This window comes from Triticum aestivum, chromosome 2B, assembly GCF_018294505.1.
Source record: "Triticum aestivum cultivar Chinese Spring chromosome 2B, IWGSC CS RefSeq v2.1, whole genome shotgun sequence".
NCBI classification, from domain to species: Eukaryota; Viridiplantae; Streptophyta; class Magnoliopsida; order Poales; family Poaceae; genus Triticum; species Triticum aestivum.
Window position 1 is genome coordinate 763327485 of NC_057798.1, and position 72089 is coordinate 763399573.

The window sequence follows — 72089 nt, forward strand, 5'->3', positions numbered from 1 at the left end:
ACATGGCCTAGCTGCCTCCGGACCTCGTCGACAACCTAGGTAAGCTGTGGACTTCCTGGTTTCGGAACGAGCACGACCTGTGGCGGCAGACGTTCACCCTGGGAGAAAACTTGTTGCGTACTCCTACTCTAGGGAGCCCAACAAGAGTGTTTGCACCGTAATCAGCTCATTTTCTAGCGCACTTGCTGGGAAGGTGTATTTCTTGCAATAGGTTATGTATCACCTTTATTATTTTCCTTATTTTATTTCTTGTCTAGTTGTAGTTTTTTTATCTTTATTAATGTGTTGAGTTTTGCAAAGTTATTAAGAACTATAAAGAGATTTATAATTTCAGCAAGTGGTTACTTTTCTCGTATATTTTCTCCTACTAGAATGAGTTCAAAGAAGGTTACATTAGGTGATAGAGACATGATAGGAAGAGAGAATATAGAATGGCTTCCTTTCTTGTATTGGGTCCTTGTTTTTTCTTCATGACAAGACTATATTGGAAAATTCTACAAGTTATGAACAAGTTCTTATCATGGTAGTTGAGGAACGTGAGGCAAAGTTTATAAACCTGAATCCATATAAGCAACAAATGGTCTTACAACTTAATGATATGGAGGATGGTAATATGAGAGACTTTGTCTTAGAAGCTTTAACTAGGAAATTTGGTGGAGAAGCTAGAGGTCATGATCAGGACTGGGTGGTACGCTAGAGAAGGAGCATCACTAGCTGGCGATGAAGATGAGATGAGCTTAGGCGGCAACGTGATCCACCCCGTGTGCTGCTCCTCAACGCCGGCGGACACGCTAGATGGGGGCAGGGACAGACCTCAGCGATGGAACACCCCATGCCACGGCGGCGAACTACGATGCGGTGGCGTCGACCCCAAGGGCTAGAGGTACGACGTTGCGGGAGGAAGCTCATTATGAAGCCAGATGTCTATGATAGGGGAGCTTGGCGACAGAGAGAAATGGAGATTTGCGGCTGTCGCTTCGCTTGGTCGGTCGGAGTGTGGGGAAGGAGGATGAATTGACGTGTGAACATCCTATATGAGTGGATCGAAATTGCTGTGCAGACGAAACTGCACACACGATGTGTAGCCGACAGTCAAGTCCAACCGTAGAACAGTGCTGCTGCTGTGCATCACATGGCTTGAATTTAGCATCGTCCACAAATCGTCTGCGTGGCATCGTGTGTATAGCAGCGTTCTGAGTGGATCGGATCGCGCCGCACAAAACAAAAGGAGCGAACGCCTGCGTATGAGAGTGCCATGTCATCATGTGTGCGGAGATTCGCGAGGGCGGTCAAGGTCACGTCGCGCGGGAATCATTCCCGAGGAACGTCAGTTCCCTAGCATTTTCGAAAAATAATGTTGGGTCAACTCACTTATAAGAAATTGAACCTAAATTCCCCTTCCATGTATATAGCTTTCGGCTAACCACATGGCAGATGTGGTTAGCTACTCCAGATAGAAATGGTTAAATGATCCGTTGGATATTATATGTATAGCGTTCGGTTTTACTCCCTTTGTTTCTAAATATTTGTCCTTTTAGAGATTTCAACAAGTGACTACATACAAAGTAAAATGAGTGAATCTACACTCTAAAATATGTCTATATACATCTGTATGTGATAGTCCATTTGAAATCTCTAAAAAGACTAATACAGTATTTAGGAACGGATGATAATAGTAGTATTTTTCCTAGACTTGAAATGAAAAGAATACCAGTTCGTACTGGTTCCGGAATAGGGGTTCGTGACGGACTCGTTCACGCACCAGGCCTATATAAAGGACCACCCATCGCCTAGTAGCAGGCCGTATCATAACCATCCTCCGATCTGAGGCTCACGGCGGCCCAGATCAAAACTCGCCGGAACATGTCGTCGACCACTGCGCTCCCTAACCAAGCCGTGGAAACGTGTTGCCCGCAAGAAAAACGCGCTCGCATCTCCGGGACCGCCGTCGACCCTAACTGCTAGGTAGAGTTCCTGTTCCTGTTCCTGTATACGCGGCTTGCAGGAGGGATTGGGCGGACCTGATCGCCGGGCCGGCAGGCATGATCGCGGAGCGTGTGCTCACGGACGACGTCGCGGACTACCTCCGCTTCCGTGCGGTGTGCCGCACATGGCGGCGATGCACCGCGTCCCTGCAAGCATACGGCAGCCTGGACCGTCGGTTCCACCCCCGGCGGTGGATCATGCTCCCGCGGGCCTTGGGCGCCGTCCGGAAGCCCCACGACTTCCTCAACGTCTCGACAGGCGAGCGCATCAAGGTGGACCTCCCCGAGCTCCGCTACCAGTATGTTTTCGGGGCCACCTCCGATGGCGGCCTCATCGTGCTGTGCGACAAGCGCACCTACATGATCCGCCTCCTCAACCCGCTCACCCGGCAGATGATCACCAGCCTCCCGGCCGCGCGGCAGTACACAGCGAGCGGCCAGAGCCGATACACTTTGTGCGGCAGCCATGTGTTGCAAGCCGGCTTCGCCGATGACTCAACTGTAGTCCTCCACATGAACCCCTATTGGATATTCACTGCCAAGCTTGGCGATAAGCAGTGGACGCGGTTGCATATCGGCCACATCATTACAAGCTTGCCGTTCGGGGGGCGCTTCTACTGCCTTGCCGAGACAGCCCTCATGGTGGTGGACACCACCGCATCCATGGACCCGATGCCGGCGGTGGCCGCCGAACTGGGCGATATGGGTTCTGTGCGGTACGATCAGACTGTGAAACTAGTGGACATCGACGGGGAACTGGTTCTGGTGCGTCATACCCCTAGCAACAACAACACTTTTCGGAAAGGTTACGAGGCATACCGGGTGGATCTGGAGGCGGGAATCACCCTGCCTATGCAGCAAGGGTTCAGCGGGCGCGCTTTGTTCACTGTCCCGGACCCCTGGGGGCGTGCCCTTTTGTTGCCCGCTAGGCTATCCCCTCGTTTTCATGCTGACACCTGTTGGTTTTGATCTGACGGCTTAAACAGGCCAGTTAGATCTATTAGTTTAACAGAAAAAAAAGAGAAAGATAACGTTAATGAAAAGGCCCCACGCACCAACGTACGTGAGGTTTTTATCCCAACTAAGGCGCCCTGATCGGGGGCACCCAAACCAACTGATGGTTTAGGTCCCCTGTCGCCAGCGCTACATAAAAGGGAACGGGAGAGGGTTGGCAGCCTGCGTGATCACAATTCTCGTACGGTTTCACTCCCCTCCCGATATTCTCTCACCCCATCCGATCAGGGGGAGCGCTGCAGCGACGGGAAGACCTACTCCAGCCGCCGCTCCCGTTCCCGGGCAGTGCCGGTGGCGTCCTGAGGGCATCAGGACGTTGGGGAGGACATCTACCTCGACTACATCACCTCTGCATCAAGCCTGCACCAAGCAGGCGATCATGTCCACTGCCGTGACACGTAATGATCCCCTAAACCCTTCTCTGTTCATGTTTTAGGTGATCTAGATGCAATCTGTTTCTGCTAATGGCATCCCAGAGATGCATAATTATTCCAACAATGGTATCAGTCGCCAATTCTGATTGCATTAGGTCCCTATATTATTGATCTGTAGATCAACATCAAGTTTAGATCAAGTCAGGATTAGGTTTATTTTTATGATCAAGATTGAAAGTTTTAGCCCCTGGTTAGCCCTAAGATGCATGCTACTGTCTTGATGCCCTCTGTAAATCATCATGTTTTAATTCTCATATGCTACGGGTCAGTACTCCCACCTACGTTCATCAATTCTAATTAATCTAAGTTAAGATATAATGCTCACCTTCATGTTAAGTTGATTAAAATTGATCATGTTTAAGTCCTGTTTCCGTATGCATTATTAACACACAAGGCAGAGGGATACACGCACGTCAACAGTAGGAACCCCTCATGTTTAAGAACCCTAGATCTTTTCCCCAATTCGTAAGAACCCTAATTCTGCAATTAGGACTATTTTTCCCCAAATCAAGCACTGATGAAAATGAATTGGAGAAGAAATGAGGAGAATCCTCACCTAATGTGCTGCGTAGCCGCCTCTTCCCTTCGGGGCCCGCATCGCGTCCACCGCGGTGCGAGGGCGAAGACGCCGCGACGCCGCCGTCCTCGGGACGACGCGCGGAACGCAGTTGAGCCGCCGCCGCCTCCGCCCGAATGGACGCGCCCTTGTCTTGGCCGACGCCGAGCAAGTCGCCGTTGCTCCTCATGCCGCGGTGGCCGGCGTCCCTCCTCCCTCCTTGATGTGCCATCTGCACGGACGCCGGGGCAACGTTCGACGGGGGAGCGCGCGGGATTCATCCTGCTGCACGCTCCTCCGGCGAGCGCAGCCGCCGCGCCGCCATGGCCGGCGCGCCTCGAGCCGCCGTAGTGCCGCCGCTCTCTTCGCGAGCTTGAGATGCGGGGGGGGGGGGGGGGAACTGAGCTAGGGTTCTGGATCGGGCGGCTGTTTTTGTTCCGATCGGGAGCGATACGGACCGTCCGATTCAATCGAATGGCTGTAAGCGACGCGCGGCTCCCAGCCGGGCCGTCGGGGGTTTAACGGGCCATATCCGGCCGCAGGCTTCAGCCCAGGTTGTTTTAGTCCAGCAAAAAAAACGCTACTGGACTGAGCTGCATTTCGGACAGCCGTGGGGTTCTTGGGCCAAAATCAGTGTCGCCATTTTCTGTTTTTCCGGTGCGTTAAAGTTAATAGTTATTATGTTTTTGCACCGTTGTAAACAGAAAATGCATAAAAATATAATGAACACATTATTATTCTGGGTAAAATTGAACCAACGAGATATTTTATTCAGGATTTATTATGTGTTTTGCATGATGAACTTATTTAAGCATCAAATAATGATATTGTTTTTTTATGTTGATGCTTAAATTAATAATGACATGACCCTAATTTTATTTCGGACCAACGTTGTTTTATTATTATGAGTCATCACTTATGATATTTTAATTCCATGTTTTTTCTGCCCAACGGTGTTTTGACATGGAGTTGAAATTAAATACTTGGCATGTTTGTTTATTTACCAACGTAAATTTATAATCATGCAAGTTTACTTATGAACTTTTATGATGATTTCAGCTTCCGCTCCATTCCGGTCCGACACGATCGAACCACTTACGGGGAGTAACTTCCCTCGTTGGAAGTCCCAAGTCGAATTATGTTTGGGTTGTAATGAATTTGACTATGCCTTGAGGGAAGAAAAACCTGTGGCACCTGTGGCAGGTGTCACAGGGTATGCAGAACTCAAGAAGGAGTATGATGTTAAGATGGAAAAGTGGAATAAGTCCAACCATATTGCGCTTCTCATCATGAAAGCGACAATATCGCCGGACATTTCTGAAGCACTCCCTAAGAAAGATACTGCTAAAGATTTCCTCACTGAAATGGAGGAGCAATTTAAAGGCTCCGACAAAGTGTATGCTCATGAGCTTTTTGCTAAACTTCTTCAGAAATACACTATTGACGGAAATGTTAGGCAGCACATATTGAGGGTGGTAAATGCTTTCACCAAGCTTAAGGCTTTGGAGTGTTCTTTAAGTGAAGCCCTTCTTGTCATAATTATTCTTGAGTCTCTTCCTGAAGAGTTTGAACAATTTAAGGTCAACTATAACTCTCTAAAGGAAAAATGGCCACTCTCTGAGATGACCGCAAGGATCGTCCAGGAGGAAGAAAGGATCATGAGGCAGAAGAAAGACCATGTCTTTCATGTTGGCTCTAACAAGAGAAAGCATGACGGACAAGGTTTCCCTAAGCCTCAGAAAAGGCAAGTCAAGAAAGAAGGCACTAAGCCATTCAACCCTAAGGCATTCAAGGGTAAAGAAGCCGGTGGTTCTTCTTCTGCTCCTAGCAGCTCCACTGCTGGAGAAAATGCTTGTAACTTCTGCAAAGAGGAGGGACACTATCAAAGGGACTGCCCAGGCTTTCTAAAATGGATGAACAAAAGAGGTATTGATGAAATTACTTTTGTAGATGAATCTCTTTATGTCGATTTTTCTATAAAGTCATGGTGGATTGATTCAGGGGCAACCACTCACGTTGCCAACTCTATGCAGGGATTCGATACGATCCAAACTATAAGAGGAGGAACAAGAAAGCTTAAGGTTGCGAACGGAGTTGAGGCCGATGTTGAAGCTGTGGGATCTCTCACGTTGGAGCTACACACTGGCCACACTCTTAGATTGAATAATGTTCTTTATGTGCCTACCTTAAGTAGGAATTTGATTTCAGTTTCTTGTTTAGATGATGATATGTATGAGTGCCATTTTGGCAAGAAACAATTTGTTTTGATCAAATGTAATAAGAATGTAGGCATCGGTGTTAGACGAGGCCAACTATACATGTTATCTCTTAATAATGATTCAGTTATGCATGTGAGTGATGCAATTAATGTTGAGAAGAAATGGAAAGGAGTTAGTAATTCTTCGAAATTGTGGCATTGTCGTTTGGGCCACATTTCGAGGGGGAGAATGGAACGCTTAGTTAAAAATGAAATACTCCTCCCATTAGACTTCTCAGATGCAGACAAATGTGTCGACTGCATTAAAGGAAAATTCGCAAAAACAATTAAGAAAGGAGCAGTAAGAGCCACAGGGGTTTTAGAATTAATTCACACCGACATATGTGGACCCCTTAATGTTAAGTCTGTAGATGGTTTTGATTCATTCATTACATTCACAGACGATTTTTCCCGCTATGGGATATATTTATCCCATACGTGACCGATCGGAAGCTTTGGAGAAATTCAAAGTCTATAAAGCGGAGGTTGAAAATCAACTGAACGCAAAAATCAAAGTTGTACGGTCTGATCGCGGGGGAGAGTATTATGGTAGGCATGCTCCTTATGGGCAGATTCCTGGACCTTTTGCCAAGTTCTTATCTGAAAATGGAATCATTGCTCAGTACTCAATGCCTGGTGAACCACAACAAAATGGTGTGGCCGAGCGCCGCAACCGCACCCTTATGGATATGGTGCGAAGCATGCTTAGTCACTCTAGTTTACCAGTAAGCCTTTGGATAGAGGCATTAAAGACAGCTGCACACATACTAAATCTTGCTCCAACTAAGTCAGCACCGAACACACCTTACGAGATGTGGGCGGGAAAGAAACCGAGCTTGAATTACTTACGGGTGTGGGGTTGCCCTGCTGAAGCTAAAGTTTTCAATCCACAACTTAAGAAACTGGATCCAAAAACAGTTAGCTGTTTCTTCGTTGGATACCCTCATAGGGGAAAGGGATATCGTTTTTATTGTCCAAGACACACCACCAAGTTTGTGGAGACTAGACAAGCGGTATTTTTTGAGGATAATGAGGTCACAAATTTAAGGGAGATCAATCTTGAGGAGAAGCGGGTTTGTGTACCATCCCCGACTATCCAAGAGATTGTTTTTCCAATACGAAGAAATGTGACATCTGATGATCCTGAATCTCACGGTTCAGTCTCTCAGTCGAATGGTGATCCAGAAACTAATAATGAGAATCCAAACACAAATGAGGATCTCCGAGAAAATAATGAAAATGATGATGTTCCACCACCACCTCCGCCCATGGGTAGACCACGGCGTGAGAGGAAGAAAGCCATATCAGATGATTATATCACCTTTTTGATGGAGGACATGAATGATATGGGAAAGGTGGAGGATCCAACCTCATATAAGGAAGCCATTAAAAGCGAAAATTCGTCCAAATGGTTGGTTGCCATGGAAGACGAGTTGAAATCTATGGGCTCAAACGACGTATGGGACTTAGTAGAAGTTCCCGATGGAGCTAAGAAAGTAGGCTGCAAGTGGGTCTACAAAACCAAGTATGATTCCAAAGGGAATGTCGAACGGTTCAAGGCAAGGCTAGTGGCAAAAGGGTATACACAGAGAGAAGGCATTGATTATAAGCAAACCTTCTCTCCTGTGTCAACCAAGGATTCTTTCAGAATCATAATGGCATTAGTAGCTCATTACGACCTAGAACTACACCAAATGGATGTTAAAACGGCATTTCTAAATGGTGACTTAAAAGAAGATGTTTACATGGCTCAGCCAGAAGGCTTTGTTGTGGAAGGAAAGGAACATTTAGCATGTCGTCTAAAGAAATCAATTTATGGCTTGAAGCAAGCTTCAAGAGAGTGGTACCTCAAGTTTGATAAAATTATCAAAACTTTTGGTTTCACCGAAAATGTTGTGGACAACTGCATATACGTTAAGTTTAAAGGCAGTAGGTTCACATTTTTAGTCCTATACGTTGATGACATATTATTGGCATGTAGCGATAAGGATATGCTACATGAGACCAAGAATTTTCTGTCATCCAGTTTTGATATGAAAGATCTTGGTGAAGCCTCGTATGTCCTCGGCATCGAGATTCATCGAGATAGGTCCAGAGGAACGTTAGGACTATCTCAAAAGGCATACTTTGAGAGAGTACTGAAAAAATTCAATATGCATAAGTGCTCACCCTCACCTGCTCCTATAGTTAAGGGCGATAAGTTTGGGACATTTCAATGTCCGAGGAACCAATGCGAAACTGATCAGATGAAGTCGGTTCCTTATGCTTCAGCTGTTGGAAGCATCATGTATGCTCAAGTATGTACACGCCCAGACTTATGTTTTGTAACCGGGGTGCTTGGCAGATACCAATCCAATCCAGGACCGGACCACTGGAAGGCCGCAAAGAAAGTCTTGCGTTATATGCAAGGAACTAAGGATTTCATGCTTACATATAAAAGAACTGATAACCTAGAAATTGTTGGTTATTCAGACTCTGATTTTGCCGGGTGTGTGGATAGTATGAGATCCACGTCAGGTTATATATTCACACTCGCGGGAGGAGCTATATCGTGGAAAAGCTCCAAACAAACGTTAACTGCTGGATCTACGATGCAGGCAGAATTTGTAGCATGTTATGAGGCCACCGGGCAGGCTGTATGGCTAAAGAATTTTATACCCGGACTTAAAGTGGTTGACAGCATATCTAAACCAATTTTATTGTACTGCGATAATGAACCAGCAGTTTTCTATACGAGTAACAACAGGTCAAGTAATGCTGCCAGACACATTGACATAAAGTATCGTGTTGTGAAAGATAGAATCCAGGATCAAACAGTTGATGTTAAACATATAAGAACGAAGCATATGCTTGCGGATCCGCTAACAAAAGGCTTACCACCCAGTATTTTTCGTGAGCATGTTGCCGGCATGGGACTACTGGAGGCCTGATGATTCTGGAATAAGAGGACCATTAAAATAAACCACTCCCCAATTAGCAAAATGTTTTCCATTTCGAAATAGGCGGGTGTACTATAAGTGTTGAGGTTCTGTGGCGTTTCAAGCTGTTGTAACACCTCACTTTGGTACATCATTCCTATGTAGAATGGGCGAATGAAGTTAAGCCTAACGATCAAGGGGGAGAATGTTGGTTTTGATCTGACGGCTTAAACAGGCCAGTTAGATCTATTAGTTTAACAGAAAAAAAGAGAAAGATAACGTTAATGAAAAGGCCCCACGCACCAACGTACGTGAGGTTTTTATCCCAACTAAGGCGCCCTGATCGGGGGCACCCAAACCAACTGATGGTTTAGGTCCCCTGTCGCCAGCGCTACATAAAAGGGAACGGGAGAGGGTTGGCAGCCTGCGTGATCACAATTCTCGTACGGTTTCACTCCCCTCCCGATACTCTCTCACCCCATCCGATCAGGGGGAGCGCTGCAGCGACGGGAAGACCTACTCCAGCCGCCGCTCCCATCCCCGGGCAGTGCCGGTGGCGTCCTGAGGGCATCAGGACGTTGGGGAGGACTTCTACCTCGACTACATCACCTCTGCATCAAGCCTGCACCAAGCAGGCGATCATGTCCACTGCCGTGACACGTAATGATCCCCTAAACCCTTCTCTGTTCATGTTTTAGGTGATCTAGATGCAATCTGTTCCTGCTAATGGCATCCCAGAGATGCATAATTATTCCAACAACACCGTCTACTTGTGCAACAGCAACGTTGATGGCCCGCCGCGAATCGACGCCTACCGTCTCCTTGATGGTGATGCCCGGTTTTGGGGTGCCATTAAGGCATGCTGTCTCCCATCTGGCCACCGCATCGGAGCCGACAATGGTGATGCCAGTGGCATTGAGGCCTACCGTCTCCTAGATGGATTCATCCGAGTCGATGCCCGGTCATGCAACCTCATTGTGTCTGTGTCGCACTACGTGTGTGGTTTAAAGGTCATCACAAAGGAGCGGCGTCGCAGTGAACGGCTGGAGATGATGAGGCGCCAACTCCACATCAGACGGATGTCTGCACTAGATCGGAGTAATATGGACCAAAGCCAGTAGCGAGGCCCAATGTCTCATGACGCATGTCAAATATACTCTTTTTTAGGGGGGCTGATCACTTATACTCCCTCCGTCCGGAAATACTTGTCGGATAAATGCATAAATATGGATGTATCTAGAACTAAAATACATCTAGATATATCCATTCCTTCGACAAGTATTTCCGGACGGAGGGAGTACTTGATTTGATACTATATGGCTGATGCGCAGTTTCTTGTGCTCTGTGACGGATTTGCTGCTTTACCGGCTAAATGTTGATTGCACACGCGCTAAATCATGATCCACGCCAGTGAGCACCAGCAATTGTGACTTCATTAGCTAAGTGAAGGAGAAAATGTACGTGATGCAAAGGGCGGGGTGTTGGAGGCGCCGCACCAGAACCAGTTACGAGAGACATCACAATTATCTAGCGGTCATGCCGGATTGCAAGTTTTTTTTTAACTTGATTGCAAGTTATTTTTGTTGGTGTCTTCGATGCTATTTCTAATAAGCAGTATAATATGTCTATAATGAGAAACAAATCAGTATATCACTATACTTTTTGTTAAAATTACTTTGTAATATATGTCTTGTATTGGAAGTCTGATGCACCGCCACAAGTGGCTGGTTGTGTTTTGGATGATTTGCCCAAGCACTCGAAATTAATAAAGGTTAGAGCAACTCTAGCAGACCCCGCATCCGCCCCTGACCTGCAAAATAACCGTCAAAATACGGGTACGGGTCGGAAAGCCTGCCCGACCAGACCCCGCATCCCGTCCCGGCCCGCAATTTTTTTTGGGGGGCACGACAAATTCCTCACTCCAACCCGAAAAAACGCTTGGCAGGGATCCGCTTCCACATCCCCATGGCTAGGCAGCGGCCATCAGAATGAGGGCGGTGCGGACTAGAGCGTGTTGAACGAGTGGGCCGGGGACCAGGGGGGCAGGGAAGAGTGTATAAGGTGGCGGCCGTGGAAGTGGACTGGCCAGTCCATGGGTTGCCATTAAAAAGGATACGTCGGGGCGACTGGGTGGCCGACATGTGGTCCCTTCGACGCGTGCGAATTAAATGGAGCTGGTGGGAAGCAGTTGCATGGCCAACATGCAGGCCCCGAGGATCCACGATGGAGCTCCGTGCACGTGCGCGTTAGGTCAGAAGAGAACTTCATTCGCAAAAAAAAAGGTCAGAAGAGAACTTGAACGTGAGCGGTTGCCATGGATCCACGATGGAGCTATGTACGGATGCATGTCACTGCTAATTATATCAGCGGCGCTGTGTTGTGTGTGGCGGCAACAGGGTCTACGACGACGAGACGATGTGACGTGCCAGTCCTGGCCTTGGGTGGGGTGTCCGTCGAGGGAGACGACCGATGTGGAGTTGACCTTTGCTGATGATGGAATTGACGTGTGGCCAGCCGCACCGGCAGCGATATGTAACCATGCATGGGATGGATGCCCATGACCACAGCGCAAGAAAAGGAAATCAAGCTGTTTCATGTCGGGCCTAGCGTTTCGAGTTTGTCTCAAGAAAACAAAATCAATGCTCACAAGTCACAAGTGCTACTTAAAGCATTTTGAAGCACTGTTTTCCTTTTTTTTACCACGTATTTCATGAATGTGATTTCATAATGAAAATTTACAAACACTTGAAATATTTGTCAAAGTTTACCCAAAAAAATTCAGAAAATTTTACTTTTTCTATTTTATTTTATTTTACTGTTCATTCGAGCTCATTCGAGCTAGCTCAGAACGGTACTTTCGACAAAGTCTGAAGTACTTCCGGAAAGTGAAGATCAACTGCTAATTTACTATGGTCCGAAGGAGACACTGCATAGCAAGAGGTAGTAGACGTATAATTTCACCACGTGGAAGCAAGACTGCAATTCTTTTTCGGGCGACCATCAAATCAAGTTTAGCAATTTACTAATTTTCTCTAATAAAAACTTTGTTGATTATTCATGCACACACAGGCCCAACACTTTGAAATGAAAAATGTGGAGCCGACAGCTCCTTAATTAGAAAAAAAGGAACGGGCCCAACTGTCATTAAGACCCCGGTATGTTCAACGCATTCGCGCACGTACTCCATGTGCTTTGCCTCAAAAAAAAAAAAAACGTACTCCATGTGCTTCTTCCCCCGTCCATCATGGAATGCTCCATGTGCCCAACTCCATGGGAGTATATAGACAGAGGCAGCCTCCTTGACTCTCCCCACACCAAGCTTACATCATCTCCTTTACTCGTGACTTATGAGCAGCTCATCCAAGAGAGAGCAAATGGATGATGCCGTGGGGCTGTCATGGGAGGCGCGGTGCGCGGGGCTAGCCTTCTTCAGCCTGTCCATCTTCTTGGTGGCCCTCACCGCGGTGCTCCTGCTCGTCCGCCGGTGGCCCAACCCCTGGTGCGGCTGCCACGTGTGCCGGGCTTACCTCACGGGGTCCTGGGCCAAGGACTTCACCAACCTCGCCGACTGGTACGCGCACCTGCTGCGCGAGTCGCCGACAGGCACCGTCCACTTCCACGTCCTCGGCTGCACCGTCACCGCCAACCCTGCCAACGTCGAGTACATGCTCAAGACCCGCTTCGACAACTTCCCCAAGGGCAAGCGCTTCGCCGCGCTCCTCGGCGACCTCCTTGGCGGCGGCATCTTCAACGTCGACGGCGACGCCTGGCGCCACCAGCGCAAGATGGCCAGCCTCGAGCTCGGCAGCGTCACCGTGCGCTCCTACGCCTACAAGATCGTAGCCCAGGAGGTGGAGGCCCGCCTCCTGCCGGTCCTGGCCGACGCCGCCGACAAGGGCAAGGTGATCGACCTCCAGGACGTGTTCCGGCGGTTCGCCTTCGACACCGTCTGCAAGATCTCCTTCGGGCTTGACCCAGGCTGCCTCGACCTCGACATGCCCATGTCCGACCTAGCCAACGCGTTCGACACCGCCTCGCGGCTCTGCGCCATGCGGGGCGCCGCGGCCTCGCCGTTGGTGTGGAAGATGAAGCGGATGCTCAACATTGGGTCAGAGAGGGAGCTTAAGAAGGCCATCAAGCTCGTCGACGACCTCGCGTCGGCCATGATTCTGCAGCGGCGGAGTCTGGGTTTTGACAACAGCCACGACCTTCTGTCCCGCTTCATGGCCTCGGACGTCGCCATGGACGACAAGTATCTCCGCAACATCGTGGTCAGCTTCCTCCTCGCCGGGCGGGATACGGTTGCCTCGGCGCTTACAACGCTTTTCATCCCGAAAATATAAAATAGCACAGCTGCACCCTGGCCCTCTCTATCTAACCATCCATTCTGCGTATCGCAATTCGTGCAAACACATTTTTCTTTTTTGTTTCTCTCATATAAAACATATTTTGAAGTTCAAACCTTTGCAGCGTAGCAAAGTTTTCTATCTAGAATCTAGGATAAATCTTTCAGATTTTTTTGTCAAATATAAATATACAAAAAATGATTTTTTAATCTAAAAAATCATTTTTTGTATATTTATGTTTGACAAAAAATTCTGAAAGATTTATCCTAGATTCTAGATGGAAAGCTTTGCCACGCTGCAAAGGTTTGAACTTCAAGACATCTTTTATGTGAGAGAAACAAAAAAAAGAAATTTTCATACGAAAAGTTAGTTGTGTTGCACAGATCTTAAAGCAATATTGGACAACCAGGATACCAGGGCCGGGGTGCAGCTGTTCTAAAAATCCACGTCCCTCTTCATCCACTTGCACAAGAACCCTGAGGTCGCGGCCGCCATTCGCGGAGAGGCCGGCAGCGACAAGCCGTCCACCTACGAGCACCTGATGAGCCTGCAGTATACCCACGCGGTGCTGTTCGAGAACATGCGGCTGTTCCCGCCGGTGCAGTTCGACTCCAAGTTCTGCGCTGCCGCGGACGTGCTCCCGGACGGCACCTACGTGGAGGGCGAGTCACGCGTGATGTACCACCCGTACGCCATGGGACGCATGCCCAGCATCTGGGGCGCCGACTACGAGGCGTTCCGCCCCGACCGGTGGCTCACCGGACCCGGCGGTTCGTTCGCGCCGGCGAGCCTGTACAAGTACCCGGTGTTCCAGGCCGTCCTCCGTGTGTGCCTTGGCAAGGAGCTCGCCATAACTGAGATGAAGGCGGTCGGCGTGGCCGTGGTGAGGGCGTTCGACGTGGAGGTGGTCGGAGAGAACGGCCGTAGTGGCTGGGCGCCGACGTTTGTGCCGGGGCTCACGGCGTCCATCAGCGGCGGCCTCCCAGTGAGGATCATCAAACGCACTTTGACTCCGAATTCAGGATTCACATAATATACATGATCTTTTGGTTAAAGATAACAGGTTTGCTATTTCACATCTAGATGTGAAATAATATCTCACATCTAAGTCCTTTATCATTGGATTTTTGTCTTTAAAATTCGTGCAACGGAGATCTCGTGCTTGTCCCGCATCACGCTTTCTTGTCTCGCCCGTCCGCCCTTTTCTACGACGCGGAGATGGGTGGGCTGTTTTCCTTTCCCGCACCAAGTCGATTTCTGTAGTTTTTTAAGGGGGATTTCTGTAGTTTGTTTGTTTGCTAGCCCGTTTATTTGTTTTTTCTTGTGTGTTTTATGGGCTGATGGATCGTGCATGCATTTTGTGATGGATGGATAGATCGCATCATCATGTCCACACGGCCAGATACATTTTTCTTTTTGCATTTTGTATTTTCTAAAATGTGTGACGGGGAGAAGATGGAAGGGAATGCTGGGCGTGCTGTCGTTTCTTTTTCTTTTTTTTCCTTGAATGTTTTTTGTATTTTCTACATATTTTAATGTGTGTTTTTGATAAGAATTATCATCTAGTTGTTTTTATTTTTCTTTCTTTTCTCTATTGTCTCTATTTGGTTTTCCATTTTCTTTGACCTTTTTATTTTACGGGGTTGCTATAGATGTGAAATAGTGCCTTACATCTAAGTGCATTATTGTAGGATAAAACTTTGCTATAAAGTTGTTTGGTTTTCATTTGTTTGGTTTTTCCTAATTTGTTTATTTATTTATTTTATTTTGGTTCTTAAACTTTTGTTTTTTATTTTATTTATTTATTTGGTCTTTTTAATCCATGTTTTTTTAAAATTTTATAAATTTTTAAATTCATCGGTTAATTTATTTCCTGTAATTTTCATGAAAGTGCTGTCTCTACATTCCACCTCGTTTGTTGTTGTTTGTTTTATTACGCTTCATGTTGTTGTCTAGGCCTGTTCGGCTCCGCTTTTGGCAGCCCTCGACTCGCAACTGAGGCCTGACCTTTTTTGTCCAAGTTGCAAGTACGCCCTCGACTCGCAACTGGAGCCCACCGTTTCTTGTCCGAGTTGCTAGGCCACTCTCGTCTCGCAACTGGAACTCGACCTTTTTTTTCAAGTTGCAAGTCCATCGTCGACTCGCAACTGGTTCTGATTTTTTTTTCTAGTTTCAAGTGCAGCTTCGACTCGCAATTGAGTCATGAACTTTTTTGTTTTAGTTGCAATACCCACCTCGACTTGTAACTAGGACATGACTTTTTTTGTCCCAGTTGTAAGTCCACCCTCAACTCGCAATTGGGGTCCAACATTATTTGTCCGAGTTCCAAGTTCACCCTCGAGTCGCAACTGGGCCATGGCCTTTTTTTCCCGGTTGCAATTGCACTCTCGACTCGCAACCTGGCCTTGACACTTTTGGTCCTAATTGCAAGTATACCCTTGACTCGCGATAGGGCTCCAGCCTTTTTTGTCCCAGTTGAAAGTCTATCCTCAATTCTTAACTAGGCCTCAATCATTTTTGTGCTAGTTGCAAGTTCACTCTCGACATAAATGGGGGTAGACCTTTTTTCTCAAGTTGCAAAGCCACCCTCGATTCGCAACTCAGGCCTGACCTTTTTTGTCCCAGTTGCAAGTATGCCTTCGACTCGCAACTAGGGCCCGACCTTTTTTTGTATGGGTTGCAAGTCCACCCTCGACTCGCAACTGGAACCCGACCTTTTTTTCTAGTTGCAAGTCCATCTCGACTCGCAACTGGGTCCGTTTTTTTTCAGTTGCAAGTACACATCCGACTCGCAATTGAGGCTCGAACTTTTTTGTTTTAGGTGCAACACCCCCCTCGACTTGTAACTAGGACATGACATTTTTTGTGCCATTTGCAAGTCTACCCTCAACTCGCAGTTGGGGTCCAACCTTTTTTGTCTGAGTTCGAAGTTCACCCTCGAGTCGCAACTGGGCCCTGGCCTTTTTTCCCGATTGCAATTGCACTCTCGACTCGCAACCGGGTCTTGGGCCTTTTTTGTCCTAGTTGAAAGTCCATCCTCGATTCTTAACTGGGCCTCAATCATTTTTGTCCTAGTTGCAAGTTTACTCTCGACACAAATGGGGGTAGATCTTTTTTCCCAAGTTGCAAAGCCACCCTCGACTCGCAACTGGTGACCAACTTTTTTTGTCTGAGTTACAAGTTCACCTTTACTCGCAACTAGGGCCCAACCATTTTTGTCCGAGTTGCAAGTCCACCCTCGACTCGCAACTGAGCCCAACCTTTTTGTGTCCGAGTTGCAAGTCCATCCTTTATTCGCAACTAGGGCCCGACCTTTTTTTGTCCGAGTTGCAAGTCCACCCTCAACTTGCAACTGGGGCCCAACCTTTTGTGTCCGAGTTGCAAGTCCAGCCTTGACTCACAACTAGGGCTCAACCTCTTTTGTTTTCACATCCACACTCGACTCGCAATTGGGGCCCGAACTTTTTTAGTCCCAATTTGGATTCCACCCACGATTCACAACTGGGACCTAATCTTTTGTCTCAGTTGCAATTCCACCATTGACTCATAATTGGAGCTTGACCTTTTCTTTTCTCAGTTGCAATTCCACCCCTTGACTCGCAATTAGGGCCCAACCTTTTTGGTCCCAGTTGCAAGTCCAAACTCGACTCGCAACTAGGGTCCGACCTTTTTTATTCCCAATTGAGAGTCCACCCTCGACTTGCCACTAGGGGTCCGACTTTTTTTGTCCTAGCTGCAAGTCCACCCTGGTCAGCGAACAAACTACAGATGAGCCGGCCCAAGTAGTTAGGATACGTTTTTTGTTTTGTTTTCTTCATGTTTTTTATTTTTTATTTATCATTTTCTTCAATGTTTTTGCTCTCCTTTTATTTTTTTCTATTTTTCAAAAAATTATCTCATTTTTATGATTCTTTTTTCTTTTTTCATAAATTCACAAGTTTGAAATATCTAAATTTGTTCATTTTTATAAAATTGTTCATGTTTATGATTTAGAAAAAAATCAAAATGTGTTCATTTTTTGTTCTCTTCTTATTTATCTGTTTACTCTATTTGGTTTTCTCGTTTCTTTTGATTTTTTCCTGTGCTTTTAGTTCAATGTATATAAAAAAGTTTGCTTTTAGTTTGTCGTATATAAAAAAGTTCACGGTATATCAAAATAGAATGTTCACCGTATATTGCAAAAAAAATGTGTGTATTCAAAAAGTGATCATCATATATTAATGGATTGTTCACCGCAATTAGAATTTTTTTGGTATTCGTTAACATTTTTCATAATTTGAAAAATATGTAAATTCATGAACATGTTTTTTGAAATATGTTTTGACCAAACTTTGTTCCTTACAGAAAATTAATTACAAAATAATAAGAGTGGAAAACGCAGCTAGTGACCACTGACCAGATCTGATGCTGACCGAGTTAGTAAATGTTCGCGTCTGTGGTTACACAAGAACAATCCTTACTTATAGTGGCTATAAAAGTGCGTGTAGAGGAGTAGGAGGTTGGAAGTTCGACACTTGGCGCGTGCGCCATATTGTTTTGGGTGTTTTTTTTCGAAAACTGAGCCGGATAGAAAGCCAACAAATAATAAAACAACAGCTTGGCTGGACAAATAAAAAAATGGCAACATCTTATATGTGAGATATCTCACATCTAGATGTGACATAGACAGACCCGAAAGATAAAGATGGTCCAAATTGATATGAGCACTTAATTTGAAGGGATCTAAGGGCATCTCCAATATTCACTCGCAAATTTGATCCGGCATCAGTCAATGGACGGTTAGACTAGTCCACAGGCACTGACGCCGGAGGCCATCATTCAACGATGTCCGCATACATTTCAACCAGTGTTAGAATTAACCGGACAAAATTTATGTAAACCGGCCGGGATTTCATAAACTGAGCCGGATAGAAAGCCAACAAATAATAAAACAACAGCTTGGCTGGACAAATAAAAAAATGGCAACATCTTAGATGTGAGATATCTCACATCTAGATGTGACATAGACAGACCCGAAAGATAAAGATGGTCCAAATTGATATGAGCACTTAATTTGAAGGGATCTAAGGGCATCTCCAATATTCACTCGCAAATTTGATCCGGCATCAGTCAATGGACGGTTAGACTAGTCCACAGGCACTGACGCCGGAGGCCATCATTCAACGATGTCCGCATACATTTCAACCAGTGTTAGAATTAACCGGACAAAATTTATGTAAACCGGCCGGGATTTCATAAACCAAAAGAGATTCATGCAAACACAACGTATTTTTATTACATTTCAAACATTTAGAAGAAGAAAAACCGTTCTGACCCTAAACCAATCTTATGGCGGTGGTCGGCGTCCAAGCCCTTGTTGTTCCCTTCCTGGGACCGCCTCCTCCATCCGCTTCCTCCATGAGCACCGGCGATAAGACCGATGAAGTGAAGCTCCGGTATCCTGCGAGGAAGAGTAGAACATGTGATACAGACCGGCCCACGTGGAACACAAGGCCCGCCTCTCATGCCCTACTCGTTCTCGGAGGAGTCTGCACCTTGTCCGTCGCTGGTGGACGTGAGGTCCACGATGAAATGGCGGCGCCGGTGCTGTAGTTGTCCCACCAGGTCGCCTGAAAGTTTGTCGTTGATATTTAGGAGGCATAGTTGACGTTGTTCTCATTCGTGATCGCCTGCAACTACGCCTCCACGGCGGCCTCTTCCAGGCAAGCGACAACTTGAACGTTGGTTTCCTCGTAGATCGCACGCTGCTCCACGACAAAGTTAGGGTTCGTCGTGGCCATGACTGTCATGGCCTCCTTGTTAACGTGGTCGCTGTCAATTTGGCTAGAGTGGACTCCTTGTTAACGAGCTCGCTGTCAATACAGCCAAACAGAAACGGTATGGTAGAGCCGGCTCGCTGTATTGCGGGATCGCTAGTCTTTTTCTGTGAAAGGGGATCGCTAGTCTTTTTAAGCCGACGATACAGTGCCCATGACCTTGAGCCGCTAAAGTCATCGGGACTGAGTCGCTTACACTGCGTGGTATTGAGCTGGCCCAGTTGGAAGGTGAATTCTGTTAAGGCCCAGCACCTCGCCACATTTTTTTTTTGAGAAACTCGCTTTTTTTTAGGAACTCGCATTTTTTTGATTGGACATTATTTTATGAGTACAGGTCGGAAATCAGTTTTTCTTAATCCAGCAATACCAACAGTCAATTTGCCAATTGATTTCCCCTGCCGCTCCTTCATAGTACACGTCCTTTTTTTTGGCGACGGTAAAAGAAATTTATTCCAAGATCGCAGGGTTACAATGAAGAGGCAAAAGTTCCTCCACACATGATGAACCACTACCAAGCCATACAATAGTAGTGTTCTCCGTACGACTGTACAAAGCCAATCGATCTGCTATCCTATTTTGTTCAAGCTTAGTTTTCGATGGAATCTCAGCCACTAGGTGTCCATATGCACAGTAGGTAAGGCTATCCCGAGTGTAGCTAATCTGCACCCGGGCTCATTTGCACCCACGCTTAGAAAAAAATTCAAAAAAAATACTAGAAAAATTCAAAAAATTCCATTTTTTTGTGGTGGTAGATAATTTGACCCGTGAGGTGCGCCCCAAAATTCAACTCATTTGAGCATCTGAGCAGCTCTCGGGAAAAAAGACAAAATCAGGGTATGTAAAAATGTTTACTGTTCACGCACTGTTTTGACCTGATTTGTCTTTTTTGCCGAGAGCTACTCAGATGTCCAAATAAGTTGAATTTTGGGGCGCACCTCACGCGTCAAATTATCTACCACCACAAAAAAGTTTGAATTTTTTTGAATTTTTCTAGTATTTTTTTTGAATTTTTTGTTGAGAGGGAGCAGATGAGCTCGGGCTCCAGGATGAATTATCCAGGCTATCCCCCTACATCGCCATCAGTGTTTCCGATGAGTCGGACTGGACAATGACATGCCCCTCACTATGTTTAATAGCTAGGGCCATTCCTTGCATTAACACATGTAGTTCGGCCTCCAGTGCGTCACTGTAGTTAAATATGCATCTGTAAGCTGCAAAAATAACACTGCCGTCATACCTTTGTAGTACCATCCCCGCTGCCGCAGAACCATCTGACTCGGAGTAGGCTCAATCCACATACAAGGCGACCCGTCCGGGTGGTGGCCTCGGCCAGGGCAGCGCCGGGACTGCTGCTCGTGGTGTAGCTGGGTTGATATCCACTGCTAGCATCTTCCCCTTCATAGCACACGTCCTTCGTCCACCGTTCCTCCCCATCCCTGTTCTCCCGCCACCCCTCTTCCCCAATTTCATTGTCCTAACTTTTAAATTTAGAAACATCGTTATGGCTTCCTCTCTTCAAAAAAAAAATCTCTCTACCGCTCAACGTCCTAGCACTCCATTGCTTGAATTGTACCGAGAATGCGGATCTTACTAGGTGCACTAATTGTTGTAACTACTATTCCAAAATAACTACACTCATTCCGATGATTTACTACCTCTGTCCGGGTTTATTAGGCCCTCTAGTATTTTGAGCCAAACTATGACCATTCATATGACTAATAAAATATAAAATATATGCTACAAAAAGTACACTGTTGCATTTGTATTTGAAAGAGCTTTCAAAGGTATAATTTTTGTAACAAATAGTTTGCATTTTATTAGTTAAATTTGTTGGTCAAATTTAGCCCAAAATGAGAGGGGGACTAATAAACCCGGACAGGGGTAGTAATCTGTTGTGAAGTCCAAGTTTAGGCAAATTTGACTTATTGATTTTGTCCACTCGCTGAATTAAAAATGTAGTACAAACTTTATCTCAAGGGTGAGAAATAAATGGAGCATGCATGTTCCTTAAATGTCATGCCAAATCTAAATTACGGCCTACTCCATGCATGTTGCAAACGGGCAACTACCTTTTTCTTATAATGGACATTTTTTTATTGACTCATCATATCGCATCAGAGCGATACAAGAAAAATGAATTTACACCCGGACTCTTTATGACTAGGATGCACATAATCAAAAAAAAATCGCACATTTTCTGAAAAATGCGGCAAAAAACAAAGTCGTTCAAGACTAAGTTAATGCCTAAGGGGGTCGCTGTATGGATCGCTAGTCTCCTTCTTTTTATGAAAGGGGGTCGCTAGTCTTTTTAAGCCAACGATACAGTGCTCATGACCCTGAGCCGCTACAGTGCATCTGGACTGAGTCGCTTACAGTGCGTGGTATTGAGCTGGCCCAGTTGGAAGGTGCTCTGCCCTCTCTTCTTGTACATGAATTCTGTTAAGGCTCAGCACCTCGCCGCATTTTTTTGATTTTGTTTTTGAGAAACTCGCATTTTCTTTTGAGGGACTCGCATTTTTTGATTGGACAATATTTTATGAGCACAGGTCGGAAAGCGGTTTTTCTTAATCCAGCAATACCAACAGACAATTTGCCAATTGATTTCCCCCTACCGCTCCTTCATAGTACACGTCCTTCGGCCACTGTTCCTCCCCATCCGTGTTCTCCCGCCGCCCCTCTTCCCCAATTTTTATTGTCCTAACTTTTAAATTTTAAAACATCGTTATGGCTTCATCTCTTCCAAAAATATATATTTATCTCTACTGCTTAACGTCCTGGCACTCCATTGCTTGAATTGTACCGAGAAAGCGGATCTTAGTAGGTGCACTAATTGTTGTAACTACTATTCCAAGATAACTACACTCATTTCAATGATTTAATAGCAACATACATGCATCTATAATACCTAAATAGTTCATCCCCATTATCTAATTCTCTTGACATACAGCCTATCCACATCATCACCCATGCCCCACACATGCCATCTAAGCGGAAAACATTAACTGCTTCCACGTCTTCCTTTTTTCCTCCCATGCGTCAAAACTCAGGTTGTGTCTCACTGCATCCCCGTATGGGCTGTATGGAAGCCGTTTCTGATATTTTTTATCTAGGTTTAGGCTGCGGGGCCAAGTAGTGGGCCCTATAGCTACATATTTGGATGTTTTAGCCCATGGGTGTATATAGCTGGATACATTATTTTGGTGGAACAAACTAGAAGCCGGGAAAACAAAACATAGTTGTCAGTGTGTCCGTCTAGGGAGCAACTAAGTAACAAGCGCTTCTTCGGAAGCCTCGCAACGATCAGGGCCACTTGGCGCGCTCTCAGTCATTTGCCACGTGTCGCGCTCTGGGCGCTTCCTCCGGATTTATTTTTTATTTTTCCGCACGCGTTTTCAGCTTTTTAAACGGTTTTTTTCAGGTTTTTTTGACGTTTTGGTTTTCTACCGATCTTCCCTAGCTTTTCGACCAATTTTTTTTCGAAAAAATAATTCTTTTGCGCCAAAAAACGCATCGCGAGTCACGGTTTTGTTGTCGCGAGAGGCACGGTTGTGCTTTCGCAAGAGGCACGGCCATGCCTCTTGAAAACGGAAAAAAACATGTTTTCTGTTTTTTTTCTTTCGTGAGAGGCACGGTTTTGCTTCCGCGAGAGGCACGGTTGTGCTTTCACGAGAGGCACGGGCGTGCCTCTTTTGAAAAGGGAGAAAAACACGTTTTCTATTTTTTTTTCTTTCGCGAGAGGCATGGTTTTGCTTCCGCGAGAGGCACGATTGTGCTTTCACGGGAAGCACGGGCGTGCCTCTTTCGGAAAGGAAAAAAACGCATTTTCTGTTTTTTTTTCTTTCACGGGAGGCACGATTTTGCTTCCGCGAGAGGCACGGTTGTGCTTTCGCGAGAGGCACGGGCATGCCTCTTTCAAAAATGGAAAAAACGTGTTTGCTGGTTTTTTATTTCGCGAGACGCACGGTTTTGCTTCCGCGAGAGGCACGGTTGTGATCTTGTTAGAGGCACGGGCGTGCCTCTTTCGGAAGGGGAAAAACCCGTGTTCCCGGTTCGGTTTTTTCGTCGGTCTTTTTCGTCCGGTTTTTTCATGAAAAAAAGTTCGTCAAAACCTATCAATATGGGATCTAGTTTTGAAGATCTCAACGCGAGAAATCCAACGGCGAAAGCGGTTCGAGATTTGGACGCACGGTTTAAGAGATAAAACGTTTTGAATAAACAGATCTACGAAAAAAGTGAAAACTCCCAGATTGCGACAAGTGGCGCACATACAGCGCGCCACTTATCGCAACCTGGGGAAGTTAGAGTGATCTCCGCAAGGAGTACTCCTTAACTAGTGATTTCGGTCCATCTACCCGAATTACTCTCCACCGAACATATTGCTTTTTCAATCTCTCTTGGTATTCTACGCCAACTCCTCTTTCATCTTCTCCACTAAGTAACGGGATGGAGTTAATCTTCATCTTCTCCAGTAAGGAACGGATGTGCACCATCCCCATAGACTATAACTAGCACCCCTGCTCGAGAGGTCTATCCAGTATCTTTTGCTACATGAAAATAGTGTCATGGAGCGAAGAATTTGAAGCCGCGTCGTCAACATCCATCGTACAGCCCCCATGCCTCCACCACAACTGTTTTGGACAGGGTGAATTAGGAGGTGGCGTTGATCCAAAGGTTTCCCCTCCGGAGAACCAGCGAAGCGCTTCATGACGATGTTCCTCCAGGTCGTCGTGTACGCGCTCCCGGGTTGAAGCTTCAACGCTCCTGGGTCTATTGTATTTCCTTTGGCAGTGCTCAGGACCTCGCTCGAGAGCAGGTAACTATTTCAATCCCCGATTATATCTGACAATTTAACATTGCATGAACTGTTGTTGATTTTTGCTTCATGCACGACTGTTTCTGCTAAGGTAATGGTGAACTTTCAAGTCCCCTGGCATCTGATTTGTATCAGGTAATTATTTTCCTCCGTTGACCCATCCTAATCATACTCAACTATCTTGCTCTTTTACAGTGAGCTTATCCTCATGGTTCGTTTATTAGTTTTTGCCATGCCTTCTACTGTTATGTTCATAGATGAATGAATGTTCTAATTGTTTGCGCCATCTAACGATTAATGTTTACCAATTGTTCTTCTGGATTGTTGTCAAACTGTGATATCTATTTTCCTACATAAGAACAGCGAAGCATATATTGTAATGGTACTTGGAGGGTCTGATTATGATTTATTTTGACATACACGATGTCCAAACAAAAAATATTATATCAGATTAGCTTCCATTTCTTGAGTACCACAGATTGTTTCCCAATATTTATGGGACATCGGAGATAATCCATGTTTAAAGTTTACTTCCGATTGTCCCAATGATATTCCATTCTCCAAGTGTTTTTAGTTATTTTGCCCAATTTATTTTTTATTTCAGTTCCTTTCGTGAACAAAGATTGTAAAGGACAATATATGCAAGTAACAAATAATAAATGTTTTATTCCCTGTGAAAGAACATGCGGTGCCCCCATGTTTGGTTTTGGTAATTGATGACAATCTCTATGGACTAATGGTTGCCTTGAGTTATATTTGAATGTTTTATCCATAGGCTTTTCTTGAAGTCCATGTGTTGGTTTCAAGGAGTTTATGAGTTGACCAAGGTGCTATTAAGGAATTATCCAAAGATTGGTCATGTGAGTGTTGAGTTTATTGCAAGCATGTTTTGAAGAAGAAGATTGTGTGATCATTAATGTTTACCTTCAAACATCATCCAAATGAAGAGAGTTGGAAAGATTCAAGGTTGATCAAGACTAAGTCAAGAGTGAATCAAGTTGATCAACTCACAAAGCGTAGAAGATGTACCGAGAGGGATCAAGTGATCCCATGGTATGGTAAGCATTGCCAATTACGCTCTATGTACTAACCCATGGTCTTCGTGAGAGTTCTTTGTGGGGTTAGGATGCGGTGTGCAAGTTCAAGTGATGGATCACTAAGAGATCAAGTGCTTGAAGCTTGCCGCACATTGTGGTGACAATGGACTTGTGAAGATGAGCCGAAGAGTTGCTCACCCATAGTGGACTATGGGGGAGCAATCATCTAGTCTTCATCGAGCCAACGCAATCAAGAAAGGTGGTCCAACTTGAGGGAGTCAAGATCGTCATCATCTAGCTCAAGGGGACCATGTGTAAGGCAAAGGTTTTCCCTTGATAGGTTTTCTATTTTACCGGTCTCATGGTGGTAGTTGGGAGACCGGGTTATAGGATCGTTTACCGTACTATCAAGGGGGCTCTCAAGTTGGTAGCTTGATCGTATCATTAGTAGAGAGCTCAAACCATTGCATCCTTGCATATTGTTTCTTGGTTCTTGTTTGCTTCTTTTTGTGAGTCTTAGAGCTTATGGTCATCTTAATTACAAGCTTGAGTTCATCAAAAACGGAGTTCGCATGCGTCTTCTATGATGTTTTCGGTGTTGGAGGTTTTACCGGTCTTATCCGAGGAAGGGTTCTCAACATTTTCTTATGGGCCTTTTCTAATTTGCTTCTTATTGATATTTCTTTAAATATTGTGTTAGCCCTTTTTGCTAGCTTTCCAACAAACTTGGTTTCATCGAATTCGAAGTCCGTTTGCAAAAGTTGTGGCAGTTTTGGTGTTCTGAAAAGGCTGCAGAGGTACTACCGCGAATTGGAGCAGATGTAATTTTTTACTACCGCTCCAGAGAGGTACTACCGCGGCTCCTACAGCGGTAGTACTGCTCTGGACCAAAAACTCGTCCCAAGTCCTGCGGTGGTAGGCCCGGATGTAATTTTTTAGTACCGCTCGCAAGCAGTAGTACCGCTCGCAAGCAGTAGTACCGCTACCCTTAGCAGTAGTACCGTGAGGTCAAGCGGTACTACCGCTTCGACGGTTCTTCTGGCCTTTTTGCCTCCTCACTGTTGTGTTTCAAAGGGGTACTACTGCCCTAGCGGTAGTACCGCTCTGTGCGGGCTGTGAGCATAACAGTTGGATTTTTTCCCACCTATAAAAGGGGGTCTTCTTCCCCAATGAACCTTATCCTTTGAGCCCGTGTTCTTTCCCCATTGTTCACCTTCTTCGAGCTTGCTAACTCTCAATCCCTCCATGGATTCTTGCTAGTTTTTGAGGGAAAAGAGAGAGGAGATCTAGATCCACATTTCCACCAATCACTTTCTCCTCTATGTGAGGGGAACCCCTTGGATCTAGATCTTGGAGTTCTTGGTGTTCTCCTTCTTGTTCTTCCTCTCATCTTCCTCCCTAGCATTAGTTGCTTCGGTGGGATTTGAGAGAGAAGGACTTGGGAACTCCGTGTGCCCTTGCCATTGCATTTGGTGCATCGATTCGAGTTCTCCAGTCCTCCACGTGATACGTGGAAGTTACAAGTTGAGAAGCTTATTACTTTTGGGTGCTTGGTACCCTTGAGCCTGTTACTCTTGGGTGTTTTGGACAGCCTAGAGCTTGTTACTCTTGGGTGCCTTGGGCCCTAGACGGTTGGTGTTGTTCAGAGCTCAATCATTGTGGCGTAAAGCTCCGGGCAAGCGTCGGGGTCTCGAATTAGGTTGTGGAGATCGCCCCAAGCAATTTGACGGGTACCGGTGACCGCCCCCAAGTGTTGCCAAAGTGTACGGGTTCGGTAACCGCCCCCAAGGGTCGCCATTTGTACGGCTTCGGTGACCGTCCTCAAGATTCCCTTAGTGGAATCACGGCATCTTGCATTGTGCGAGGGTGTGAGGAGATTACAGTGGCCCTAGTGGCTTCTTGGGGAGCATTGTGCCTCCACACCGCTCGAAACGAAGATTAGCATCCGCAAGGGTGTGAACTTCGGGATACATCGTCCTCTCCGCGTGCCTTGGTTATCTCATATCCGAGCTCTTTACTTATGCACTTTAATTACTTTGTGATAGCCATATTGTTCTTTGTCATATATCTTGCTATCACATAGTTGCTTATCTTGCTTAGCATAAGTTGTTGGTGCACATAGGTGAGCCTAGTTGTTTTAGGTTTTGTTCTTGACAAATTAACCGCTAGGTTTATTCCGCATTTGTTCAAGCCTAAACCGTAATTATTTTAAAGCCGCCTATTCACCCCCCTCTAGGCCACATCCTCGATCTTTCAATTGGTATCACAGCCTCGTCTCTCTTTGTTAGGCTTAACCGCCTAGAGAGTAAAGATGTTGACTAGGGGATTAGGATCCTCTGACACTCTTAGTTTCGATGGCACAAATTTTGATGTTTGTGTAATTCACATGCTTAACCTCTTTAGGGTCATGGACCCAAATTTAGAGTGAATTGTAGATATATGTTTTTCTCCTCCAAAGGATCCCCAAAGATTATCTTTAGAGGATGAGAAAAACTCTTATCTCAATACTCAAGCTTCTTGAAAGAACATAAGGTGCCCCCATGTTTGGTTTTGGTAATTGATGACAATCTCTATGGACTAATGGTTGCCTTGAGTTATATTTGAAGGTTTTGTCCGTAGGCTTTTCTTGAAGAACATGTGTTGGTTTCAAGGAGTTTATGAGTTGACCAAGGTGCTATTAAGGAATTATCCAAAGGTTGGTCTTTTGAGTATTGTGCTTATTGCTAGTATGTCTTGAAGAAGAAGAGAAGATTGTGTGAACATTCATGTGTACCTTCAAGACATCATCTTTATGAAGAGAGAAGATTTCTCACAAAGCGTAGAAGATGTATCGAGAGGGATCAAGTGATCCCATGGTATGGTAAGCATTGTCCATTGCACTTTGTGTACTAACCCATGGTCTATGTGACAGTTCTATGTGGGGTTACGTACATGTCCATGGGCTTGCGTCAAGAGGAAGATATCATACAGCCCATGGAAAGGATGACATCAAGTGGTGATCGTCATCAAGATTGCCGTGTACAAGTTCAAGTGGAGCATCATGAAGAGATCAAGTGCTTCAATCTTGCCATCCATTATGGTGTCAATGGACTTGTGAAGATGTGCCGAAGGGTAGCTCATCCATAGTGGACTATGGGGGAGCAATCATCTAGTCTTCATCGAGCCAACAGAATCAATAAAGGTGGTCCAACTTGAGGGAGTCAAGATCTTCATCATCTAGCTCAAGTGGACCATGTGCAAGGCAACGGTTTGCCCTTGATAGGTTTTCTATTTTACCGGTCTCGTGGTGGTAGTTGGGAGACCGGGTTATAGGATCGTTTGCCGTACTATAAACGGGGGCTCTCAAGTTGGTAGCTTGATCGTATCGTTTGTAGAGAGCTCAAACCATTTCATCCTTGCATCATGTTTCTTGGTTCTTGATTGGTTATCTTTGTGAGTCTTATAGCTTATGGTCATCTTGATGACAAGCTTTAGTTCATCAAAAACGGAGTTCACATGCGTCTTCTATGATGTTTTCGGTGTTGGAGGTTTTACCGGTCTTATCCGAGGAAGGGTTCTCACCATTTTCTTATGGGACTTTTCTCATTTGCTTATACTTGATATTTCTATCAAGATTTTGTTAGACCATGTCGTTAGCTTTCCAACAAACTTGGTTTCGTTGAATTCGGAGTCCGTTTGCAAAAGTTGTGGCTGTTTTGGTAAAGGCTGCAGCGGTACTACCGCGACTAGAGCGGATGTAATTTTTTACTACCGCTCCAGAGCGGTACTACCGCGGCTCCTGAGCGGTAGTACCGCTCCCGAGCAGTACTACCGCGGCTCCTAAGCGGTAGTACTGCTCCGGACCAAAATCTCGTGTTTTACTCAACGGAAGTAGATACGGAAGTATTTTTTTAGTACCGCTCGCAAGCAGTAGTACCGCTACCATTTGCGATAGTACCGTGAGGACGAGCGGTAGTACCGCTCCGGCGGTTCTACTGGCCTTTTGCCTCCTCGCTGTTATTTTTCAAAGGGGTACTACCGCCCTAGCGGTAGTACTGCTCCTTGGAGAGGTAGTACCGCTCTGTGCAGGCTGTGAGCATAACAGTAGGATTTTTCCCCACCTATAAAAGGGGGTCTTCTTCCCCATTGAACCTTATCCCTTGAGCTCGTGTTCTTCCCCCATTTTTGACCTTCTTCGAGCTTGCTAACTCTCAACCCCTCCATGGATTCTTGCTAGTTTTTGAGTGAAAAGAGAGAGGAGATCTAGATCCACATTTCCACCAATCACTGTCTCCTCTATGTGAGGGGAACCCGTTGGATCTAGATTTTGGACTTCTTGGTGTTCTCCTTCTTGTTCTTCCTCTCACTTTCCTCCCTAGCATTAGTTGCTTCGGTGGGATTTGGGAGAGAAGGACTTGGGCACTCCGTGTGCCCTTGCCATTGCATTTGGTGCATCGATTTGAGTTCTCCACGGTGATATGTGGAAGTTTCAAGTTGAGAAGCTTATTACTCTTGGGTGCTTGGTGCCCTTGAGCTTGTTCCTCTTGGGTGCTTTGGCACCCTAGATGGTTGGTGGTGCTTGGAGCTCAATCATTGTGGTGTAAAGCTTCGGGCAAGCGTCGGGGTCTCCAATTAGGTTGTGGAGATCGCCGCGAGCAATTTAACGGGTACCGGTGACCGCCCCCAAGGGTTGCCAAAGTGTACGGGTTCGGGGACCGCCTCCAAGGGTCGCCATTTGTACGGGCTCGGTGATCGCCCTCAAGGGTCCCTTAGTGGAATCATGACATCTTGCATTGTGCGAGGGCATGAGGAGATTACAGTGGCCCTAGTGGCTTCTTGGGGAGCATTATGCCTCCACACTACTCCAAACGGAGATTAGCATCTGCAAGGGTGTGAACTTTGGGATACATCATCGTCTCCGCGTGCCTCGGTTATCTCTTTCCCTAGCCCTTTACTTATGCACTTTACTTTGTGATAGCCATTTTGTTCTTTGTCATATATCTTACTATCACATAGTTTCTTATCTTGCTTAGCATAAGTTGTTGGTGCACATAGGTGAGCCTAGTTGTTTTAGGATTTGTGCTTGACAAATTAGCCGCTAGGTTTATTCCGCATTTGTTCAAGCCTTAACCGTAATTATTTTAAAGCGCCTATTCACCCCCCCCCTCTAGGCGACATCCTCGATCTTTCAATTGGTATCAGAGCCTCGTCTCTCTTTGTTAGGCTTAACCGCCTAGAGAGTAAAGATGTTGACTAGGGGATTAGGATTCCCTAACACTCTTAGTTTAAATGGCACAAATTTTAATGTTTGGGTAATTCGCATGCTTAACCTCTTTAGGGTCATGGACCCAAATTTAGAGCGAATTGTAGATATGGGTTTTTCTCCTCGAAAGGATCCCCAGAGATTATCTTTAGAGGATGAGAAAAACTCTTATCTCAATGCTCAAGCTTCTAATGTGCTTTTCGATGCTTTGAGCAATGTAGTTATATTTCAACTCATGCCGTTCCGGGATGCTCATGAGTTATGGACAAAGCTTCAAGACAAATATGGTGTGTCCAAGATTTGTGGGGATGATTGTTCTCCCTCCTCCTCCGGCCATGTTGCCTCCTCAACTTCTTCTACTTCACCTACATGTGGATTGCCACAAGGTAATGCTAGGGTGAGTAGTGGTGGTCATTGCAATGATGACAGTGTGCTTGTTCTTGGTGATTCTTCATCACTATCTTATTGCAATGCTCCTTCTTTGGGCTTTAACACTTCGAGCACTCCAAATGTTTCACATGCTTGTGTTGATAGTCCTTGCATATCATGTAGAAATTGCTTGACTAAATCTCATGATGGTATGCTTGATATGTCTTGTTGCCAATAAAAATGCAACTATTTCCTCGAATTATTGTGCTAACAATGTAGAGGAAACCGAACACTCCATGGAACAATATGTGGTGTTTAATGTTGCCTCAAGGGATCCTACATCATCATCTATTGCTTTTTGCCTTATGGCTAAGGCATCAAAGGTATCTCCTACTTTGTACCCCAATATGTCTCTTGATGATGATGTTGATGCTAATGATGATGAGGATAATGATGAAGAGAATGATAATGTTGCCTCCTTAAAAACTAAGGGGGAAATGATTTTTAAAGCTCTTCATAAAAATAAAATTGCTTGTTCCAACTTCATGGAAATAATGTCCATTTCCATTGATGGCAAGAAATATATTGATGAGTTGGAATCTCGTCTTGAGGAGCATGAGGTCACCATTGATAAAATGGAAGCTCATGAGCGTGATTACGCAAATGATATCGCGAAGCTATCTCAAGCTCTTGAACATGAACAAACCACCTCCGAATCTCTTGAGGAGACTTTTGCTCTAGAATTATCTAGAGTGAGGAAATATCATGATAGAGCTCTTGAGGTGGCCAATGGTTTCAACACTAAAAATGCTAAGCTTGAAGTTTCTCATGCTAGACTCCTTGAGGATTTTGAGCACCTCGAAAATGTCTCAAGGGTCATCAAGGGTGAGCTCATCAAACTCACCGAGTCTCATGCCCAACTTGCAGCTTCTTATTTAAAAGAGTTTGCCAAGTTGTCCTCTCCTATTGTTGTAAATGATGATGCTTGTGCTACTAACTCTATTACTTGTGAAGCATCCATTTTGAAGGAGAATGTTGAGCTACGGGCTCAACTTGAGGTGCTATCTAGGAATTATGGGAAATTGGAAGAAAGTCATGAAAAGCTCTCAAGCTCTCATGATGATTGAGGGTGTCCCGGATTAGGGGGTGTCCGGATGACCGGACTATGACCTTTGGTCGGACTTCTGGACTATGAAGATACACGATTGAAGACTTCGTCCCGTGTCCGGATGGGACTTTCCTTGGCGTGGAAGGCAAGCTTGGCGATACGGATATGTAGATCTCCTCCCATTGTAACCGACTCTGTGTAACCCTAGCCCTCTCCGGTGTCTATATAAACCGGAGGGTTTTAGTCCGTAGGATGAACAACAATCATACCATAGCTTCTAGGGTTTAGCCTCTCTAATCTCGTGGTAGATCTTCTCTTGTACTACCCATATCATCAATATTAATCAAGCAGGAGTAGGGTTTTACCTCCATCAAGAGGGCCCGAACCTGGGTAAAAACATCGTGTCCCTTGTCTCCTGTTACCATCCGCCTAGACGCATAGTTCGGGACCCCCTACCCGAGATCCACCGGTTTTGACACCGACATTGGTGCTTTCATTGAGAGTTCCACTGTGCCGTCGCCATCAGGAAGGATGCCTCATCCCGTCTTTAAAGACGACACTGTTGCTAAAGGAGCTTTCGCTATCGGCCAAACTCTCCGGCTAGGCAGTTTTCTTATGACCGCATGTTCGGCCGCCGCGCCGACGATGACTTCTCGGGTCATCGAAAGCAATCTCCACGTCAAGTCAGAACTCGTCGAGCAGCTAGATCCCATGGAGCTCTCTTCCTTAAATGAGCTCTTGGACCACATCGCCGCCCTAGGAGTCGCTACAGACTACGATCAGATTGGGCTTAGACCCGATCTGAGAGAGATTAACTCTCCCCAGGTCACCCACCACGTTGCAGTGGTGGAGGAACAATGTGGCCAGCCTTCATCTATCCTAAGTACTAGTTATGTCCAGATTCCCGATCCCTTCGAGCCGGATACCCACGGAGGGGAGGACGTCACTCAAGCCCTGAACCTAAAGTCAGGCAGCGGGCTAGATTCATTGGACGACGTCCAAGAACCCAAGCTTCTGAGTTTGGAAACTCCTTGGCCCCTGAGTCTCAGATTGGGCGAGGTTCTGGATTTAACTCCACCCGCCCACCCAAATATAAGGGATCTATCCCAAATTCGGCAAGAGCCCGCAGAAACAGTACACCATTACTGGGCCAGATTCCTCCTGGTTATGAACAGGATAGAGGACTGCCGCGAGGAGGATGCACTTTCATTCTTCTGCAATAATTGCACGGACAAGGGAATCCTCAACGCCATAAGTCGCCATGAAATTACACGCTTCGCCGACTTGGCATCCATAGTACGAAAGTACTGTGCGATGGAAAGCGCATGGAAAACCGAAATAAAATTTTGGGACAATCCGGCCCTGAATACAACCCCAGTCTGAAATAAAAAGGTGCATCATCGCCAGGCACCTGGGTTAAACACCAAAAAGCAAAAACCCTCTATAGGGTATGGAACCGTACTGGAGGGATGGCTCAATGGACCCTGTAAAATTCATAGTACAGAGGGCGCCACACCAACTCATAGCCTTAGAGCATGTTGGATACTCCGGCAGGTGGCCAGAAGTGGCGAGGAGCTTCTAACTCCAGAATCCGCAGAGCACCAGCCCAGGGATACCAGTACAGTATCAACAGTCTTCGAGACTTTGGCATCAAATAATATGCGGAAACGAACACTCCGCAGCCTTACCGAAGTCTACCAAGTAGCAACAATAAACCCATGGAGTGACATGACTATTACCTTTAATGCCATTGATGAACCTAAATTCCAAACAGCCCGAGCACCGGCCGCATTGGTCCTCAGTCCAATAGTGGATGGCTTTCGACTTACCAAGTTACTCATGGACGGTGGCAGCGGATTGAACCTCATTTACGAGGAAACCCTTCGAAAAATGGAAATAGACTGGAGCCGCATTGAGCGAAGCAACACAACCTTTAGAGGAATAATCCCCAGTCGGGAAGCATGCTGTACAGGAAAAATCACACTGGATGTGGTGTTCGGCACGCCGGATAATTACAGGCCCGAGGAGGTCACGTTTCAAGTGGCCCCGTTCAGCAGCGGATACCACGCTCTATTAGGGCGAGAGACATTCACAATTTTCCAAGCTATACCCCATTACGGGTAAATGAAGCTCAAAATGCCCGGACCCAACGGAATCATCACTCTTGCTAGTGACCCGTACATAGCACTCCGCGCCAAAAACAAGACAGCCGCACTGGCCCTTGAGGCACTATCCGAAGCCCTAGCGGCCGAGGAACTGACTGCGCTGCGCTCTACGGTGAACAGGGACGACGTGATACTCGATAAAAGATCCAAGTCCACCTCCTTTAAACCGGTGGACGAAATAGTCAAATTCCAAGTCCATCCAACGGACCCTGCAAAAACGGCCTCCATCGGGACACAATTAAACCCTGATGTAGACGCCGCACTACGAGAATTCCTACGGGAAAATTGGGACATTTTTGCCTGGCACCCTTCAGACATGCCAGGAATCCCACGCAGGCTGGTAGAGCACAGCCTAAACATCCTAAAAGGATTCAAGCCTGTCAAGCAGGCTCTTCGGTGTTTCTCCGAACCTAAGAGACAAGCCATGGGAGAGGAGCTAGCCAAACTACTGGAGGCCGGATTCATCAGAGACATAAAACATCCGGACTGGCTAGCAAACTTTGTGATGGTACCAAAGAAGGATAAATCCTGGTGCCTATGCATTGATTTCAAGGACCTCAACAAGGCTTGCCCAAAGGATCCCTTCCCCCTCCCCCGCATCGATCAAATTATCGACGCCACTGCAGGACACGATTCATTGTGTTTCCTCGATGCATACTCCGGCTACCACCAAATTAAGATGGCAGAGCCAGACCAAGCCGCAACAGCATTCATCACCCCATACGGCGCATTCTGCTTCAACACAATGCCCTTCGGGCTCAAAAACGCCGGTGCAACATATCAGCGCATGATTCAGACATGTCTGGCAAACCAAATTGGCAAAACAGTGGAGGCATATGTAGATGACGTGGTCGTCAAAACCAAGCATGTCGAAACTCTAATAGATGACTTGAGGCTCACATTCGATAACCTCCGGACATATGACATCAAGCTTAACCCGGAAAAATGCGTTTTCTGCGTACCAGCCGGAAAGCTCTTGGGATTCATTGTATCCGGTAGAGGAATTGAAGCAAACCCAGCCAAGATTCGAGCTCTGTCACAATTGGATATTCCAAAAGACCTCAAACAAATACAAAAATTTACTGGATGCATGGCGGCTCTAAGCCGGTTTATCTCCCGTTTGGGAGAAAAGGCATTACCCCTTCATCGCCCCCTCCGGCACATCGAACACTTCGAGTGGACGGATGCCGCCACGGCCGGACTCGAACGGCCGGACTCAAAGAAATAAAAGCCATATTGGCAACAAACCTGGTCCTGGCCGCACCTAACATCGGCGAACCAATGCTATTATACATTGCGGCAACTCATCAAGTTGTAAGCGCAGTGCTCGTCATCGAGCGAGAAACGGACGGACACAAATTCCCCCTTCAAAAACAAATTTACTACGTGTCCACTGTCCTCACTCCATGCAAGTCAGGGTACCCGCATTATCAAAAGATAGTGTACACGGTGTTTATGGCATCCCGGAAGCTGCGACACTACTTTCAAGAGTGTTCAATAACAGTAGCCTCTGAAGTACCTCTTAACGACATTATAAACAACCGCAACGCGACGGGCCGGATTGCCAAATGGGCCATTGAGCTCCTCCCGTTCGACATAACCTACAAGCCACGGTGAGCTATCAAGTCGCAAGTTTTGGCCGACTTTGTCGCCGAATGGACCGAAGCCGAACTCCCTAAAGAGTACGGAACATATTCCAATTGGGTCATGCACTTCGACGGCTCCAAAATGTTAGCTGGTCTGGGGGCTGGCATCGTTCTGACGTCCCCAACAGGAGATACAGTTCAACACGTACTCCAAATAATGTATACACACTCCAATAACGCAGCCGAATACGAGGCCCTTCTACATGGTCTCCGGATGGCAGTCTCCATAGGCATTCAACACCTAGAGGTGCGTGGGGATTCGAACCTCGCGATATCCCAAATAAATGGAGACTTTGACGCCAAGGATCCGAAAATGGCAGCTTATCGCAACGCCGTCCTAAAAATGTCAGCTCGGTTCGAAGGGCTCGAATTTCACCATATAGCCCGGAAAACAATCAGGCAGCAGACGTCTTGGCATGCATCGGTGCAAAGCGCGATGCAGTCCCCCCAACATTTTCTTGGAGAGGCTATTCAAGCCATCCGTATCATGGGAAGGGGAATCCGGAAATAATAGCCCGGATCCAACCGCACTGCCCGACACCGAACATTCTAACTCAACGGGAGGCTCGGCCAATGAAGTAACATCCTCAGCCCACGTAATAATGGCAGCCATTGCCCCATGGACAAAACCATTCCTAGCCTACCTGACTAGGCAGGAACTTCCCGAGGACCAAAACGAGGCACGCTGCATAGTGCGGCGATCTAAAGCCTATAAAGTCCATGAGGGAGAGGTTTATAAGAAAAGCACCACCAGAGTCCTTCAAAGGTGTATCTCCGAAGAGGAAGCACTACAACAGGACCCCACCTATAGCAACGCATTTTTCCGTATCTAAAAGTCCATATATGCGTTGCCAGCGGCTTTACCAACGGTTTGGGATGCGTTGCCTTATCCAGTGTTGCTAGAACATAATGCAACGCTTATACTTCCGTTGGTAAAAGGAACCGTTGTAGGAGTGCAACACATAAAACAGACTTTTACAACACTCATATACGTTGGTGGTTAATGTACAGGAATCAAAATCTCATTGCTTCGCAACAAAGAATTTGCAACGCTTCAGGTGTTTTACGTATAAAATGTGAATAATATTTTATATATTGCCAACAATTAAATTAATGCTTCACATAATGGTACTAAGTATGTATATCAAGTCAGAGGACAATATACGCACGAGAGGAAGAAATCATATATTGAGAAAAATTGTGGGATTACAATAGTTGATATTACAGGAGGAATAACATCCAAATGTGATGCATAATATAAACATTCTCTTGACAATGAAAGTTAAACTGACAGCATCCATCAACAACCCTACAACTTAACTAAAACCTAAGCAAGGAACATCATCCAACAGGAACAACATCCCTACAAACTAAAACTAAAAACAACCATCATAACTAAAACTGAAAACATACATCATCTTCATCATCGTGAACCGGAACATCATCATCATCATCATTGTAGTATACTTGCCACACACCCATATAATCATCCATGTATATCTACAAAGAAAATAACCAAATGAACCGTTAATACACAATGCATTGACATGATGCAAATAGTGATGGGTTGCCCTACAAATAAGAAACATTACTTCTTACAAAGGGTCATTACTTCCGATACATTGGTTGCCCGGCTAGATTACGACTAATACAAAGAAAAGTTTTGACCTGAAAGTATTCCCTTAGAACTCAATATACTACTTCACGTCACATAACAAACATAAACAGACTCAGAGAAAAATAGACAGATGTGGTTGTGGCCTAAAAGCAAGCCACTAATAACATAGTACCTACTTAGTTGACGGGTTAAAAGCACAATAGACATTGCTCATATGGAACAGTGCAAGCGACATAATGAGAAATTCAGCAATTTACGGACTGTGACAACAAGAGTTCATGTGGGTAATTCAGCAATTTATGAATACAAGTAGTGAGAGCTCAGTTGTCAGTTTAGCAATTTACGAATCAAAAGGGCAAGAGCATCTAAGAAGAATATCTTGGACAGTTACCAGAACCATGACTACAAACACTGCCATATCTTGGACAAATATACTCGCAGCTCCAGCCGTCCATGGTGTTGGCCTCCATCTCGATATTGCCGGAACGGATGAGTGCGGTGCCTCACATTAAATTACATACAACAATAGGTAAATCATTGTTAAGATAGGAGTACATAAATAATTAAATAAGAGCAGAAAAGGAGACTGGCACATTGAAAACCACCGAATGGCATTGAGTATTTATTTCTTTGGAAACATGCGCACAAACAAACAGTGAGCCTCTACTTAATGAATGACTAACATGATGATTAACAGTGAGCCGCTGCTGGTGTATATGTGTGTGTGCTTGCTGCAAGCTTTAGTATATGCATAGTTTGCACATGAACATGCATAAAGCTCAGGTGTAGGTTGTATCTAAGTGGGGTATTGGGATTCAGTTTTATTTTCACTATGATGTACAGCGGTAGTAGATAAGTACCTTTTTTTAGTTTTGTAGATAAGTACTTGATATAGACGAATCCTCTGCATTGACCTGACCCAAGTCCATATATAATAACTGCATGTTATGACAGGACAATCACATAACCAAATGACAAAGAAAATGTGTACAGTAACATAGAATATTCAGTGTATATGTGGTGTGTTTTAGAGGAACAGGCTAGCAAGACATAGGAATTTAACTGGGGAGTTGCATACTAGCTTTTCAAACCGAAGGAAGAGAAGGACGTCAGTGTATGGAAATACAATTGAAAAGTAACAGTCAGTGGCGGTGCTACAAAGGAAAACCTGGACAGGCAAAATTTAAAGAAACACAAATATTTTAACTCAAGCGATGGATGAAGAGCTGCTGCTGATAAATCTTTCTCAACATTATATCTCTTTTTTCTCTTGAAAACCAAATCAATTCCGCGTTGATTAGCCCTGCTGTCCATGACAAATATCTAGTACCAAATTAAGATATTTATTATCAATTGATTGAATTTCAGAGTGTTATAACCTACATTTTATACGAAAATTAGTACTGTCCGAGAGACAGTTTTGGGGCTGCACACGTGCTTGTGCACCAGCGCTCGTCATCTAGGTTGCTACTCGCCCGGCTGGCCACCGCTGCATGGGTCGCCCTTGGGCCTCCGCACCACACGGTGCTTCTACTTGCTGCGGCGGTGCGACCGTCGACTCGACGGCGGCTCCGCGCCACGTCTCTCTGGCCCTCCATGCGGCTGTATGCGTTGCTCGTGCCCATACTACTCTGCTGGATAGGAAGAGGAATCGAGCAATAGAGCCCAGAGGCCAAGAAAGAACCGTGAAGAGGCAACACTACAGGCAAGCAAGGCAGATGTGAGCTGGGCTACTCCTATATCTGTACTACTACATGTATTTTTACCCCACGGGCTGGGCAGGCCATGGCATGCTTTTGCCCTCACGAAGCACCACCGGTGGTAACAATGTATCACATACTACAAAAAACAGTGTATCACATTTGACATGTTCATGAAATTTAATGTTTGTTATCCCATAGCAACGCACGGGTATTTAGCTAGTAGTCCAAATTGTTTAGAATAATAAGAGCATACAACAATCAGTACATTAACAGGCGTGGAGAGAAGTATTTATCAGTGTTCTGAATCATATCAATAATGTCAAAGAAACATCATATAGAAGAAACAATGTGGATTGTTAATTCACCTGCTCACTAAAACAAAGGAGTACGTGCTTCCCCCAACAGGTCCACGTTCTCTAGTATTTGAGATGGACGTGAAAGCCACCATTAGCAAGCTACACCGCCACCTAAATAGCCTGACCATCAGACTCCAGAAGACTGAAATTTCAACAAAAACTTCGATTAGTAACTCATCAAAACTGTCGTACAGAGACCTATTAAGACTGCATCCCTCCTTAAATATTATAACTCTTGCAATAGACTATTTAAGATGGGGTCCGCATATATGAAGTAGTTCTTATCTACATAAATAAAATTTGAAAGGATTACTGACTTATGTATCAAGGATTGATGACTAATAAGAATTTTAAAAAAAATTGATGCTCCATTGATATCTAATAATTACTAATTTAATAGAATAGCAATCAGTGCATGAATGTAAATAAACGGAGATCGGAACTCAGTCTGCAGGCTTGTCAAGTGTTCATCACACAAAAGTGTTCATCGCACAAGGGCCAAACTTTTTTGACAGCGATTTGCTCCAATAGAATCGGGGGTGCAAACCTAGACATCTACAGGAGAAGAGAAGAGAAGAACAGAGGTTAGAGAAAGGGGAAGAGAGAGAGGACAAAGCCAGGGGAGGGGATTCACTCACCGTACAAGAAGGACGTCATGGCTACCGGCGGCGGAGCCGACTCCCAAAACCCTAGCCATCGAGGGAAGGTCGCGGCTGGGCTTTCGTAGCCGCGAGCGCCGGATCTAGCCATATGGAAGGGCGCCGTGGTGTGAGGGGACCTCGGGTTGTGCTTCGTGATGGCGGGATTCGTCGGACGTCGCTTGAATCAGCCCGCCGCAGGTGGCGCAATGAGGAGCTGCATCTAGAGAGAAAGGTGGGATGTGAGAGGGATGGGTGGGTGGGGGATGAGGCGGATCCGGTAGCCTCCATAGCCGCGATGTGGGAGGAACGGAGGGGAGGGCCGGCGGCGAGGTGGGAGAAAGGTGGCGAGGTGATTGGTGGCGGCGATTTGGGAGAGACAAGGGGCATCGGGGGCTCTGTTTCTGGCGCATCCCTCTCTCCTTTTTTGATTTCTTTTTTTTCTTTTTTTTCATATATGTCCCACGGTAGGATCAAGAGCTAGAATTCTGCAACGCATATCTGCAACCTATAATATGCGTATCTATTATGAATTTTACAACGTTTAGACAAAATGTTGTAGAAGCTGTGTTGCTTTATAAGGGGTATCCTTGTAGTGAAGGGCGAAATCTCCTAGCTGAAATTCATGCCGGACTCGGAGGGCACCACGCCGCAGTCCTGGCCCTTGTAAGCAAGGCCTTCTGTACATGATTTTATTGCCGACGGCCCGGGCAGATGATCAGGACTTAGTCCAACGATGCATTGGTTGCCAACTCTTTGTTAACCAAAGCCATATGCCACCCACTGCCCTCCAAACTATACCCATCACCTGACCCTTCGCGGTCTGGGGGCTTGACATGGTTGGACCCCTTAAGGGAGGAACCCACAAGCAAAAATACCTACTGGTCATGGTGGACAAATTCAACAAATTGATAGAGGCCAAGCCTGTTAAGACGGCCGAATCCGGACCGGTGATAGACTTCATATCAGGGGTCGTACACCATTACGGCGTCCCCCACAGCATCATCACTGATAACGACACGAACTTTACGGCCGACCAGGTTAAACTCTGGTGCAAAAACATGGGCATCAAGCTCGACTACGCTTCAGTCTATCACCCACAAACTAACGGTCAAGTCGGGCGAGCAAATGGTCTAATCATGAGCGGCATCAAACCCAGATTAGTGCGGTCCCTCAAGGAATCTAACACGCACTGGGTAGAGGAGCTCGACTCCGTACTCTGGGGGCTGCGGACCACGCCGAATCGCACCACCAGATCCACACCATTCTTTATGGTATACGGCGCAGAGGCAGTTCTGCCCTGCGATATAATTCATGACTCACCTCGCATGCGCATGTACGAAGAAAGAGAAGCCGAACTCGATCGGCAGGACAGTTTGGACGCCTTGGAGGAGGAGTGCGACGTGGCAAAAGCCCGTTCCGCATTCTATCAACAGCAGGCTCAAAGATATCAAAGCAGAGAAGTACGGGCCAAAACTTACAATGTTGGCAAGTTAGTTCTACGCCTGCCGGACAAGAAAAAGAACAAACTCAAGCCCAAATGGGAAGGTCCCTTCATAATTGACCAAGTCCTAACTGGTGGAGTGTACCGTCTGCGAGATGCATTGGATAACCGACTCGAGCCGAACCCATGGAACGCAGCCCGTCTACGAAGATTTTATGCCTAGCGCCGGACTCTGTGTTCGTCTCCTTCCTCTGTCTATTTTTTACACATTAGCTGTCTTATATTTCTCTCCTTCTCCCTCCTTTTCTCTTACAGCCTTTAAGGGCTCGTTTGCACCTTGTTCTCACACAATTGACGCGCTATCAGCGCTCATAATACCTGGGGGCTTCTCTAACAGAAGCTTATTTATACGGGCCTCATGCACAACACATGTGTCACACTTCCGCATGTACCTTTTATTCACCATTATATGCATCGATATGACTTAAGTTTTGGCCAAGCTGGGTTGCCTGGCTCCTGTGCTTACCCCTACGTTCCCGATTGTTCGGCTAGGTGGTAAAGGGAGCACCTCTGCGATTGTTACTGCCGGGTCAGCTGGATGTGTACCTCAGACTGGGTGAAGCCGAAAGCTAGCGTTCTTAAGGGAATATTCGGTTGGTGAACTAAAAGATGATTTCTCACTCGTTTATTTATCCACCCCCAGATGCTTTTCTGCTTTTTTCGCAGTCCGGACATGCACTTTAGGGCATGCCTCCAAGGGAAAGGAACCCCTAACGGAACTATTCTCCCTGGAAGATGTTTCTTACTAACAATGTAATATATATAACTAGTTGGGCACTTGTCTGTTCAAGCACTAATGACCCCTACGCCTGGTCTCCATGCATGCCCCGGTTCTGACATAACCGAGAGGGTATTCGGACACACTCTGGACTATCGGGTCCCGAGGTTGAAGCAAAAAGGTCCGCCATGACAAACGATCTACAATCCGGCTAGAAGGCATTTTACATGTCATCTTAAATTACATAGTCAATTTGACTGGGTATATTCTTCTTCAATACCATCCAACAGGCTGTCTAGTTTACAGTCCTGTTGGGAATATTTGGTGGCTAACTCTACCTGGCCGTACACTAAACTCACAGGGATCTCCTTCCCATCGGGCCCTACAGGTCCGACCTCGGCCATGTGGTTTGGGTCAGCCTTCGTGTACCGCGTCTTCACCATGGCCCAGGCCTCCCTGCCGCCTTGACGACAGGCTGATATCTTCCATAATCGGAAGCGCCGCCGTGCTCCCTTCAGCTTCTCTGTAAGCTCTCCGAGGCCTTCGGGCAGGGAGACGGATGGCCACAAGGCCTGGGCGACGCCTTGCATCACCCGCCGAACTCGTTCATGCAGTTGCGAGAGCTCGGGAAGAAGGTCACCCGTAGAACCAGGCATTTCCTCTGCAGGTCGACCTATCAGCATACCTACAGACATAACTCTGTCAATCGACTTCCTCGCCAAACTCTTTTTTAAAAGTTCGTTCAAGCACTTACTAAAAATGCCGCGTCGAAGCCGCTGATTCTCCTTCACGGAGTCCGACAGCTGAGCACGAACATCCTTTAGTTCCTCGCCCAGCTGGATGTTTGCATCTTGGAGATTATTCTTCTCTTGCCTCACCCTCGTAAGCACGCTCTTGCCGGCCTTTAACCGGCGCAAGAGTTGTTGCTTGTCCGGATCCACTCTGGCGCCATCTGCAATGTTCTTGTCAGATTTGCACACATGCCACACTTCACAAACATACTTATTCTTTGAAGCATATATTACTAGAGGGGGTCTCCTTGGCCTCCCCTGCCGCGGCTAGTGCGGCCTCAAGTTGGGCTTTGCACTCTTCCAGCTCCTGGGACGGTTGGGTATTCTTTTCTGTAAGATCCTACATAACAAATGATCCTTAAATCAGTTATTCTAACTGTTTCAAGTCTCGGGGGCTACTGACATATATAACCATCAAATTTTCTCACCCGTATGTCTTTTACATACTGCTCTGTGGCCCTGGCTAGACCATTTTGAGCGGCACGGAGGTACGCATCTCCCGTATTGAAGGCATCCAACGCCTCTTGGGAGAAACAAGCGTCACGAAGAATTGTCCGGCGACGCCTGTGGTTCATGGCACTCTCCACCTCGGAATTGGTGGCAGACAGGCCGTCCGCATCCTCTGTCGAAGGAGCGTCCAGTGCGCGCCTCATGTTCACCTCCGCTTCCGACCCGGCCTTGGAGCCTGGCTGGTGGAGGCACGATTGGCAATCTCTCCGGATATAGTCCGGTGAGCGCTCTTTTTCCTGAAGAGAGCGCGAGCGTTAGTATGCCTTGAGGGAATAAAACCTGGGAATAAGATGGCACGCCATACCATTGCGTCGGCGTCTTAATACGGACAACACTTCTTTTCAGCCTGCCGGGCCTTGATGCCCCTTGTTGGCTAGCCACCGCAGGCTCGGCCCTCCACCTCAAGGACTTCCCCTGCAAAAACGCCATCGGTATATGGCGATCAAAAATAAGCATGAGTGGATCATCTTAAAAGTACTCGGACTTCGGTCTCGGTTACTTGTGAGGCTGGAAGTAGTCCGGGATAATCTGCCGTAATGGCCACTAAGGTGTTGTCCTTGCTCAATTGATGAAACACCCCATCGATCAGCTCCACACATAAGTCCGGGTCCTCTTGGGAGTCTGGGTCAAAGGACCGTTCCGGGTCCTCGGGTTGTGGAGGAGGGCTGTTTATCTCCTTTACAGCCTGGCGTAGCTCCTGTGTTGAAATTGCTAGACTGAATACTTAACTATGGGAATATGAAACGGATGGGCGAGTGAAAGTGTCCGCTTACCCAGCTTGGGGGATTGTACATAGAGAATTCGTCCCGTGGGTTGACACGGAGGAATTCCTCCTCTTCTCCCTTGTACAAAGTGGACAAGATCTTTATTAGGGCGGCAACCGAGTCCGGCCCCTTACGGCCGCACTGGGTGGCATCGTCCTCCCCGTTGAAGTCCCACATGGGGTGGCCTCTATATTGAAGTGGCTGCACCCCCCGCATAATGCATGTGGCCATGACCCCGATCAGGGTCAGTCCGGAATGAGTTAACAACCTTATCCGACTCATCAGGTAAAGGACGTCCTTGTCATTTTCCTTCTGAGGGCTCCGTGGACGCCAGCTTAGGCGCTTCTTCAAAGGAGCATTATCGAACTCAGGGAGGCCGATCCGTACAGGGTTCGGTAGGGGAAAGTCTTCTATATAAAACCATTCTGAAGGCCAGTCTTCGGACGCCTTCTTTGGTGTTCCGGATAGATATCCGGTCCCGGTGATGCGCCATAGTTTGGCTCCGCCCACTTGATATATCGACCCCTCCTGAGAATAGGGCGCAAGGCAGAACAGCTTCTTCCACAGCACGAAATGAGCCTCGATACCCAAAAACAGCTCACAAAGGGCTACGAAGCCCGCAATATACAATATGGAGGCAGGTGTAAGGTTGTGCAACTGGAGGCCGTAGAACTCCAGGAGCCCCCGAAGAAACGGATGAATTGGAAATCCGAGCCCTCTTATCAAATAAGGGACAAGGCATACCTGCTCTCCTTTGGAGGGATTGGGGACGCTCTCCGCTTGCTCTCCGCCATTATAGGTGGCAAGCCCGGCTCGAACCGGGACCATGTAGGCTGGGGGGAGAAACCCCTTGGCCTGGAGCGCCACTAGCTCGCTGTGTGGGACGGAGCATCTCTCCCAATCTCCAGGATGAGGGCTGGGGGGCGAGAGGAGTAGCGGCCATGATGCAATGGATCTCTGTCGAATGCGCTCCGATGAATGCTCGCGGAGGGAAGATGGTGTGATTCGGATCTAAATCCCTGTCTCTTCTATAGGCTGCTCATTTGCGCAGCTAGGGGGGTAAATGAAAAAACACCTTGGCTTTTCGCATTCGTTTGACACGTGGAAGATGGCCATTATTGGACACGGAAGCCAAGGAGCGCAACATTCACCAGAAGCCGGACACTATTCAACAGGTATAAGGAATTTGAGGGACAACCTTATCCGACTCATCAGGTAAAGGACGTCCTTGTCATTTTCCTTCTGAGGGCTCCGTGGACGCCAGCTTAGGCGCTTCTTCAAAGGAGCATTATCGAACTCAGGGAGGCCGATCCGTACAGGGTTCGGTAGGGGAAAGTCTTCTATATAAAACCATTCTGAAGGCCAGTCTTCGGACGCCTTCTTTGGTGTTCCGGATAGATATCCGGTCCCGGTGATGCGCCATAGTTTGGCTCCGCCCACTTGATATATCGACCCCTCCTGAGAATAGGGCGCAAGGCAGAACAGCTTCTTCCACAGCACGAAATGAGCCTCGATACCCAAAAACAGCTCACAAAGGGCTACGAAGCCCGCAATATACAATATGGAGGCAGGTGTAAGGTTGTGCAACTGGAGGCCGTAGAACTCCAGGAGCCCCCGAAGAAACGGATGAATTGGAAATCCGAGCCCTCTTATCAAATAAGGGACAAGGCATACCTGCTCTCCTTTGGAGGGATTGGGGACGCTCTCCGCTTGCTCTCCGCCATTATAGGTGGCAAGCCCGGCTCGAACCGGGACCATGTAGGCTGGGGGGAGAAACCCCTTGGCCTGGAGCGCCACTAGCTCGCTGTGTGGGACGGAGCATCTCTCCCAATCTCCAGGATGAGGGCTGGGGGGCGAGAGGAGTAGCGGCCATGATGCAATGGATCTCTGTCGAATGCGCTCCGATGAATGCTCGCGGAGGGAAGATGGTGTGATTCGGATCTAAATCCCTGTCTCTTCTATAGGCTGCTCATTTGCGCAGCTAGGGGGGTAAATGAAAAAACACCTTGGCTTTTCGCATTCGTTTGACACGTGGAAGATGGCCATTATTGGACACGGAAGCCAAGGAGCGCAACATTCACCAGAAGCCGGACACTATTCAACAGGTATATGGAATTTGAGGGAGAACCCGCCTTGCAATGCCGAAGACAAATCTGCGCGCCGGACTCATCATCATTGAAGCCTGGTTCGGGGGCTACTGAGGAAGTCCCAGATTAGGGGGTGTCCGGATGACCGGACTATGACCTTTGGCCGGACTCCTGGACTATGAAGATACAAGATTGAAGACATTGTCCCGTGTCCGGATGGGACTTTCCTTGGCATCGAAGGCAAGCTTGGCGATACGGATATGTAGATCTCCTCCCATTGTAACCGACTCTGTGTAACCCTAGCCCTCTCCGGTGTCTATATAAACCGGAGGGTTTTAGTCCGTAGGACGAACAACAATCATACCATAGGCTAGCTTCTAGGGTTTAGTCTCTCTGATCTCGTGGTAGATCTAGTCTTGTACTACCCATATCATCAATATTAATCAAGCAGAAGTAGGGTTTTACCTCCATTGAGAGGGCCCGAACCTGGGTAAAAACATCGTGTCCCTTGTCTCCTGTTACCATCTGCCTAGACGCACAGTTCGGGACCCCCTACCCGAGATCCGCCGGTTTTGACACCGACAATGATCTGCTAGTATCCCGTAATGTGCTAAAGATAGCTCATGAGGCCATGACTGCTAAGGTAACATCTAGCGAGCCTCATGTGGATACTAGCACTACTTCTAGTCAAAATACTATATTGTCACGTGCTAGTCCTTGTAATTCATCTACTCACAATGTTGGTACATCTTGTGATGAATTGCTTTCCTTGCCTTGTTGCTCTAAGATTAAGCTTATACTTCCTCTAGTACTTGTGTTGAGACTAACCATGTAGAGTAAATCAAAGAGCTCAAGGCCCAAGTCACTTCTTTGAAGGAAGACTTGGAAAAGAGTCATGAAGGGAAATCCACACTCAACAATATCTTGAGTGTGCAAAAATCCCCCAATGACAAAGGTGGACTTGGATTCAACTCCAATAAGAAGAAGAAGTCCAAGAGAATCAAGAAGAAGGGCCAAGAACAAGTCAAGAATTCGGCCAAGATTATTTTCTTCAAGTGCAAACTTGAAGGGCATCATGTTAGATCTTGCCCATTGAAGAAGAAGGCCATTAGTGTCAAGCAACAAGGGAAGAGGCCACAAGTTCAATCTCATGCTCAACCTCTAGTTTAAGAAAGGCCACTTCCCAAGAAGACTCAAGTTAATGCTTCTCTTGTTGAGAAATCAAGTGAGAAGAAAGTGAAGAGTAGACGTTGCTACTTATGTCGTGAGAAAGGTCACGTTGCTTCTTCATGCACTAGTGGTAACTTATCCAACCCAATTATTATTGATGATACTTATTCTCTTAGGAACGATAAGGTTGGCAATGTGTTTGCCAAAATTGTTGGTACTCAAAGTGGCGTGAAGAAAATAACCATTTGGGTAGCCAAGCCTATTGTGACTAACTTCTTAGGACCCAACTTGGCTGGGGACCAACAAGCTCAAACTTGATCAATAGGTGTTGTTGGAGGGCATTGGAGACTTGGCTACATTATGAAGAATTAAGGGGACTTCATCATTCTTATTGTCTCAAGCCAAGTCAATTGGATTATCAAGTTTCTATCTTATATCCAATGTGCCTCCTTGCGGTAACTTGTACTTAAATTGTTTACATTGAAAGTTACTTGCCCCCTTGCATGTTTTGGTTTTGTTCCTTGCATGTGTTTGTATATGTTGTGATTCCAACTTGCTTATCTTGAGCAATCAAGTATGCGTGTGTTGGTTTGCACATCATGTACGTGTGTGTCTGATGACCCACAAGTAAAGGGGATCTATCGTAGTCCTTTCGATAAGTAAGAGTGTCGAACCCAACGAGAAGCAGAAGGAAATGATAAGCGGTTTTCAGCAAGGTATTCTCTGCAAGTACTGAAATAAGTGGTAACAAATAGTTTTGTGATAAGATAAATTGTAACAAGTAACAAGTAACAAAAGTAAATAAAGTGCAGCAAGGTGGCCCAATCCTTTTTGTAGCAAAGGACAAGTGATGCGGAGCATCCTTCCATCATCCCCATGGACTCTACTTCGACCACACTTGCTCCAAAAGGACCCATGACAAGAGCCCGAGCACGTGCCATCCAATCCGAGGTTAACTCTCTCCTTGTTGAATTTCCCTTTGACCCCTTTGAGACATGGCTACTACCTCAAACGGAGACACTATGTGTGCTCAGGTACCATGAAAGCAGCCAAGGAGAAGGAGTGGTGCAAGATGGACATCAAGATCAAGGAGGCCTTCCACCCAGCCTGGGAGGACCGGTACAACCGCCCCACCACCGCCCGGGCGGAACAACCGGCCAGCCACCGCCCAACAACCGGCCGCTATTCTGTGAGCAAGCGGTGCAAGGCCGGTACAGCACCGGTTCTACCGGTTTCTGCCCAATGACTGGAACAACCGCCCCAACCTCCGATACAATCGCTGGCGCCTTCGACGCCCACCTCCAGAGGCCAGCGCCCGACCCCCAGCGGTAGTACCGCCTTCCTTGACCGGAACTACCGCCCCTCAGGAGCTCTCAGCGGTACTACCGGCCCCCATGACTGGTACTACCAGCCTGCCTGCGCGCAGTGCACTTACCCCTTCATGACTTAGAACTATATATACTCGTCTCCTAGCTTCATATTAGGGTTAGCATTGGATTAGCTCATATTTGTGAGAGAGCCTTTGCTCATCCACTTGGATACTTCTCCTCGGAGGTCAGGACCTCTTCGGAGAAGATCCCCCAAGCGGATTCAAGACCCCTTTCTAGGGAAGACCCCCAAGACCTCCGTTAGGAGATGAACTGTCCTTTGTATCCTTACCTTTGTTGATTATGGATCATATGCATCTCTTTGTGTTCGGTGATCTAGCACTTGTGTGATTAATTCTATGTCGGTTGAGTGTTTCTCTTGTTCTTCCCGTATTTTACCTCTAGTTCTTCCGCGTGTCTTCGTGATTCCCCATAGGATCCCTCCAAACGTGAAAGATCGACCCCTTAGGGCTCTGCCCTACATCATCTTGGTATCATGAGCCACGTTGATCACGTTTTTGGAGCCCCTACCCCGTGTTTTCTAGCTTGATTTTGTTGTTTTCGTCCTAAATTCGAAAATCCCCACCAAAAATAGCCCCAATTTTTTTTTGTGATTTGTTGGTTTGATGATGTTTTGTTGATTTTGATCCGTGGATTTGCTTGGTTTCAAGTGGATCTAGCCTTTACCCTCTTCTCATCCACGAAACCCTCCAAATTTTGCCCCCGAAACAATCCAATTCCGCCCCAAAATCGCACCCAGTTTCGTGCTGTGTCGAATCCTGACACGAACGGTACAACCGCCCATCCGAGCGGTACCACCGCTGAGTACCACAAGCGGTACAACCGGCCATCCGAGCGGTACTACCGCCCAGGCCATTTGCAGCATAACTCCCACATACACCTCCACTTTCCGCTTCCACCATTGTTGTTTTGGTCTTTGAGAATTTGAGTTGTGGTTCCCGTGTCCTATTGTGTTTCGGCTATATAGGTACGGTTCGACGTCAACATCACCACCTCATCTTCGCCAAGGACTCATCATCGTCAAGGACGGTAACCTCGATGACATCTTTGTCATCTCTTGCAATTGCATTGATAACCACATAGCCTTACTTTTGCGTTGCTTACCCATCGAGACTAGCCGTTGAGTATTGCTGGCAACGTGACTTGTGCACATTAGTGATCATAACATAGCATACATATCATACCATAGTGGTGCATATCTAGAGATCAACTTGTGTGTCACAAAGTTGTCATAGCATACGAAATTGCTATCTTGGTTCGTGAAGTTTGGCATGAGAAAAGAGCTCAAAAGTGAAGAGCCACCCAAGCTTTTAAGCAAAAGAGAAAGATAAGCAAAGAGTTTATAAGCGAGAACCATAGCATCATACAACATTAAGATTGTCATATCCGATCATCTAGGATCATAGCACCGAAATATCATACATATAGCATACTTGGGATAGAGATTGTAGCATTTTTGTCTAGTAGGTTGTGCACAAGTTTGCGTATCCGCCTATTGTGCAATCGTGCTAGCGTCTCTCTAGTATTTTGCAACAAGAGCATTTCGTTGTTTCCACATTTTGGCTCACTTTTGGTTTGCACAATCCCACTTATCTATTTGCGTGTGTGTTTCCGTGTATCATTTACTTACTTGGTCTACTTGTTACATTTGTGAATTTGTGCACCATCCTAACCAAGCTCCACCATAAGCTTTTACTTGTGTAGGTGTGAGAACCGACAAGAATTGGTACCAACAGTCCTATTTCATTGTCCGCATTTGAGTGAACTTGATTCATCATCAACATCGGTCAAGGTACATTTGGTACACGTTCTTTTATTTCTACCACTTACATTTTGCTTGGTATGATGGATAGGCCAAGTTCTTCTACAAATCCACCTCTCATCGAGAACGGCGACGACATGTCATCATTCGTCACAAAGAGCCACCTCTTTGGTGCTCAAAGGGCGTTACACCAAGAGCAACAAGCTATGAGCGACCGCATCGACAACCTCGCCACCGACTTGCGACTCTCCGAGCAACGTACAAGAGACTACTTCGACGACAAGTTCGACTCTCACAAGCAAGAAAATGATGCAAGAATGGAGGAGATCCGCGCCTTGATGAGGAACCGGCATCATTCCACTTCTTCCTCCTCAAGATGGAGCCGCTCGAGTCGACACTCCGATGACACCTTCTCCGGCTCAAGTACACCATCATCGACCATTCTTCGACGAGCCGCGCGTCACGACCGTCATGCATCTCGGACCCCACTACAAGATAAGTATTCACAAGAGCAAGTCGATGAGCAAGTCCCTCGTCCTCAATCAAACCAAGTGGCTTTTGCTCAAGCTCAAGAACGGCAACGACTTCGGCGCCAAGAAGAAGAACAAGCGCGTCTACACCAAGAAGAACAAGACGCCGAGGCTCAACGTCTTCAACAACAACAATGAGAAGCGCAAGCGCTTGAGGCGCAACGTGCCCTTCAAGAATCAAGTCGAGCCATCGCCAACCGCAATCGCGAACGGCGCAATCAAGAGGAAGCTCTTCGGGAAGAAATCCAAGAGAGGAACTACCTACCGCGTGTGCAACGTCAAGCTCCTCTTCAACCTCAAGTTCAACAAGAGCAAGTTGATCATGGACTTCCTCCGCGCCAAGAGCAACATGAGGATGACTACCATCCACGTCAAGGACGTCATCATCACCATCGCCAACAACACAATGAAGAGCAACGCTATGGCAAGCTCAAGTTCACAATGCCCAAGTTCAAAGGAAGCAATGATCCAGAAGAGTACCTCTCATGGGCATTGAAGGTCGACAAAATCTTTCGTTTGCACAACTATGAGGAAGAGAAGAAGATCGCTATGGCATCACTTGAGTTCCAAGACTATGTGCTCATATGGTGGGAACAAGTCCTTGAACGCCGTGAAGCAAGAGGTGAACCTCCAATCACCACTTGGACTCAAATGAAGGATGTCATGCGGGCACGCTTTGTACCAACCTACTACAACCGCGATCTCTTCAAGAAGCTACAACTCCTCAAGCAAGGAACAAAGAGTGTTGAAGAATACTACAAGGAAATGGAAATAGCCATGATTCGAGCCAATGTCAAGGAAGATGATGAGCAAACAATGGCACGTTTCTTGAATGGACTCAATCATCCCATCAAGAAGATCGCCGACTTCCAGCAATATTCCAACCTCATTGAGCTCGTGCATCAAGCAACCAAGGCGGAACGTCAAGTGCAAGATGACTTAAAGTATGCCAAGTACTCCTCCAAGACCTACGGCTTCTCCAACATCCAAGCTTCAACGACTCCTCCAACATCTACGTCAACAAAACCTTCTCCAAGCAACGACGACAAGTCAAGTTACAAGAAAAATCCGACAAGTTCAAGTCGTCTTCCTCCTACTACAAGCAACTTCAAGCCGCGTGCTTCATCATCTACTCCGACCGATGAGACCGTCAAAACAAGCTCCTTCAAGTGTTTCACTTGCGGCGGCCGAGGCCACAAGTCCTATGAATGCACGAACAAGCGCACCATGATCCTCAACGGCGACGGAACATATGACTCAATGAGTGAAGAGGAGATGGAAGCCCTTGAGCAAGTGGCCATGCACCGGCGCGTGAACGAAGATGAAGATGATCAAGTCTTTTGTGATGAGGATTCGAGCCCCGCTCTCGTTGTCTCCAAAGTCTTGACACTTCAACATCAACAAGAAGAAGACCAAAGATGCCACACATCTTCCACACAAGGGCCGGCATCAATGGAAGGTCCATCAAGGTCATCATCGATGGAGGTAGTTGCCACAACTTGGCAATTGAAGAACTATGTTCAAAGCTTCAATTAGTCAAGAGGAAGCACCCACACCCCTACAAGGTTCAATGGCTAAGTGACTCCGGCACTATACGAGTCGAACATACGGTACAAGTCTCTTTCAAAATAGGTGCTTATGAAGACACTTTGGAATGTGATGTGGTCCCAATGACCGTTTGCCACCTCCTTCTTGGTCGACCATGGCAATTTGACCGTGGTGTCATCCACAATGGGCGAACCAATCACTATAGCTTCAAGATGAAAGGAAAGGAGTATGTGTTACGACCTATGTCTCCTAGTCAAGTGATAGCCGACAAGCAAGCCACCCACCATGGAGAGAAGAGTGAGAAAGTGACCCACCCAAAAGTGAGTAGAGCCACAAGCCAAACTTGAGCGCCTCTTCGCCTAGAGAGAAAAACCTCATCCTATTTGCCACCAAAAGTGAGATGAGAGAAGTGTGTGAGAACCCATCGAGTGTGATGCACTTTGTCCTTGTGTGCAAGGATGGAGAACAAAAAACTAACACCATTCACGAGCTACCTTTGGTGTTTCAATCTCTTTTGCAGGAATTTCAAGATGTTTTCCCCGATGAGCTACCTCCGGGTCTACCTCCACTTCGAGGTATTGAGCATCGAATCGAACTCATCCCCGGAGCGCCACTTCCAAACAAAGCTCCATACCGTGTCAACCCCGAAGAGACAAGGGAAATCCAACGACAAGTACAACAACTCATCGACAACGGTCATGTACGTGAAAGCTTAAGCCCTTGTGCCGTTCCCGTTATACTTGTGCCTAAGCCCGATGGAAGTTTCCGCTTGTGTTCCGATTGTAGACCTATAAATGCTATTACCGTTCGCTATAGGCATCCCATTCCTCGCTTAGATGATATGCTTGATGAACTTAGCGGAGCCAACTTTTTCTCAAAAATTGACCTTAAAAGTGGCTATTATCAAATTCGCATTCAAGAAGGTGATGAATGGAAAACCGCTTTCAAAACCAAATTTGGCTTATATGAGTGGTTAGTGATGCCTATGGGTTTGTCCGAAGCTCCCGGAACTTTCGTGCGTCTTATGCATCATGTGCTTAGACCTTACATAGGAGTCTTCGTTGTGGTTTACTTTGATGATATTCTTGTGTTTAGCAAAACCATGAAAGAGCATATTAATCATGTTAAATCTATGTTGCAAACTCTTCGAAAGGAACGCCTTTATGCCAACTTGAAAAAATGCACTTTTGGCGTTGACAAAGTGGTTTTCTTGGGATTTGTTGTCTCTTCAAAAGGTGTTCATGTTGACGAAACTAAAATTGAGGCAATTAAAACTTGGCCCCAACCAACCAATTTGCAACAAGTGCGTAGTTTCCTTGGCCTTGCAGGATTTTATCGCAGATTTGTGAAAAACTTTAGCACAATTGCCGCTCCTTTGCATACCTTGAGTAAGAAGAATGCTCCTTTTGTTTGGGGATCTTTGCAATCCACCGCTTTTAATGAGCTCAAGTCTTTGCTTACTCATGCCCCGATTCTTGCTTTGCCCAATTTTGACAAAAAAATTGAGGTTCATTGTGATGCAAGTGGTACCGGAATTGGCGGAGTTTTGATGCAAGAACAACGAGCCATTGCTTATTTTAGTGAAAAACTCTCCGGTGCTCAACTTAATTATCCCATCTATGACAAAGAATTGTATGCTTTAGTGCGTGTGCTACATGTTTGGGAACATTATCTTAGACCTCATGAGTTTGTCATCCATATCGATCATGAAACTCTTAAGTACCTAAAAGGTCAAACTAAGTTAAACAAGCGTCATGCCAAATGGAGTGAATTCATAGAATCTTTTCCTTATGTGATCAAGTACATTAAGGGTAAAGAAAATGTCGTTGCGGATGCACTTTCACGCATATGCATGCTTGTCACTCAACTTGAGTTGAATGTTATTGGTTTTGAGCATATAAAAGACTTGTATGAGCATGATCCTTCTTTTGCTACCCCTTACGCTAAGTGTTTGACACACACGTCTTGGGAACGATACTACCTAAAGGATGATTATCTTATGAGAGCTAACAAACTTTGCATTCCCGAGTCTTCTCTTCGTTTGCTACTTTTGCAAGAGGCTCATGGAGGCGGACTCATGGGACACTTTGGACGCGACAAGACTTTCGCAACGCTCTCCAAGAACTACTTTTGGCACAAGATGTTTTGTGATGTCTCACGCTTCACCAACCGTTGCTCTACATGTCGCAAAGCTAAGTCAAAAGCTCAATCCCACGGTCTTTACATGCCACTTCCTATTCCTTATCAACCTTGGGAAGACATTAGCATGGATTTTATACTTGGTTTGCCTAGAACTCAAAATGGCAAGGATTCCGTCTTTGTTGTTGTGGACAGATTTTCTAAGATGGCACATTTCATTCCTTGCAACAAGATAGACGATGCTTCACATATTGCTAATCTCTTTTGTAGGGAAATCTTGCGACTTCATGGATTGCCCAAGATGATTGTCTCCGATCGTGATGTCAAGTTCTTGAGTTACTTTTGGAAGACACTATGCGCCAAGCTCGGCATCAAGCTATTGTTCTCTTCGGCATACCATCCTCAAACCGACGGCCAAACGGAGGTGATGAACCGGACACTATCCACTCTACTTCGCGTGTTGATCAAGAAGAACATCAAGGAGTGGGAGGCGTGTCTACCCATCGCCGAGTACGCCTACAACCGTGCAAGACATTCGACTACCGGCAAGTCTCCCTTCGAGGTCGTCTACGGCTTCAACCCGTTGTCACCATTGGACATTCTACCTCTTCCTCTACAAGAGCGCACAAACATGGATGCGAGTGCACGGGCAAGCTACATCAAGAAGATGCATGAAGATACAAGACACACCATCGAGCGCCAAGTACAACGACTAGCGACCAAGCTCAACATCAACAAGCAACCCATGGTATTCAACATTGGTGATCTCGTGTGGCTACACCTCCGCAAGGACCGCTTCCCCAACGAACGCAAGTCTAAGCTTCTCCCTCGAGCCGAAGGACCCTTCAAGGTGCGAGCACACTACAACGACAACGCCTACAAGATTGAACTCCCACGAGACAAGTACACCGTCAGTGACATCTTCAATGTCAAAGACCTCGCGGCTTTCCATGGTGATGCAAATTTTGATCCGAGGTTGGATCTTTCCCAAGGGAGGGGAGATGATGCGGAGCATCCTTCCATCATCCCCATGGACTCTACTTCGACCACACTTGCTCCAAAAGGACCCATGACAAGAGCCCGAGCACGTGCCATCCAATCCGAGGTTAACTCTCTCCTTGTTGAATTACCCTTTGACCCCTTTGAGACATGGCTACTACCTCAAACGGAGACACTATGTGTGCTCAGGTACCATGAAAGCAGCCAAGGAGAAGGAGTGGTGCAAGATGGACATCAAGATCAAGGAGGCCTTCCACCCAGCCTGGGAGGACCGGTACAACCGCCCCACCACCGCCCGGGCGGAACAACCGGCCAGCCACCGCCCAACAACCGGCCGCTATTCTGTGAGCAAGCGGTGCAAGGCCGGTACATCACAGGTTCTACCAGTTTCTGCCCAATGATCAGAACAGCCGCCCCAACCTCCGATACAACCGCTGGCGCCTTCGACGCCCACCTCCAGAGGCCAGCGCCCGACCCCCAGTGGTAGTACCTCCTTCCTTGACCGGAACTACCGCCCTCAGGAGCTCTTAGCGGTACTACCGGCCCCCATGACCGGTACTATCGGCTTGCCTGCGCGCAGTGCACTTACCCCTTCGTGACTTAGCACTATATATACTCGTCTCCTAGTTTCGTATTAGGGTTAGCATTGGATTAGCTCATATTTGTGAGAGAGCCTTTGCTCATCCACTTGGATACTTCTCCTCGGAGTTTAGGACCTCTTCGGAGAAGATCCCCCAAGCGGATTCAAGACCCCTTTCTAGGGAAGACCCCCAAGACCTCCATTAGGAGATGAACTGTCCTTTGTATCCTTACCTTTGTTGATTGTGGATCATATGCATCTCTTTGTGTTCGGTGATCTAGCACTCGTGTGATTACTTCTATGTCGGTTGAGTGTTTCTCTTGTTCTTCCCGTATTTTCCCTCTAGTTCTTCCGCGTGTTCTTCGTGATTCCCGTAGGATCCCTCCAAACATGAAAGATCGACCCCTTAGGGCTCTGCTCTACATCAACAAGCCTGGACAAACTCTTATAATAGGAAAAGCGCTCCCGAGGACACATGGGAATATTGTCAAGCTAGTTTTCATCACGCTCATATGATTCACGTTCGGTACTTTGATAATTTGATAGGTGCGTGGACCGGTGCTTGGGTGCTGTTCTTACTTGAACAAGCATCCCACTTACGATTAACGTCTATTGCAAGCATCCGCAACTGCAACAAAAGTATTAAGGTAAACCTAACCATAGCATGAAACATATGGATCCAAATCAGCCCCTTACGAAGCAACGCATAAACTAGGGTTTAAGCTTCTGTCACTCTAGCAACCCATCATCTACTTATTACTTCCCAATGCCTTCCTCTAGGCCCAAATAATGGTGAAGTGTTATGTAGTCGACGTTCACATAACACCACTAGAGGTTAGACAACATACATCTCATCAAAATATCGAACGAACACCAAATTCACATGACTACTAATAGCAAGACTTCTCCCTTGTCCTCAGGAACAAACGTAACTACTCACAAAGCATATTCATGTTCATAATCAGAGGGGTAATAATATGCATAAAGGATCAGAACATATGATCTTCCACCAAATAAACCAACTAGCATCAACTACAAGGAGTAACCAACACTACTAGCAACCTACTAGCACCAATCCCGGACATGGAGACACGAATTGGATACAAGAGATGAACTAGGGTTTGGAGATAAGATGGTGCTGGTGAAGATGTTGATGGAGATTTCCCTCTCCCGATGAGAGGAGCGTTGGTGATGACGATGGTGATGATTTCCCCCTCCCGGAGGGATGTGTCCCTGGCAGAACAGCTCTGCCGGAGCCCTAGATTGGTTCCGCCAAGGTTCCGCCTTGTGGCAGCGGAGTTTCGTCCCGAAAGGTTGCCTCTTATTTTTTCTCATCGAAAGACTTCATATAGGAGAAGATGGGCGTCGGTGAGCCACCAGGGGGCCTACGAGGTAGGGGGCGCGCCCCAGGGGGGGCGCCCCGGGGGGGGGGGGGGGGGGCTCCCCCCACCCTCGTGAGCAGGGTGTGGGCCCCTGGCCTTCATCTTTGGCGACGATTTTTCTTTATTTCTTTTAAGATATTTCGTGGAGTTTCAGGACTTCTGGATTTGCGCAGAATAGGTCTCTAATATTTGCTCCTTTTCCAGCCCAGAATTCCAGCTGCCGGCATTCTCCCTCTTCATGTAAACCTTGTAAAATAAGAGATAATAGCCATAAGTATTGTGACATAACGTGAAATAACAGCCCATAATGCAATAAATATTGATATAAAAGCATGATGCAAAATGGACGTATCAACTCCCCCAAGCTTAGACCTCGCTTGTCCTCAAGCGAAAAGACGATAACAATAAATATGTCCTCATGTTTAGAGGTAGAGGCGTCGATAAAAATAAAATACGGGCACGAAGGCATCATGATTATTTCCATAACAGCAACATATATAGATTTTGTCATATGATTACTTATGTTCAAGTGATGATTTTTCACAATGCAAAAGTATGAATAAAAAACCTTATTGAGCACCAACAAATTACAACCTCAGTCATTGAAGCAATTGCAATTTATCATAACATCCGAAAGAGTCTATGTCAGAGCTTAAAAGCAAGTCCACATACTCAACTATCACTTAGTCCTTCATAATTGCTAACACTCATGCAATACTTGTGGTTACGGAGTTTTAATCGGACACAGAGAAAGATAGGGGCTTATAGTTTTTGCCCACAACCTTTTACCTCAAGGGTAATGTCAACAATAATAATTCATGCTCCCCTACATCCAATTAGATATATATATCATACTCTTTCCAACATGCTGAGCTTGCCAAAGGATAAAATGAAAAAGGAAAGGTGAAGATCACCATGACTCTTGCATAAAGTAGAGAATAGTAATAAAAGATAGGCCCTTCGCAGAGGGAAGCAGAGGTTGTCATGCGCGTTTAGGGTTGATGCACAAAATCTTAATGCAAAAGAACGTCACTTTATATTGCCCCTTGTATGTGGACCTTTATTATGCAGTCCGTCGCTTTTATTACGTCCACAACAAGTTCGTACAAAGCTTATTTTCTCCGCAAAATAAGTCATGCATATTTAGAGAGCAATTTTTATTGCTTGCACCGATGAAAACTTACTTGAAGGATCTTACTCAATCCATAGGTAGATATGATGGACTCTCATGGCAAAACTGGTTTAAGGGTATTTGGAAGCACAAGTAGTATTTCTACTTGGTGCTGAGAATTTGGCTAGCATGAGGGGGGAAAGGCAAGCTCAACACGTTAGAGGATGCATGACAACATACTTTATCTCAGATGTAAGAAAACATTACTCATTATGTTGTCTTCCTTGTCCAACCTCAACTCTTTAGCATGTCATATTTTAATGAGTTCTCCCAATCATAAAAGATGTCAATGATAATATATCTATATGTGAAACGTCTCTTTCCTTATTACTTCCTATTAATTGCAACGATGACCAAAGCTATATTTGCCAACTCCCAACAACTTTTAATCATCATACTCTTTTCTATGTGAAGTCATTACTCTCAATAAGATCAATATGAACTCTTTGATTCTTTTTATTCCTTTTCTTCTATTCACCCAAGATCATGGCAAAATAATCAAGCGCTTGACTCAACACTAATCTTTATTATATAGCTCACGGAATCGATTACAAAGAAGGATCATAAAGCAAAACTCAAAACCAGATCATGCCATGACTTTATTCTACTAAATCAAGATACTACTAAATAGATCAAACTAAGAAAAACGGTAAAGATAGGAGTTGTGATTGTGATATGGTACCAGGGCACCTCCCCCAAGCTTGGCAGTTGCCAAGGGGAGTGCCCATACCCAAGTGATTATTTCTTTGGAGGTGGTGGAGTAGGAGTTGTTGCACTTTTCTTCTCTAGTTTACGCCTGAGGCTAAAATTTTCCTCCCAAAGATCCTCATTCTCGAGCTCAAGTTTCATTATCTTCTTGCATAGTGTTGCCTTGTTGTCCTGCAAAAAATGTGGTAGGATAGATTGGATCTTAGGGAGGCTTGACTTCTTGAACTTCACATGCATATCACCAGGTTGAGGCAGTGGGTAGTCCTCTTCATTAGAGCTTGTCTCCTCCTTCCTCTCTGGATCATAGTCTTCTTCTTCCTCTGTGGTCCAGCCATAGTGTTCCACATCCCCATATACTCTTGGATTTGCAATATAATCAGCTATGTAGCTCTCTCCCTCCGAATCTTGGGATGACATCTTGTTCAAATCTACAACAGCAACAGCTCAAAGCAAAAATAGGGGATAATTGCGTGATACGAGAGTCAAAACCTTCCGGAGAGTATATAATGAATTTTTACCGACCTAAATATGTATCGTGCAAGAAAACGGAGTCCGGAGAGCTCATGAGGTGCTCACGAGGTAGGGGGCGCGCCCGGGGGGTAGGGCGCGCCCTCCACCATCGTGAAGGCCTCGTGTCCTTCCCAGACTGCCACTTATTTTTCTATTTTTCTAAATATTCCAAAACAGAGAAATATTGCCTTAAAAATTGTTTTGGAGTTGGTTTACTTACCGTACCACATACCTATTCCTTTTCGGAGTCTGAAACGGGCTGAAAAGTGTCCCTTATGTATTCCTCTGGGGTTACGGTTTCAATAATATTGGTTTCAACATTTATATGATTACCTAAGATATAGTGTGTGATCCTTTGACCGTTTACTACCTTCGGATTTGTGCCTTCGAAGTTGTTGATTTTTATGGCACCGGAACGATAGACCTACTCGATAACGTAGGGACCTTCCCATTTGGAGAGAAGTTTTCCTGCAAAAAATCTGAAACGAGAGTTGTATAGCAATACATAATCACCTACATTAAACTCACGCTTTTGTATTCTTTTGTCATGCCATCTTTTAACTTTTTCTTTAAACAACTTGGCATTTTCATAAGCTTGGGTTCTCCATTCATCAAGTGAGCTAATATAAAATAACCTCTTCTCACCGGCAAGTTTGAAATCATAGTTGAGCTCTTTAATAGCCCAATATGCCTTATGTTCTAGTTCGAGAGGTAAGTGACATGCTTTTCCATAAACTATTTTATACGGAGACATACCCATAGGATTCTTATATGCAGTTCTATAGGCCCATAATGCGTCATCCAGTTTCTTGGACCAATTCTTTCTAGACCTATTAATAGTCTTTTGCAAAATTAATTTGAGCTCTCTATTGCTCAATTCTACTTGACCACTAGACTGTGGGTGATAAGGAGATGCAATTCTGTGATTAACATCATATTTAGCAAGCATTTTACGGAAAGCACCATGAATAAAGTGTGTACCACCATCAGTCATTAAATATCTAGGGACTCTGAACCTCGGAAAAATAACTTCCTTAAGCATTTTAATAGAAAGTGCTATGATCAGCACTACTAGTTGGAATAGCTTCTACCCACTTAGTAACGTAATCAACAGCAACTAAATATGTGTATATCCATTAGAGGCAGGAAAATGTCCCATATAATCAAAGCCCCAAACATCAAATGGTACAATAACAAGTGAATAATTCATAGTCATTTCTTGATGTCTACTAATATTACCAATTCTTTGACATTCATCACAAGACAAAACAAACTTACGGGCATCCTTGAAGAGAGTAGGCCAATAAAAACCAGATTGCAATACCTTGTGTGCAGTTCTATCTCCAGCGTGGTTTCCTCCATAAGCTTCGGAGTGAAACTTGCGTAGGACCTGTTCCTGTTCATGCTCATGTACACAACGTCTAATGACACCATATACTCCTTCTTTATAAAGATGTGGGTCATCCCAAAAGTAATGTCGCAAATCATAGAAAAACTTTTTCTTTTGTTGGTATGTGAAGCTAGGTGGTATAAATTTAGCGACAATATAATTAGCATAATCAGCATACCAAGGAGTGCTACGAGAAGTTCTTATGACATTTAATTGCTCATCAGGGAAGCTATCATCAATAGGTAGTGTGTCATCAAGAACATTCTCTAACCTAGATAAGTTATCTGCAATGGGTTCTCAGCTCCTTTTCTATCAACAATATGCAAATCAAATTCTTGAAGCAAGAGAACCCATCTAATAAGTCTAGGTTTTGCATCTTTCTTTTCCATAAGATATTTAATAGCAGCATGATCAGTGTGAATAGTTACTTTAGAGTCTACAATATAGGGTCTGAATTTATCACAAGCAAATACAACTGCTAAAAGTTCCTTTTCGGTAGTAGCATAATTTCTTTGAGCATTGTCTAGAGTCTTACTACCATAATGGATAACATTTAACTTCTTATCAACTCTTTGCCCTAGAACATCACCTACAGCATAATCACTAGCATCACACATAATTTCAAAGGGTAAATTCCAATCAGGTGGCTGAACAACAGGTGCAGAGACTAATGCTTTCTTAAGTATTTCAAATGCTTCTACACAATCATCATCAAAGACAAATGGTACATCTTTTGTTATAAATTAGTCAGAGGCCGAGAAATTTTTGAGAAGTCCTTTATGAACCTCCTATAAAATCTAGCGCGACCAAGGAAACTTCTTATACCTTTGATGTCCTTGGGACATGGCATCTTTTCAATAGCATCAACTTTGGCTTCATCAACTTCAATACCTCTTTCAGAAACTTTTTGCCCCAACACAATACCTTCATGAACCATAAAGTGGCACTTTTCCCAATTCAAGACAAGATTAGTTTGTTCACATCTCTGCAAAACTCGATCAAGATTGCTCAAGCAATCATCAAAGGAGGAACCATAGACGGAAAAATCGTCCATGAAAACCTCACAAATTTTTTCATAAAAGTCAAAGAATATGGCCATCGTGCATCTTTGACAGGTAGCAGGTGCATTACATAAACCAAAAGGCATACGTCTATAAGAAAAAGTACCAAAAGGGCATGTAAAAGTAGTCTTTGATTGATCTTTAGCCAACACAGGTATTTGAGAGAAACCAGAATAACCATCTAGAAAGAAATAATGTGTATGTTCGCATAATCTTTCTAGCATTTGATCAATAAAAGGTAAGGGGTAATGATCCTTCTTAGTAGCTTTATTTAATTTGTGGAAATCAATTACCATCCTATAGCCTGTGATAATTCTTTGCGGGATCAATTCATCTTTATCATTAGGAACAACAGTAATACCTCCCTTCTTAGGGACGCAATGGACATGACTTACCCACTGACTATCAGCAACAGTATAAATCATATCTGCCTCCAGAAGCTTGACTATTTCTTTTCTTACAACTTCTTTCATTTTAGGATTCAAACGTCGTTGAGGCTCACAAACTGGTTTGGCATCCGCTTCCAAATTTATTTTATGTTGACATAGAGTGGGACTAATGCCCTTAAGATCGTCAAGAGTATATCCAATAGCGGAACGATGCTTCTTCAGAGTTTTCAATAATCTTTCTTCTTCATGCTCTGAAAGGTTAGCGCTAATAATAATAGGGTATATTTTCTTTTCATCAAGATAAGCATATTTAAGATTATCAGGCAACGGTTTAAGCTCAAACACAGGATCACCCTTGGGTGGAGGAGGATCCCCTAGAATTTCAACAGGCAAATTGTGTTGCAGAATAGGTTCCTGTTTAAAGAATACCTCATCTATTTCCCTTCTTTCATTCATGAACATATCATTTTCATGGTCTAGCAAATATTTTTCTAAAGGATCACTAGGAGGTACGGCAATAGAAGCAAGACCAATAATTTCATCCTTACTAGGCGATTCTTCCTCACGATATTGTTTACTAAATTTAGAGAAATTAAACTCATGAACCATATCATCCAAGCCAATAGTAACAACATTCTTTTCGCAATCTATCCTAGCATTAACAGTACTCAAGAAGGGCCTACGAAATATAATGGGACAAAAGCTATCTTGTGGGGAACCAAGAACAAGAAAATCAGCGGGATATTTGGTTTTTCCACACAAGACTTCAACATCTCTAACAATTCCCATTGCAGATATAGTATCTCTATTGGCAAGTTTAATTGTAACATCAATATCTTCTAACTCAGCTGGTGCAATATCATGCATAATTTCTTTGTATAAGTCAATGGGTATTACACTAGCACTAGCACCCATATCACATAAGCCATGATAACAATGATCTCCTATTTTAACAGAAATAACAGGCACGCTTACCACATGTCTATGTTTATCTTTCGCACAAGGTTTAGCAATTCTAGCAGTTTCACCACAGAATTGAATAACATGCCCATCAATATTATCAGACAAGAGGTCTTTAACAATAGCAATATTAGGTTCTACTTTGATTTGCTCAGGAGGTGCATAAGTTCTAATATTTCTTTTACGAACAACAGTTAAAGCTTTAGCATGATCCTTCATTCTAACAGGGAAAGGTGGTCTTTCAACATAAGAAGTGGGAACAATAGGATCATTATAAGTGACAGTCTTTTCTTCAACTTTAATAGGTGCAGCCACTTTTACTTCTATGGGAGGATGATATTTAAACCACTTCTCCTTGGGGAGATCAACATAAGTAGTGAAAGATTCACAGAAAGAAGCTACTATCTCAGAGTCAAGTCCATATTTAGTGCTAAACTTACGGAAAATATCGGTATCCATAAAAGATTTAACACAATCAAACTTAGGTGTCATACCTGACTCCTTACCTTCATCGAGGTCCCAATCTTTAGAGTTGCGTTTAATTCTATCCAATAAATTCCATCTGAATTCAATAGTCTTCATCATAAAAGAGCCAGCACAAGAAGTATCGAGCATGGTGCGATTGTTATCAGAAAGCCGAGCATAAAAACTTTGCATAATTACTTCTCTTGAGAGCTCATGATTGGGGCATGAATATAACATTGATTTAAGCCTCCCCCAAGCTTGAGCGATGCTTTCTCCTTCGCGAGGCCAAAAATTATATATATAATTGCGATCACGATGAACAAGATGCATAGGGTAATACTTCTGATGAAATTCCAATTTCAATCTTTTATAGTTCCATGATCTCATATCATCACATAGCCTGTACCATACCAATGCGTCTCCCTTCAAAGATAAAGGGAAGGCCTTCTTCTTAACAACATCATCGGGTATACCTGCAAGCTTAAATAGTCCACAAACTTCATCCACATAGAGTAGATGTTCATCAGGATGCTTTGTTCCATCTCCTGTAAAAGTGTTAGCTAGCAGTTTTTCCATCATACCTGAAGGAATTTCAAAAGGAGTTTCATTTTCAATAGGTTCAGTAGGTTGAGTAGGTTGAGGATCAACTCTTTGCCCTACTGGACGGGGTGAAGATACCCCGAACAAGCCCCTCAGAGAATTACTTTCCATACTAACAAGTGACAGAAAATTTTAGCACACTATATAATTTTTTCCTTACCAAATTCCACCTACCAAAGGCGCTACACTCCCCGGCAACGGCACCAGAAAAGAGTCTTGATGACCCACAAGTATAGGGGATCTATCGTAGTCCTTTCGATAAGTAAGAGTGTCGAACCCAACGAGGAGCAGAAGGAAATGATAAGCGGTTTTTAGCAAGGTATTCTCTGCAAGTACTGAAATAAGTGGTAACAGATAATTTTGTGATAAGATAAAGTGTAACGAGTAACAAGTAACAAAAGTAAATAAAGTGCAGCAAGGTGGCCCAATCCTTTTTGTAGCAAAGTACAAGCCTGGACAAACTCTTATAATAGGAAAAGCGCTCCCGAGGACACATGGGAATATCGTCAAGCTAGTTTTCATCACGCTCATATGATTCGCGTTCGGTACTTTGATAATTTCATATGTGGGTGGACCGGTGCTTGGGTGTTGTTCTTACTTGAACAAGCATCCCACTTATGATTAACCTCTATTGCAAGCATCCGCAACTATAACAAAAGTATTAAGGTAAACCTAACCATAGCATGAAACATATGGATCCAAATCAGCCCCTTACGAAGCAACGCATAAACTAGGGTTTAAACTTCTGTCACTCTAGCAACCCATCATCTACTTATTACTTCCCAATGCCTTCCTCTAGGCCCAAATAATGGTGAAGTGTTATGTAGTCGATGTTCATATAACACCACTAGAGGTTAGACAACATACATCTCATCAAAATATCGAACGAATACCAAATTCACATGACTACTAATAGCAAGACTTCTCCCTTGTCCTCAGGAACAAACGTAACTACTCAGAAAGCATATTCATGTTCATAATCAGAGGGGTAATAATATGCATAAAGGATCTGAACATGTGATCTTCCACCAAATAAACCAACTAGCATCAACTACAAGGAGTAATCAACACTACTAGCAACCTACTAGCACCAATCCCGGACTTGGAGACAAGAATTGGATACAAGAGATGAACTAGGATTTGGAGATGAGATGGTTCTGGTGAAGATGTTGATGGAGATTGCCCTCTCCTGATGAGAGGAGCATTGGTGATGATGATGGTGATGATTTCTCCCTCCCGGAGGGAAGTGTCCCCGACAGAACAGCTCTACCGGAGCCCTAGATTGGTTCCGCCAAGGTTCCGCCTCGTGGCGGCGGAGTCTCGTCCCGAAAGGTTGCCTCTTATTTTTTTTTCTCATCGAAAGACATCATATAAGAGAAGATGGGCGTTGGAGAGCCACCAGGGGGCCCACGAGGTAGGGGGCGCGCCCCAGGGGGGGCGCCCCCACCCTTGTGAGCAGGGTGTGGGCCCCCTGGCCTTCATTTCGGTGACGATTTTTCTTTATTTATTTTAAGATATTACGTGGAGTTTTAGGACTTTTGGAGTTGCGCAGAATAGGTCTCTAATATTTGCTCCTTTTCCAGCCCAGAATTCCAGTTGCCGGCATTATCCCTCTTCATGTAAACCTTGTAAAATAAGAGACAATAGCCATAAGTATTGTGACATAACGTGAAATAACAACACATAATGTAATAAATATTGATATAAAAGCATGATGCAAAATGGACGTATCAGTGTCGTGCGTTGAGCCTTTATGCTTGTTGTTTGTACCCTAGTTGGCTCTTGTGAGAGATTAATGGAATATCCCATTATGGGGGAGTGATGTGGGTTGTACACCTCACAATCCTATAATTGCGTGTACATGAGTAATACCATCTAGTATTGATATTTCAAGATTATCTAGTCCCTATGTGGTATGTCTTCTCATGAGAAATTCAAATTCTAAATAGTCCATTAATTATCTCTCGTTGGATCCTCTTATTGCCTCTTGTTAACTTTTCTTTGGTATCACATTATGGGGGAGTAATATGCTATGTGCATATTACAAGCCAAGAAAATGTGTACATTTGAGATATTGTCACTTAGAGTTGATATGATTAATTATTTTGTTCCTAAGTGACATGTTAGCTCTACAAGTTGCAATTTGCTTGTGCTTGTTGTGAAGATGATGTTGGATGTCCTTGTTATCTACCACCGGGATTTATTTTCAAATACTTCTTGCCTTTGACAATTGGTAGTCACTTTTGTGTGGTAGAATTTGTTGATCATCTTTACTTTGGCTTTTGTTTTTATTTGCCTTTTCTCTTGCCAAGGTTTGTGTCAACTCCCTTGTCTTCCCTACCACTTGTGGATCTTGTTTATTTCTTGTTCTTGTCTAGTGTTTTCTAGATATAGTGAAAGTGGTGATTCCACATTGTGCATTTTGTATTCAAATGCAAATCCTATATATTGCACAACTCATCGGGGAGCTATCCTATTTTCTTCAGAACACTCTTCTTGTGATCCTTATCAAGTGTGTTTTGGTGGAAGGCAAGCCATTTCTTTTTGGTACTTTGTGCCATCATGAAACTTTATTGAGAGCTTGGTTTGTTTGGAACCATCCTCTCTTTGGGAGTTTGACATCTTTAGTTTAGTGTGTATCAATGGATATCTCATTACTTGATGTATCTTTAATGATATCTTCCAAGTGATGATTTCTCCATTTGGTATCCTTTTCACTTGGCATTTCTTCGTCTTTTGGTTTTGGGTTTTGAAAGTCTTGAGCATGCATGTTTACTTCATGTATTTTATTTGGCATGCTTTCTTTCTTTGACTCAATATATAGGGGAATCTCCACCAAGTCTCAAATCGGATGAGATGTGTATGAAATTCATTTTCATATCTATTTGCGCATATTTATGTGGAGATTGTCCTATGTATTGATGTTTCTAACCCTTTGGTCCCAATGAGTTTGGGTACCATTTTGTTTGTGTTGTTGTTCTAGGAACAATTGGAGATGCATTGGATGCTCGGCTCACTCACAAGGAAGGTGGTGTCACCATGTGCTCATTGGAGTCAAGCTAGAATGATCAATGATCTACTATCTACCTTTAATTGGTATCTACTACATCCTTCCAATGCTATCTCGGTAACAAGTATCTACTCATGCATACACCTCTTATATTCAACCTTGAGTAGGTTGCATCATGGCATGATTTTCTTGATTAGTTCTTGTCATACTTGTTTCCCTTCTCAAAGCATCTCAAACAATGATCTCTTGTTGCTAGTTGTGATGTCTTTGATGGTTGTGTGGTAGGAATTCATTTATATACAATAACACCATTTCCAGCTATGTGCTATGCTTCCAAGCAAATATCTTATTGGTATATGTATGACTTCCTTTTGGATATCTTGTTTCCTTCATGTTGTAACTATCTCGGGTGTACATCCTTCTTTGTAGATATATATCATCATGATTTCGTCTACCTAGAACCGTGTACACTTGAGAGAAATTACATCTCTAGATGATATCCTTTCTTTCACGTCCACCTTGTCTTTCTTATGTTATTTATTTGGTGGCTCCGTGAAAGCTTTTGCCTTGAGTGCGTGTCTTATATCGTTGCATCTTGATGCACTCTTGTGTGGTGAAGATTATTTCACTACTAGGAAAAGGGCTATAGATGGAAATGACACTAATGGCGCACCAGACAAGTGGTGCGCCATTAGTATATACTAATGGCGCACCACCCTCTGATGCGCCATTAGTGTTGAAACTACTAATGGCGCACCCTGACCATGGTGCGCCATTAGTACCAAATTTTTTTTTGAACTAGTGCGCCTGTCCAAACATACTAATGGCGCATGCCCTGGTGGTGCGCCATTACTAGTTGTAACTAGTAATGGCGCACCATCCAGAAGGTGCGCCACTAATGTTATTTTTTTTATTATTGCTTTTATTCCTTTTTTTGCAAAAGTTCTAATGGCGCACCGCCAGGGGGTGCGCCATTAGTAACCTGGATTACTAATGGCGCATTTGTTGCTGGTGCGCCATTAGTAAGTGGGCAGCAACAAGATATTTTGGACAGCCTCTCCTCCCACACTCACTTTCTCCCCACTTCATTCTCTCCACCGCCTCCTCCTTGTCTCGGGTGCCTCCTCTTTTTCACCTCATTTCCACCATAGATTCATTCAAATTAAGTGGTTAAGTTACCTTGTTTTGCTAGGTAAGTAAGGGGGAAGCTATATTTATGTTGTTCTCCCTACAAACAATGTGCACATGCACTTTTTATGGCCTAGCTAGATCTATGTATGTTCGTGGTGTTGCATATGTTTGTGGTGTTGCATATGTGTTTGTGTTTGGAGGTGTACCGGTATTTGAAATGCGATAGTTGCCAATATTTTGCCGGAATGTTGATTCATTTCCGTTTCGGCGAGAATTTTGGCATTAAGCATTCTTTTTGGTCCTATTTTTAGGGAAAGTCATGCCAAATTTTTTCTTGGTTCTAAAATATCATTTTGCTCTACCCCGCAGGCGACCATGGTCCGCACGATGACCGAAGGCATCATGAATAGGTTTTTGAGGTCCGCAAAGACCGAGATGCTTCAAAAGAACGAGACGGAGATAAGATGTCCGTGTCGAAGATGCAAGCTGAAGAGCCTTATTGCGGACCCGGATTCCGGGCAGGTGCGGGACCACCTGCTCTTGCGTGGTTTCATGGATGGCTATCGGTGGCAAGGTGATGAAGATGACTACGAAGTCGTCCATGGGGGCCGGGCAAGAAATGAGGAAGGGCAGCAAGACAACCACCGCGGCCCGGGCGGGCGAGAAGACGAAGAATCCCCAGGAGATGATCACGACTGTGATGCTGTACACAGTCATCATGTAGAAGATGCAGGACATGATGATGAGGAAGATGCCGGAGCAGACGACGGGCATGATCATGAAGCTGATGATGCCGGCGGAGCAGACGACGCTGGACCATCGATAGGCTGGGTGCAAGACTCTCATATTCAAGAGCTGCTTCTCAAGCAGACGGATAACACAAGAGCTGCCGCCCGAGAGAAAGCCAAGATGGATCAACTTGAGTTAGACGTGGTTACTCCATTGTATGAAGGATGCAGGCCCGAGGATACCCGCCTGAAAGTAACACTCATGGCTCTAGAGATGAAGGTAAAACACAAAATGACCGACGCATGTTTCGACGAGAACATGTAATTCTGGCACGAACGCCTTCCCAAGGGGAACAAGTGCCCGACCAGTTTGGAGGAGGTGAAGAAAATCGTGTGTCCTCTGGATTTACCACACGTGAAATACCATGTGTGCATGAACAATTGCATCATTTATCGGCACGAGCACACGGAGTCTACCATATGTCCGGTGTGCAGCGTCACTCGATACAAGAAGAGGAAGAAAGCTCCTCGAAAAGTGGTGTGGTACTTTCCGATCACTCCTCGTCTGCAGCGGTATTTCGCGGACCCTAAGGTAGCAAAGCTCCTGCGTTGGCACGCGGATAGGGAGGAGAAGAAGCGAGAAGATGACGCAAATGATCCGGAGATAGATAAAAAAGACAAGATGCTGAGTCACCCTAAGGATGCGAGCCAGTGGCAAGCGTTGAACTTCGAAGACTCAGAATTTGAGAACGATCCAAGGAACATCGTGCTGGGCGCGAGCACCGATGGAGTCAATCCGTCTGGCAGCCAGAGAAGCACACATAGCACCTGGCCTGTGTTTGTGTGGATGTACAACCTTCCCCCCTGGTTGTGCATGAAGAGGAAGTACATTCACATGAGTATGCTAATTGAAGGGCCGAAACAACCAGGGAACGACATCAATCTGTATCTGGGGCTGCTGAAAGAGGAGCTTGACACGCTGTGGAAAACGCTAGCCAATACGTGGGACGCCGCAGAGAAAGAATATTTCCCTATGAGAGCCGCACTGCTCACGACGGTGCACGACTATCTCGGTTACGGATATCTTGCGGGGCAGGTAGTCGACGGATTTTCTGGATGCGTAAGGTGCATGGATGACACAACGTATCGCCAGCTAGATAGAGATCCCGGGTCTTCGAAAACCGTGTTCATGGGACATCGAAGGTGGCTTCGCGACGATGACCCGTGGAGGAAACGCAAGGATCTGTTCGATGGTGAAACCGAACCCCGAAAACGCCCGTGTACGAGGAGCCGCGAGGAAATAGACAAGCTGTTCAAAAATTAGAAAGACTGCCCACTGCCGGTAAAGAAGCAAAAGGCGCCAGAGCCGGGAAAGAAGCGAAAGGCGCCAGAGCCGCTGCTGAAGGTATGGAAAACGAGGTCTGTTTTCTGGGACTTGCCGTACTGGAAGATCCACCGTGTGCCTCACAGCCTTGATGTCATGCATATCACGAAGAACGTGTGCGAGAGTCTGCTTGGTACCCTGCTCAACATGCCAGAGAGGACCAAAGATGGGCCGAAAGCAAGGGCAGACTTGAAATCAATGGGCATCAGGCAGGAGCTTCACGCTATATATGATGATGATGATGATGATGATGATGATGATGATGATGATGATGATGATGTTGATGAGGCGAAGCAGGACACAGAAAGTCGTCGCAAAGGCAAAAAGGCCAAGAAGACCGGAAATGACTACCCTCCCGCGTGCTTCACTCTAAGTCAGGAGGAGATCGAGCAGTTTTTCACCTGCCTCCTAGGAGTAAAACTTCCTTACGGTTACGCGAGGAAGATAAGCAGATACCTAGACCCAGCGAAGCAGAAGTTCAACGGGATGAAGTCTCACGACTGTCACGTGCTGATGACGCAGATACTTCCAGTTGCAATCCGTGGGATCATGGACGCGCACGTCCGTGAAACGCTATTTGGCCTATGCAACTTCTTCGACGTCATCTCTCGGAAGTCGATTGGCGTGAGGCAACTCAGAAGGCTACAGGAAGAGATCGTGGTGATACTATGCGAGCTTGAGATGTACTT

The 72089-nt window shown here is 45.4% G+C and overlaps 1 protein-coding gene across 1 annotated transcript; it reads left to right on the plus strand.

The window, feature by feature from the left end:
- Window positions 1–12489: 12489 nt before the first annotated feature.
- LOC123042554 (cytochrome P450 94C1-like) lies at window positions 12490–14780 on the plus strand. Its single transcript, XM_044464985.1, has 2 exons — window positions 12490–13484; window positions 13960–14780. The coding sequence occupies exons 1-2, from the start codon at window positions 12512–12514 to the stop codon at window positions 14541–14543; spliced, it is 1557 nt and encodes a 518-aa protein (XP_044320920.1). The 5' UTR covers window positions 12490–12511; the 3' UTR covers window positions 14544–14780.
- The last annotated feature ends 57309 nt before the right edge of the window (window positions 14781–72089 follow it).

Bases quoted from the DNA above. Each gene is read 5' to 3' on its own strand.
- LOC123042554 (XM_044464985.1), top strand. From the start codon at position 12,512: ATGAGCAGCTCATCCAAGAGAGAGCAAATGGATGATGCCGTGGGGCTG. The intron at 13,485-13,959 runs CGCTTTTCATCC...AAAAATCCACGT, and splicing joins GGTTGCCTCGGCGCTTACAA to CCCTCTTCATCCACTTGCAC.